Source organism: Miscanthus floridulus, chromosome 6 (assembly GCF_019320115.1).
Source record: "Miscanthus floridulus cultivar M001 chromosome 6, ASM1932011v1, whole genome shotgun sequence".
Lineage (NCBI taxonomy): Eukaryota > Viridiplantae > Streptophyta > Magnoliopsida > Poales > Poaceae > Miscanthus > Miscanthus floridulus.
Window position 1 is genome coordinate 133,313,317 of NC_089585.1, and position 72,089 is coordinate 133,385,405.

Genomic DNA, 72,089 nt, shown 5'->3' on the forward strand with positions numbered 1-72,089 from the left:
ATGGTGCCATTTGCTTGGTAGATCACTTGTGTCTTGGTCCTCTAAGAAACAAAATAGTGTGGCTTTGTCCATCGCCGAAGCGGAATACATTACCGCGGGTGCTTGTTGTGCACAAATCTTATACATGAAACAAACTTTGCTAGACTATGGTGTAGTTCTAGAAAAGGTATCTCTTTTGTGCGACAATGAAAGTACGATAAAACTTGCAAATAATCCGGTTCAACATTCTCGCACCAAGCACATAGATATACGCTATCACTTTCTAAGAGATCATGTTGCTAAAAATGATATATCACTAGAAGGTGTAAGAACCAAAGATCAATTAGCGGATATCTTCACCAAACCACTAGATGAGGCTATATTTTGTAGATTGCGGAATGAGCTCAATGTACTTGACTTTAGCAACTTCACTAAAAATTAAGCTTGTGTTGTCCCTTGCATTCATTGTAATATACAACACGTTTAATTTTTGTCAATGCATATAGGGCTTGTCTAACATGGTTAAGATAACTGCCGAAAAGCATGTGAAGAAGCTTAACCTTGGATCAAACTTGACAAGCAACTAGATTTACTTATAAAGTATTACATATGCATGGATGTTGTTTTGTCGTCTTGTTCCATTTGCCCTCTTATTGCCTATTTTCTTAAAAATAATTATAGCCTAAGGTAAAATATTTTGAAAAATATGAGGGTTTGAGAGAGGTCACTCACATCAGTCCTAATTGGTGTTTATTTAGATTTTATTCAAGTTGGGACTTGATTGGGAACAGGCAGCGCGAAGGAACTTTGAAGATTTGCTGGAAAAGGACCATCGGACGCTGCACCGGACGCTGCTGTCCAGCGTCTGGTCAGTTCACAGGAGGTGAACAGCTACTGAAGAAGTGACCAGACGCTGCGTTTGTGTGTTCGGTCAGGAAGGGATCCAGCGTCCGGTCGTTTGAAGAAGAAACAAGCTGTACTAACCGGACCCTGCCTGCGTTCGGTCATGGACCATCGGACGCGTCCGGTCGCGATTCCAGAGGAATTGGACCTCTCTGGAATTGACCGGACGCTGGGTGGTAGCGTCCGGTCGCTACCACCAGAGCGTCCGGTTAGTGGATCTCGCGCGGCATCAGGACTCTTCTTCCATTTCCTATTCTGACGCGTTGGGGGTCCTCTTTTAACCGAGCGGTCGTGTTCTCCTATCCTGCCCACGTTTTTCCGCCGCCTTGCCCTAGCCCGGGCTGCCAGCTCACCACGTGCCTCCTGTGCCAGCGCCACCATCCACTGCAGCCACGCGCCACCACCATCCACCCCTGCTCCACGCCCTCGCTAGCCACGCATACCGTCGACCTCTCGTGCGCTCAAGCCACCGCACGTCACCACATCAAGCCTCTCGCGAGTCAGCGCCGCTGGAGCAGAGCAAGTGCGTCCAGCGCCTCCAGCTAGCAAGCACCTCCACCGAACACCATCCAAGCCCTAGCTCTTGCCTCCTCATTTGTTGGTAAGGCCAGACCTTTGCTCCCAATTTGATTTGCCTGTGACCTAGATCAAAATGCAATACACTGATTTTAAATCACATTCAGGGCGTTTGATCTACCCTAACCCTAGTCGGTTCTGAGGTTCCCCGCATGACGTCTCTTCTTTTCTTGGTTCGCTGATCGTCAGGTAGCATGCCCATCGTCTCAATTTCGTACCTACATTGCTTACTTCCTAGGTTTTCGCTTCTATTAGATATATTGTATTTATTTGTATATCCATCTATTCCATCGTGCAGCGAGTCGGTGTCGTTGAGGTTCTTGTGGCAGTTGGCAGTCAACTCAGAGCCAAGCTCATGAGTATGGATCGAGGCCAAGCCTCGGGAGTGTCAGTTTGACAGTTGATCTTCGTCAGCGGTAGTTCATCCTCTTGTCAGATCAGATGGCTCGCACGAAGAATATTGGTGGTGGTCCAGGAGATGACGATTGAAGGCCCCTGCCTTGCCAGCCTGTAGGATCAAAAGCCAAGGCAATGAAGCAGGTGACATCCAAGAAGCGCAAGTACCCCAACGTGGAGACAGCGAGAGCAGCAGTAATCGCTAAGGCCGCAGAGCGTGCCGAAAGAGGAGGTGCCCGTAGTGGAGTTGTCATAGCAGATCATCTAGCACCAGACACGTAGGGCAGACTTAGGGAGATTGAGCGACTTCATGGTAGTCCACCTGGGGCTATCATGATGGCAGGACATTGTCTGGCTATTGAGGAGCCTCAGCGTCAGGTGGAGTCCCAGCAGGAGCCACAGTAGCAGCCCCCACCAGTAGAGCCTCAGCCAGCTCAGGAGACTTAGGAGGGCCAGCAGGCCGAGGAGACCGAGCCGGCACCCCAGCTACACCGTTCTGGTCGTACTAGTGCTACAATTCCACCGAGGCCAGCTACATAGCGTAGGGGTTCACGCCCACTGCCTAGACCACAGGGTCCGCCTCTAGTGGTACACCTTGACTTGAGGGCCGCCACAGCCAGACAGGTTCGCCAGCTGAGGTTTGTTGAGTTTGACGTGTGGTTCCCTCCGAGGAGGGATGAGAGAGCAGCAGAGGGTTTCTATACACCGCTCTAGGAGGATTTCTATAATGCTTATCTCAATAGTGGGGCAGTGTTTAGATCTCAGCGAGTCTGCAGTATAGTCTATTGTGGCAGCAGCTAGAGAGCATATCCGCCCCTACTTGTCATATTTGCCGAGGCTCATAGATCTGATTGGCTGGACAGGAGTATATGTACCATCTTGGGTTCAGCAGTTCTACGCATCGCTCTATGTTGACCCACATCATAACTTCATTCACTTTGCATTCAACGACATAGATTACAGGGTGATGAGTTTCAGGGCCCGAGAGATACTGAGGTTACAGGATCAGCTTGTCAAATTGCATGAGGTATGTTATGGACAGCAGGAGCCTCCCAGGCGTCCTCATGGAGGTTTAGTGCCCCCTACTGATCTTGTGCGACATTGCTTCAAGGAGTCCTTTGGTGAGGGGTCGAGGAGGAACCCCAGTGACCTGACTCCTACAGCTCGTGTGCTAGAGGCCATTATCAGGAGGACACTACTTCTCAGGTTGGGATACAGAGAGGGTCTGACTCGCCTACAGCTCTGGCTCCTTAATGCCCTGATGCAGTAGACGGTGTTCGACATTTGGGACCTCCTTCTATCAGAGATGGAGGATACTATTGCTGAGGGCTTCAAGGGTCGTAGGCAGCTTCTGTATGCACATTGGATTACCTTCCTGATACTCCAGTCTGTGTAGGTTCGGACCCCTGAGATGGTTGCAGAGTACAGAGGTGCCACCACATAGTTTCTAGCATATAACATGGCATAAAGGATCAGGCACAGCACACCACAGGCACCCGCTCGGCCCAGTCGTTGTCTAGATGTTCTAGAGTCAGCAGCTCAGCAGGACGAGATCATCAGAGGCATAGCCGCTACTGAGGAGCAGCAGCTTGAGGCACAGCAGGAGATGACCGAGTCCAGTGACAGTTCGAATGATGACTATCAGCCGATTCCTCAGATGCCTCCATGCAGACACGATGTAGAGGCTAACAGTTCTAGCTTAGCTCCACCTGCACCGTAGACGGACCCCGCCTTGATTGCTATTCTTGAGCGGATGCAGTAGGATTAGGCACGACAGGCACAGGAGACCGCTGCCAACTTCGCACAGTTTCAAGCTCGTCAGGACGAGTTCTAGTGGCAGCAGCAGCTCCTCCAACAACAGTAGCAGCAGCAGCAGATGCGTCAGCAGCAGTTACTCATGCAGCAGCAGCTCATGGGATTTATGCAGCATGTAGTAACAGTGCTTGGGGCCCCACTGCCACAGCCTTTGCCCCAGCTTGCTCAGCCTACCACCACTTCGATGACTCCAGCTGTACAGCCCAGTGGGCTTCAAAGTCAGGGACAGCCTCTAGCTCAGTTTGCTTCACCTACAGTTCAGGTGTCCAAATGGTTGTCCTCACTAGTGGTAGCCCCGTAGTTCACTCCATATCACACGGGCTTCTCACCAGAGTAGTCACCCTCGCTATTTGTGCCTGACACGTCAGTCTCTAGGAGTCTTGGAGCATTTTTCAGCGAGTTGACCGGCATGACTACACCACCTTATATGCATACCGCCGGTCCTTCTACAGCAGCCCTAGTCACAGTGACTACTCAGAGGCTCCCCTCGTCTATCACCTCTCCAGATCCTACGACAGACGTCCCAGCAATATCATAGGCAGCACCTGCCCCAGCTCAGACATAGACCGCTTCAGAGACGCTTCCAGCCACAGAGGGTTAGTCAGTTCAGAGCTTAGGGTCAGATGATGATGGTGCCCTGTTTTAGCTTGCTCCTCACACCTCAGCGCCCAGCTCGTCTGCTGCAGCCCCGCCGACCGACCCTTAGGTTTTGGTGTTTGGCGCCAAAGGGGGAGAGGGTTTGAGTATGTAGACTCAGGGGGAGCAACATTTAGGGGGAGCTAGTTATCTAGTATTAGCTTATTATATACATTTGGAGTTCTATCTGTGTGATACACTATTACTTTATGCATTCGCGTGCTACTTTCATGCATATTATTATATCTATGTGATAGTGATATCTACATGATTGTGATAAATGACATGTGTGCTCTCTACTTTGCATTATTTATATGTCATATCACTTGTGTTATGCTCATTTGCCTTTGCTTCCGCTTTTATACTCCAATGCAAATGAGCTTTGGTACTTGTACTCTTGCTTAATTCATATCCTTTGAGTACATTGTGTTGGCTTGGGTCATATAAGCTTGACTAACACTTTTGTTCTTATCGACAAAAGCTTATATGAACCAAGCCCGTCAAAAACCTCACTCTTTCACATACTCGAGGTGGTATTGTCATCAATCACCAAAAAGGGGAGATTGAAAGCATCTAGGCCCCTAGTTGGGTTTCGGTGATTAATGATAATACAAGATTGCTATGACTAACGTGTGTTTTGTAGAGACAAGTAAGTTAGGTCATGGTAATGGAGATCAATTAGGCAATCAAGGTTGTCATGCCCCTACGATGGAAATCGTTTCGGTTTTCAAAGGATGGACGATAAGGTTAAGGATGACTAGTTCTAAGTGTCGATTGAAGTTGGAGTGACACTTAGAGTAGTTTAGGACTTTGTTTTTCCTTTGGCCGTACTATTAAGGGGGGTATGGATGGGTAGCTTGACCTAGGTGAGTCTAGTGAGTTAGGTGTGGTGCACACTTGTTAAAACTAGCTCTAGGTAGCTCCTATGAATGCCTAAGATCCTTTGGAGCAAACTTCATTCACATATGATCGAGAGTTGGAAGTGAATGGAGGGTCAAATGCTGACCAGACGCTAGCCCCGGTGCAACCGGACGTTGGCCGCAGGGTCCGGTCAGTTCATTTGATCAAGCAGATTGCGTTCGGTGTGACCGAACGCTGGAGAGGTCAAGTGACCGAATGCTGAGAGGCAGCGTCCGGTTGACTCCAGTAAGGTTCTAGAGAAGGGAATCTGTGACCGGACGCGTCCGGTCAGTACTGATCGGACCCTAGGGGTTCAGCATCCGGTCGAGTACAGTAAGGTTCCAGTAAGGGTTTAATGTGACCAGATGCGTCTGGTCAGTGGTGACCGGACCCTGCCAACGTCCGGTCAACACATTTTCACTGGTTCACGGGTTGAACTGACCGGAGCGTCCGGTCACCCCGCAGAAGCTCATAGTGGTGACCTAGATGGCTTGGTGGTGATTGGGAGCTTGGTGATCACCCGGTGGAGCTTGTGGGTGACCCAACTCAAGTTGTGAGCGGCTTTGGGTGATTCGCCGCGACGGAGTGTCGAAGAATCAACCCGTAGAGAGCACTTGATCCTTGCGTGGATCAAGGGGGAGCTACACCCTTGCGCAGGTGCTCCAACGAGGACTAGTAGGGAGTGGCGACTCTCCGATACCTCGGCAAAACATCGCCGCGTTCCTCTCTCTCTCTATTTACCTTGAGCATTTACTTTAATCAATTCAATACTTGTTCTTACATTCATAGAATTGCCATGCTAGAGTAAGTTTGGAACATAGGTTGCAAGTTTGTTGTGCGTTAGATTAATAGAAACATTTTTTTAGGCACAAGGGGTTAATTGGGCCAACCGTAGGATTTGATTATTGAAAGAAAATTTAGAATTAGCCCAATTCACCCCCCCACTTGGGCATCTTGATCCTTTCAGCATCGACAGTGTTGTGGGCGTTGGCATTCACCGAGTGAACATGGTGAAACTCCTCACATGCCTCTGGGCATCAACTGTATAACAGGTACCAACATCTGCCATACCCGAACAAAATGACGCAACCTCCCACATGCATCCGACATCCAACGGTGTTGGGGGCGCCTACCATCATCCTGTACCCGCCGGTGTGGGCACCAAGGCTTAGAAGCATACGAACTATCTCCCTCTCACTTGTAAGGCCATCCCCTTCATCTATAAAATGAGATGCGCTCTCTTCCAACATTCAAGTGATTCCAGATTGATTAGATCGATCAAGTTCACTAGTTCAAAACCATAGAACCGCCAGGTTCGAACCTCAAGCACACGTTTGAACACTTAGCTCATAGCGGAGCTCCTATCGCTCTCAGCCCTTCCGACCAGACCTCTTGTACCCCCATCTTTCTCCTTCTCATTTGTAACCCCACTGCAAACTTCGAGCACCAAGGCTTAGGAATAAAGTCACCGACCGACTCAAACTGGACATAGGGCACGATGCCTGAACTAGTATAAACCCTGTGTCATTGAGTGCTAGGCCACCTTCGATCACAACGTACGGCAAAACTACAAATATTTACTTATTGGTTACTTTCTGCACCGATAGTTGTCGCTGTCTGTGGGGAAGACGTTGTACGTTCAACACTTTTTGGTCATCAGATGGCCCACTTTTCTACCACCTTCGCCATGGCGGACTCAGACGATACGACTCGTTTCGGCTCACTGGAGTTTCCCGCACTCCCATCGGTTGGGATATGGGTTCCACCAGTCTCCAAGCCGTCCCAGGCTTTCCTCTTTGGAAGCCTAGACTTCGTCGCTGATTGGCTCGGCGTACTACACCTCCGCGAGGAGGCACTCGTTCCGACGCCCGTCGAAGGGGTGCCCTCCATCGGCTTCGGGACGCACGATGACTTCCACAACGAGGCATCTACGCTTCATTCCGAGCAAACTCTCTGCTCAAACCCAGCTGTGAGTAATACACATGCTGTTATTTACTTGCTATTCTCTATCTTTCGCCGATTACTCGGAAGGACCCCGTTGTCCCCATCGCGACCACCGTACGACCGGTTCCCCTATGGCCTCGTGTCTCCCACAGATGCGTACGCCCAGGGGCTCCGAAGGATGCCGACGTCGCCCCGTCTCACGTCCGAATTCATGGGGATGGCGAGCTATGCTCCTACCTGTTTCCTCGACCTCATGGATGATGATGTTGAGAGTGACGGCTCCAGCATTGGTGACATGGCGCCCAGTCATCGTCCGTCCTAGGAGTACGCTATGGCGGACGCTCTAGGACGGCCATTGGTGGTAACGGAGTCCTTACAGACTCACACCCCTTCGGACCCTCATGTAGAGACCCCCGCGCTCTCACGGGAGCACGGCGAGGAAATACGATAATAATGGCTGCACCAGCCACTGACTGCGCCTACGCGCTCGACGCACCACACTGCGCCCCATGCGCATAGACCAGCGAGCGGCGCCTGTGGTCACGCCCGTCGGGTCCAGCGCAACACCATGGATAGGGAAAACGATCCCCCACAGTTTGCCCAGGTCAATCAGAACATCGCCGCTACGGCAATGCTTCTGCGCGGCCTTCCCGAACTGAATGACCCTCAGGAACAGACGATCCACCAGAACCTCCGGGCACTAGTGGAGACTGCCGCCATTCAACAGGCGGAGAGCTCTGTATCGTGACACCGACTCATCGCCTCTCTCCCCACTAGGGGAATGGGGACGCAGCAGATGAGTCGCTCCACCCGCTCACCGCCACAACCGCTAAGCGCGGAACCAGAGGCCGTACCTGCGCCTCATCTTGACTTGACAACCACCTCACACCGATTGCCTATACATGAGTGGCTCAGGCCAAACCAAGATGCACACGGCAGCGACCGGAGTCCTAGCCCGGATGACCCGGGACCACAGACCTTTGTCCAATGCCTCCAGTGAGCGACGCTCCCACCGTGCTCCAATGGAGGCCGAGGCAATGGCAAGGCCAAACGCCAGGATCACGACGAGGGCCCCTCCACACAGAAGGGGAAAAAGAATAGAAAAGATCACCATCGACTGGCCAACTCCGCGTCGGTCGCCATGGCTGATCACACGGACAAGTACCCCTAGCAGGACCTTCCGGGCCACTTCTACGAACTCATGGAGAGCCCGTGCACCAACCACGCCTACCCTGTCAAACACCTCTACAAGGACTGCGAGCTCCTCAAGCGCCTTCTATGACAGGCCGGTGGGCCAAAGGCAAAAAAAGGTGAAGAAGCAGTGCCCAAGAAAGAGGGTGTAGCGGGCAAGGATCTGGACGACTGAAGGTTGAAGTGATCCGACCGGACGTCTACCAACTGAAGGACGACAACGACGACATTCTCACCAAATTGTTGGAACAACTATGTCATTTTTTTTCCTTCCCCATAGTTTCAGTCTTACCATTGTTTACTTAGCGTTTGCTCCTATAAGAGCACCCCGACTTGAACACTTTTTGCCCTAGGTCGCTCGGGGGCTCCACGAGGGTACACTACTACCTCTCTTTTTTGTTTACTATCATATGGTGAAACTCCTTACCCAAACAAAAGGGTAGTTCGTTCCTTTAATTTGCCTTACATAGCTTTGCTTTAAAACATTCTGATTGATCGCACCTCACCTTTTCCTACGGTTACGAGCAGCTGAGCCTCGCAGGCCACGCCCCAAGCTCCCAAGGTTGCAGCCTATGGGACGAACAGGTAAGTACGTGAAAGAAAGAATAAAAAAACAAAATTATGCTAAGGGAAAACTAAGGAACGAAAGGGACAAGCTTCCCCGAATGGAGTGACTCCGTCACAAAAAACAAAACCGACTATAGTCATTAAGTACACAAGAACATTTACACGGGGGCTCCCCCATGAACTTAATCTTTTTACATCTACTAAACTTCTTATACTTTACAAACTATTGGGGCGGCTCGGCGGCATCTACTGTCAGTACGACCGGCGAGGGCAGAAGTTGCTCACTCCCCGGTGGGACAACATCTAGCTCGGTCAGAGCTAGGGTGATATCCACCTCCGACCCAGGCTTTGTGCCATCCGCAAGTTGGGCAACGTCCCCCTCGACGCACGCTTCTGGCCATGTCTTCACGATGGATGTCCATCACCCACTACACAGAGACTTGCTCTGCCACCAACCTTGTGTGCGGCAGCAAGCTCTTCTCGAGCGTTTGGATGTCCTCCATGCTCAAGACGTCAGCATACCCGCTGTAGATAGTGGCGAAGTCCAGGTTTGGGTGGTATGTAGCCACCGAGGTCAACACCCCGAACGCTCCGTAAAACAGCCCACTTGTGATAAGGTTTCGGACCGCATCCGGGACCTCCGCTAGCTGAACGGCGCGCGCGCTAGTACTTGGCGCCGACCCGAAGACCTCTGAGATGAAAAGCTGGGCAACATTGCGGATCTGGTCAAGTTCCCTCTCAAGAGCATGTCGCTCTTCATGGGACTTGGCCAGCTCCTCTGCATTTTGGCCAAAAGTCGCCTTGACCGTCTCTAGGTCCCGCTCCAACAACTTCACCTTTTCGCCCAGCTCTGGGAGAAGGGCAACAAGCTGAAAAACAGGCTGAGGGAAGAAACCAACATGACAAAAAAACAAAAAAGGTATGTACCGAGGTGGAAGTTCTCAAGGGTGGAGAATTCCACCACCTGTAGGGCCACTTGCTCGCTTAGCCAGGTGCTCGCCTCCTTTGTCCCCATCACCTAGCCCCAAAGCACGAGCACTTCCTGGTCTGCCCCCAATCGAGCCTTCTGCTTTGACTCTAGGGCCTTTCGTGCCGACTCCAGGGCACTCCGCTCCGACACCAAGGCACTCTGCTCTGACTCAAGGGTCTCCAAGGATTTTTGGAGCGTAGTCTTGGTGTACGCTAGGGATTTCCACAACCCCGCCTCGGTCTCCACCTGGCGGGCCTTCGCCGCCACAAGCTCCTGCTTGGCGGCGGTCGCTCGCTCCGCTGCACGCTGCTCCTCTGCCCGCACCACGGTCACCTCGACCGCTTGGTCCTAGGACTCACGGTGGGTGGACTCTAGCTGATGCTCAAGCTTAGCCACCCAGGCATGCTCCATTCGGAGGAAGCAGGACTTGCGGGATGACATCTCCTTCAAACCCTACGAAAATAAAGCATGCTGAGGCATCCAACAAGATATTCAGAGGTCACGGACAAATATGGGAAACTCACCTCCGTGGTGAGCTACAGGTCGACCTAGACTAACTACTAGGCGGACTTAACCCGCTTCTAGGCATCCTCGAGCTTCAAGGATAGGTTGGTGAGTTCAGACACCATGGCAAGTCCTTTCCCCCTAAGGATGTCCCAGAGCTAACACTCCTGAGAATTCTGAAGGACAAACCACACCTTTGCTAGGTCCTCGGGGTAGGGCCACTCCAAGTCACCATCCGATAGCCCACCGAAGGGCCTAGCCTCTGACTAAACCACCGCCAGCTCCTACGATGACACTGGCAGCTCCACCATGTCATCTGCCTTGTCGTCGAACAAGATCTCCACCACCTCGGTTGTGCAGGCCACCGCTAGGCGTTCTGACTCTATCCCGTCCACGTCTCCGCCCGGTGCCTTCAGCTTCAACTGCGAGGGTGAGCCATGCAGCCCTCCACCCGGCAAAGCAGGGAGCTTGGTCTCCCCCTCCTCTTCTGTCTCTGCTGGTGGAGGAGGGGCCACAAGAGTTACCTCCAACACGACCTCCCCCATCAGCACCGGGATCACCGCCAATGCTGCCACCGCCACTACCACCATACTAGCAACCGACCCAGGGGGCACCACCCCCGGAAGGGAAGGGTTCGCCACTACCACCCTATTCCCCCATCGCTCACCGCAACGCGCTGTAGGGTGGCCCTCCAAACCTCCCGCATGATAGTTGGGGCGATGCTCAACCCCGTCATTGCTCGGCCATTGACAAAAAATTGTAGGTGAGTCATACTCCAAAAAGACTCAACAACAAAAGATCGAAACACAAACAAAGAAAAACATACCGAGAGGTAAGCGGCATGACTCTAAAGACAAGATCTAACATCGATAGGCCTATAGGGCAAGGACCGCTCCTAGGCTGTGACCCGTGCCCCCTCACTTTAGCCGAGGGCGGAGTCGTCCCAACCGGCTCTAGCCTGGCCTACGAGTCACCACGACCCTTGGCTTGGGACGCCCCGATCAGAGCAACAGACAGGTCATCCTTCAGCTGCGAGTCATGCACTGGCACCAGTCCTGGTGATGCACGGGTACCAGCCCGCTCCTCGGACCACCCGGCTCGCTCTGTCGCATCCGCGGTAGGCGGGGACAAGATCGGCGACGCCACCAAAGGGCATGGTGACCGCGTCCACTTCGCCTCCCGTTCACCGACGGCGTCCACGCTCGCTGCATGCTTCCTCGCCATGGGAACCACCGCACGCCTCTCTACCTCCTACTCATCACCAGTGGACATCGCCGTAGGGTCACAATGCTCCGTCGAGGTCACAATGACCTCCCAACTTTCCTCCTCCTTGGAGAAAACCATGTCATCCACATCTGTAGGATCCCCTGACTCGAGCTTGGACTCGACGTCACTCTTATTTTCCCCGGCCTTCACGTGTTGGGCAATCTCCTTCTCCTTCTTATACCTCTGGTGAGCCACCTCGGCTTTCTTCTTCCTGGCATCCGCCGCCTCCTTCTAGACGGCCTACCGTGCCGCGCTCTCTGGCCCCTTTGGAAGGTATGGCCGGGACCTGTAAGCATCAAGCCCCTACGCAACAGGCGCCTCAAGATCAAAAAAGTAGGAAAGCAAAGGTGAAAAGAACACGAAGTAAAGAAAGAGTAGCATACCTGTTTTGACACCACCAAGGCATTGAGAGGTATGGGCTTTCCCTCGACCTTCTCTTTAGGCTTCAGCTGCAGCACCCGGTCAAGGTGACTCCAAACCTCATCATCCGATAGCTCCTCCGGTGACGCACGATCAGGGTCCGACAGGTCATCGTACCTCCACATCGGTCGTGACCTCTCTGCCAATGGAGCAATCCAGTGGTGGTAAAGAGTGTGGAACACCTGCACCCCATCAAGGCCACGCCGCATGAGCTTCCAGAGCTCCTCCTAGATGATCTCCACCTTCTTCTCCCAACAGGAACAGCCTCAAGACCAACTATCCTACTTCTCCAGCCTCCTACCGGTGAACACCGAGAACAACGCCTCCACCGAATTCTTGATGTAAAACCAGTCCCCATGCCACCCCTGGTTGGAGTCATAGGGGATGTACATGGGATACGAGCCTCTCGCTCTCGGTTTCCTCTATAGGGCAAAACCCCCCACCGGCGCGACCTCAGGCAGATTCCCCACCAGCAAAGCTCACCTAGAGAACAACCGCCGAAAGAAATCCATGTGTGGCTCCATCCCGAGGAAGGCCTCACAGACGGTGACAAAGCCGGCGATGTACAGCACCCCTATCGGATTGAGGTGCTGCAGCTCCAGACCCCACTCATTGAGGAGTCCGCATAAGAACCAGTGCGCGGGGTATCCTAACCCGCACTCATGGAAGGCGAGAAAGGAAACGACCTCGCCGGGCTGAGATTGTGGAAACTCCTCCCTCCTGGGAGCCCCCCAGTGCGCCACCTCCTTCTACGGTAGAAACCCCTTCGTAGTGAAGGCCTTCAACACCGACTCCCTCATAGTGGATGACCTCCAATCTGACATTTCGCTCCGAGATCGTGAAAGGATTTGTGAGTCTCTCTCTTCTCCCTCGCTCTCTCCCTTTTCTTTCCTAGAAACCACCGCGTCTCTCAAAAACACTCTTGGCAAGAAGGAAAAGGAAAGGAGATGGTAGATGAGGAATAGGCGAAAGAACAGGGTGAAAAACCTTCTCCCTTCTCCTACTTAAGAAAAAGGGTGCAACAGCTAGGGGAGGCGTGCCAATCAGGAAAGACGAAATGGCGGAGCGAAACTCTCTCTCTCTCTCTCTCTCTCTCTCTTTCCCATTTAATGCAGATGGGACGCACCCTGACTGATGAGACGTGCTCTGCCCGACGGAACAACCCCTGATCAGACGAGACGTGGCCTAGGCATGGCCCATCACTACTGCATGCAAACCACTACCACACGATGGGCAAAAGAACCAAAGCGCCACCACACATAGGCGGCCCTCTGCTTCCCCAGATGGGACTTGGAAAAAACCCAAAAATGGGATCTCCACCAAAAGAGACCATCGGGCTTCCTAAAAATCGATCGAACGGCTTAGGAAAACACATCGAGGGACAGGTAAGGAGCAAAGGGATGCCCCATGTAGGCCATGCCGACTCCATCACGAACAACGAGCATGGGTCCCGGTCAGACATTTCTGAATGGGGCTCTTCAAACCCCATCACTCGAGTCATCATGGTAACACTATCGACCCCCGCTATTTCTTTATAAACCATTTCATACATCCATATACGCATTCATTAAATGCGCCTATGCCCTTCGGACGATTCGGGCCCAGAACCGCCCAGGGGCTCGGGAACTTAGCATCGCACATGTAGCGAAATTTATCACAACGCATCGTGTTGCGTCACGAAACGACAGTTACCTCATTCGACATGAGCAATGACCGACCGGGGTTCGAAGACCGACCCACGAAGGGCTCAAGGCCGCCCCACGTTAAACAGAGCTAGGGGAGAAAATGCAGATGAGCTCTATGCGGCCCTCGCCCTATCTGCCCCAAAGCAGACAGGGTCATCTCAACCTTCTTATTCGATCCTAAACCTCTTGTCAAGTCCATAGAATCTCCATCAAGGGGAGGCCGTCAGGCCACCCAGGTCGGTCTCCGGAACAACCTAGGCATCTACCAGGTTGTAGGTAAAGGAGCAGTGGAATGTCACAAGAGGGTTATGCTGACCCCGTCATGAATGACGGACTCGGATTCCACTCGATCATACCCGTTAATGAACTCACCAAGCGCGTCACTTGAGCCCGAGCGATCGAGACAAGGGACAAAACTCAACCCCTCTAGTTGTGAGAAACTGAGGATGGGGTAACACAAACAAACTCAAACTGACCCCTGCCAAAGCCCAACGGGGCTCGAGGGCTCAAGACATCCAAAAAACCTAGGTTTATGACCCCAAACTCGCCCTATCCGGCTACGCTTCATTTTGACTGCACACCAAACGCCTAGGGTCTATGACCCCGAACTTGCCCCATCCAGCTATGCTTCGACTACACACCAAACGCCTAGGTCTGTGACCCCGAACTCGCCCCATCAGGATCCATGAGCTCTGGCTCGCCCGATCCCTAAAACCAACTAACTAACTACATCGACTACGCGGGATGCACCGAGGCCAGGATCCACGACTCCGACTCGCCCGATCCCACGGCGCGCACCGACGCTAGGACCCACGAGTTCCATCTTGTCTGAACCCTAAAGACTAACTACCTCGCCCGATCCCATGGCGCGCATCGATGCCAGGATCCACGAGCTCTATCTCATCCGATCCCTAAAAACTAACTGCCTCGGCTGCGCAAATGATGCCTAGGTTGACAACTCCGTCTCGACTGAAAACACGCACACACGCTCGCTGACAAATACCCCCAGACGATTCTGCTTGAATTGCCTGGGGCTCGGGGGCTACACCCGCGGGTGCACTCGCGCACACCCGCTAACGAAACGAATACCTCCCCCGCTGGCAACACGAAGAATCACCTGAGGACTCGGGGGCTACACCTGCGGGTGCGCTTGGGTGCACCCACCATCAAGACAAAAAATCCCCTAGACGATTCTGCCCAAATCGCTTGAGGGCTCGGGGGCTCCTGTCGGGTTCATAAACCTGGGGTCCCTCGCGGACTGGCTTCCCAACAAAGGCTTGGCCCAAGCAGACAATGCGCAACTCATGGGCTGGCCCAAGTATCTGAACAACAGGCCAGAAGGATGATCCAATCACCGATCGGAAGGTCTAGCCGAGGAGGAGCGACGCCCATTTTTTTGACTTCGGCCCACCTCTCCGACCAGAGGGCTCACTTTGGTCTCCAGCCCACCTCTAGACGGCCTCTCCGACTAGAAGGCCTAGCCAAAGCACTACTTCCGACTCTGACTCCACGTCTCCGACCGGGGTACGCAAAAACCCTGCCCACTGCTCTTCTCCAACTGGCACAATCAGAGCCGACTGGGACCAACCGACCAGGGACGCCCGCTCGGAAAAGGACCAGGGAACGAACAGAGAAAGTAAAGCAAGGCGCACAAGGTCAAACCATGATACCAGGGACCATACCCTGTACTCCTACAGAAAATAGTACTCTGCAACCTCCCTGACACAAACAGTATTATTGGCGCCGATATTTTCCCTACAGTGTTGTGGGCGCCGTTAACTCCCATACGGTAAGGCTCCCCCACACGCCTCTAGGCATTGACAGTGTTGTGGGCGTCGACATTCACCGTACCGAGTGAACATGGTAAAACTCCTCACATGCGTCTAGGCATCAATAGTATAACAGGTACCGACATCTGCCATACCCAAACAAAATGACGCAACCTCCCGCGTGCATCCGACATCCAACAGTGTTGTGGGTGCCAACCATCATCCTGTACCCACCGATGTGGGCAACAAGGCTTAGAAGCATACGAACTCTCTCCCTCTCATTTGTAAGGCCATCCCCTTCATCTATAAAAGGGGATACGCTCTCTCCCAACATTCAAGTGATTCTAGATTGATTAGATCGATCAAGTTCACTAGTTCACAACCATAGAATCGCCAGGTTCGAACCTCAAGCACATGTTTAAACACTTAGCTCATAGCGGAGCTCCTATCGCTCTCAGCTCTTCCGATTAGAGTCCAACCGGACCTCTTATACCCCTATCTTTTTCCTTCTCATTTGTAACCCCACTGTAAACTTCGAGCACCTGAGCTCAGAAATAAAGTCACTGACCGACTCATACTAGACGTAGGGCATGTTACCTGAACTAGTATAAACCCTATGTCATTGAGTGTTAGGCCACCTCCGATCACAACGTACGGCTAAACTACAAATTTTTACTTGTTGGTCACTTTCTGCACCGACACCGGCTGTCGCCACGAAGAAGCGGCGGGAGGCGATCGACCTTGTTCACTTTGTTGAAAAGCCAGATTGAAAAATATTGTTAGCTGATTTATTATGAGAGAAAAATACTATATCATATCTAATATACTAGGCTGATAATTTCAAGCGAACAAAAGAGATGGCGGTAGGCAGCCCACCCGTGTCTAGCTCGACACAAACATAATCCGATCTGATCCAGCGCTGCAAGACGACACCGCAACCAGCTCGGACCTGTCCTGGCAATGCCTAGCGTCTTCACGCGGCGGAGGCCCTGTTCGGCTGGCTAAAAAAATGGCTAATGCTGAGGGGGTGTTTGGTTCTCATGGACTAAAGCATTTTAGATTAAAATCTATACTTTAGTTGGACTAAACAACCAAACACATGGACTAAAAGTGGACTAAATTCCTTTAGTCCTTTAGTCCACAAAACTGAACTAAAATGGACTAAAAGGTGTTGGGGACACCCATGCCTCTCATTTATTGTCTTCTCTCTCCACTTTAGTCCATTTTAGTTCAAGGAACCAAACACCACTTTAGTCCACTTTTAATTCATGGACTAAAACTTTTAGTCCATGGACTAGAGAACCAAACAGAGCCTGATACTGATTTATTATGAGAAAAAATACTATTATTTCGTTGAAACACTACTGCTGATAAGTTTAAGCGAATGGAGCCTAAACGGCCATGACGAAAATCACATAAACGTATAATCCGAACCAATTATCGGCTAGCTAGGTGCCTAGGTCGTCGTTCAGAGTTCCACATCATGCAGGGCTGGACGCCAGGTTTAGGTATTTACAATGAGCTTTCAGAATTGATGCCTTGTATTAGCCATACTTCTATTTCCTTTGTGGTGTTTTATGATAGTTTTAAATTTTCTATTCTGTACTATACTTTGAAAGGATCAAGATGCCCAAGAGGGGGAGTGGATTGGGCTAATTCTAAATTTTCTTGCAATAATTAAATCCTAAGGTTAGCCCAATTAACCCCTTGTGCCTAGAAAAGTGTTTCTATTAAACTAACACACAACGGACTTACAACCTATGTTCCAAACTTACTCTAGCATGGCAATTCTATGAATGTAAAGACACGTATTGAATTGCTTAAAGTAAATGCTCAAAGTAAATATTCAAAGTAAATGGAGAGAGAGGAACGCAGCGATGTTTTACCAAGGTATTGGAGAGTCGTCACTCCCCACTAGTCCTTGTTGGAGCACCCGCGCAAGGGTGTAGCTCCCCCTTAATCCACGCAAGGATCAAGTGCTCTCTATGGGTTGATTCTTCGACACTCCGTCGCGGCGAATCACCCAAAACCGCTCACAACTTGAGTTGGATCACCCACAAGCTCCGCCGGGTGATCACCAAGCTCCCAATCACCACCAAGTCGTCTAGGTGATGGCGATCACCAAGAGTAACAAGCACGAACTCTCACTTGACCACGCGAAGCCTAATGAGAACGGTGGATGCAAACTTTGCTACTCTTGATTCACTAATGAGGCTACTCTCTTGGATTCTGAAATCTCAATCACCTCACTAGGATCTTGCTCTTCTTGGCACTCACAAACGTGTTTCTCAGCTGTTGGAATGAGCAAAATTAACTCCACACATGAGTGGAGCTTCTATTTATAAGGCAGCCTGAAAAACGAACCGTTATGAGCTTCTGCAGGGTGACCGGACGCTTCGATCATGTTGACCGGACGCTCCGGTCAGTTCAACCCACAAACCAGTGTTTAAGTGTTGACCGGACGTTGTTAGGGTCCGATCACCACTGATCGGACGCGTCCGGTCGCATTAAACCCGCACTAGATGCTTACTGTACTCGACCGGACGCTGAACCCCTAGGGTCCGATCAGTACTGACCGGACGCGTCCGGTCGCATAATTCCTTCTCTGAAACCTTACTAGAGTCGACTAGATGCTGCCTCTCAGCGTCCGGTCACTTGACCACTCCAACGTCCGGTCGCACCGAACGCAATCTGCTTGATCAAATGAACTGACCGGACCCTACAGCCAGCGTCCGGTCGCACCGGAGCCAGCGTCCAGTCAGCATTTGACCCTCCATTCACTTCTAACTCTCGATCATATGTGAATGAAGTTTGCTCCAAAGGATCTTAGGCATATTGAGGAGCTACCTAGTGCTAGTTTCAACAAGTGTGCACCACACCTAACTCTCTAGACTCACTTAGGTCAAGCTACCCGTCCATACCCCCCTTAATAGTACGGCCAAAGGAAAAACAAAGTCCTAAACTACTCTAAGTGTCTCTCCAACTCCAATCGACACTTAGAATTAGTCATCCTTAACCTTGTCGTTAATCCTTTGAAAACCGAAACGATTTCCATCATAGGGGTATGACCACCTCGATTGCCCAATCAATCTCCATTACCATGACCTAACTTAATTGCCTCTGCAAAACACACGTTAGTCATAGTAATCTTATATTGTCATTAATCACCGAAATCCAACTAGGGGCCTAGATGCTTTCATACTTGATATCATCAACTAATATGTTCATCTTTGATAATGAATCTTTTTCAAATTCTCTTGTCTCCCCGATAATTAATAAAACTACTATAGTCTACCGGCTATATTACAGGTTAATCAAATGTAAAATAATAATTCTTGTGCATCATTAGGAGATAAGACTAACAATACTAATGCAGGTAAGAAAGAAACATCCTTTTACTACATTCCATTAGTTGCATTGTGTATATTTTTACTTTTTAATACTGATATCAATAGTACGTGGACGTAACACTACCGATTCATCCTTGCTAAGAGGCGATGAAAGCAACCCCTATATCTGATTTCTACAATAGGCAAATCTCAAACACCTCAAATTAAGAAAAGGTTATGGCCTGCGCCCCGACCGAGAACATGCTACTCGTTCTTGCAGACAATCAGCCTGTTCGGCCGGGGATAGTGGATTATTACTGCTGACTGGTTTGATATGAGAGAAAAATACTGTTCTGGTTGGAAATTTACGATCATTTACGACCAAACGAACAGGCTGAATGCTGGTGGAGACAACGCCGACATGAAGACAACGCCCCGCGATGCCGGGGATGATGGCCTGACGTGGAGAAGGATGGCGCAGAGCGTGGACAAAGAGAAGGATGTGGGAAGTAAGACTGTGTTTAGTTCGCGAAATGAAAATTTTTAGATGTCACATCGGATGTTTTGGAGATGTCGGAAGGGTTTTCGGATACTAATAAAAAAACTAATTACATAGCTCGCCTGGAAACTGCGAGACAAATTTATTAAGCCTAATTAATCCATCAGTAGCGTATGTTAGTTACTGTAGCACTTATGGCTAATCATGGACTAATTAGTCTTAAAACATTCGTCTCGCGATTTCCAACCAAACTGTGCAATTAGTTTTTTTTCGTCTATATTTAATACTCCATGCATGTGCTGCAAGATTCGATGTGATAGTTTGGGGTGAAAATTTTTAGGAACTAAACCAGGCCTAAATAGATAGAGTTAAAAAAGACAGAATAAATTGAGAAATAGTTTAGGGTCCTGATACAAAATCATTCATTAGCTTTTTATTATTTATGTGGGTAAAAATTTATAGCCCCGTGCAACACACGGACATGTATAGTATCTAGTATATATATATAATTCTACGTATATATCTATATTTCTAATATTAATGAACCAAAAATCATTCTATTTTTCCGTCCATCTCTCCGTAAAAAGTTTATGCGGTGTTGTTTTTTTACTTCTCAAACTGCATCCATGTTCTCGTGTCGCATAGACCCGGACTCATGACTCATGAGCATACCGAAATAAACATGTCTCTAGCAATGACCGAGACTCATGACGTATTGGGTCGCCCTTTGTATCTCATATGTGTTTATGAGTTAGAACACCCATATCTAGTCATAATAAAGAGTTTGATTACTATACGTATCGGTTCCGTTGTAATGCATTGCAACGTCAGGTGGCTTGTTTGCTATCCTAAATAAAATTTCATAATTATTAATATTATTAAATAATTAATATAAATTGATCTTGATGGTTTAGTTGTGATTAAATACTATTTATAAAATCAAAGGGGAAATGCAGCAATACCGAATTTTGCAAAAGGCCAGATAAACTAATTCAATTCACATTATAGAATTAAATCTTTACTAACATATACTAAAAAACATATATAAAATAAATATAATTTATAGAATCTAATAGTATCTTCATACTACGATTCAATATTTTCAAACAGAAAATTATCCTGAGTAAAATGACCTTAGATACCAGTTGGCACTTGAGTGCTACTGGTACAAGATAGTAAAAAGTGTAAAATCCATCTTTGGATACACATGCACTACGCACTGCGACCATCGAAATTATCGTCGAGTTCAATTTTTTCATGGAACTAAACTACCACTGGCTGCTATGCTATCATCGAAATTATTGGCAGGGTCATTTTTTCCAATGTAACTACCGCTGGCTGCTTTTATCAGCGAGTTCATTTTTTTCATGATGAAATACCACTGGCTGCTATATCATCAAAATCATCGGCGGGTTCATTTTTTTCATTAAAGTCCGCTGGATGTAGGGCCCGTTTGTTTCCACTTTTCTAGCCACGCTTGGATTATAATCTAAGTGAAGATTTTCTCGTTTCTCGCTTTTCGTTTCTCGTAGTTCAAATCTCTGAAACGGCTTACCACATAAGCAAGAATCGGTAAAAATAAACAAAACGTTTTACGGGATTCTCGCTTATTTCCGCCGACAAACCGCTTATAAGCCAAAACCGGGCCGTAGGGTCGGTCATTTCTACTTTACCGGCTCACCGCAAAAACCCCAAAACAGCCCTAAGGCCGTCAAAGCCCAGTCCTCCTGATGGTCGACGGTGGATAACGATTGGGATTCTCCAAAGCCCACAGTTTAACTGGAAGACAGCCCAGCCCATAAGCAGTGTTCAACAGTACGTATTTTTGCGGCGGGCTGGACTATCCTAATCCTAATCCCACTGGTTGCCCGCGATGGACGAAACGCCGGCCCCACGATTCAGTGACCGTCTCACCTCACGGACCCGGACCCGAGTCCGACCGCGCGGCGACCCTTCTAGACTTCCCTTTCCCAAAGAGACGGCAGCGGCAGCAGAGTCCAGACCGTTCTCCGTCCGTCTCCCCGCCACGGTCTCCCGGAGAGCATCGCCGCCCGCCATGGGCTCGCCGCTCCGCACCGTCACCGTGCACCTCCGTCGCTCGTCGTCCTCCTCGCCAGCGGATACCGTGGCGATTGCGGTGGACGGCGGCTCGGGGGTGGACCTGGCCCGGGTGGGGCTCGCGCTGGGGCTGGACCCCGCCTCCGTCCGCCCCAACGGCTACTTCCTCAGCCGCGGCCGCGGCCACGTCTACTCCGCCGTCACGTGGCGCGCGCTCCTCGCCTTCTTCGCGAAGCGCGGGCTGCCCACCGGCGCCGACGCCGCCGCGCCCGTCGTCGTCCACGGCAGGCCCGCCGCGCCAGCTGCGCAGAGCTCAGGTGCGTTGAGGACGGTTTGGACCTCGCTCCTTTAGGAACTCTGAATACTTGATTGGTCCCATTGCTAACTGGTAGAGAAATAACGAGCTGTATCTCTGAATGTTACAATGTGCGGTCGTGGTTCAGGGATCAAGTGGGGTGATCGACGCCTCTGTTATTTCAGTGGTCAGGATCATGCACATCATATGCCTGATTGGTTGTTATGCCCTTTTATTAGCTTCAACGATCAGTAGTACCAACCGTTTTATGAAATTTGCAGCTACTTATATTTGCTATTTGGGATGAATGGGGATCAAATACCACTAGAGGCAAATAGTGTGGCGCTACTGAACCACTCCTGTTGCTATGGACCATAAACCTCATAAGTAGCACGTATGTTTGAGATTGACAACTATAAGGCCTTGTTTGGATGTAATCGGATTCGCATCAATCCACATGTGTTGGTGTGGATAGGAGTGAAAGTTGAACTAAATTCCATCTCAGTCCACACCAACACATATGGATTGAGGTGAATCCGACAACATCCAAACAAGCCCTAAATTGTACATGTATTCGGTTATCAATGCTGCCAATTTTCCATGTACCATCTGTTATGTACTCGTTTCACACAAATTTTAGTAAAATCTTGGGCTAGACATTAATGTTTGATGCTCTATTATTCTTCAGTATTCAGTATTGTTGACGATTTGTCATTTCAGTTTTCATTGTCTTGGGCCTCACGTAATTGCCATGCAGCAATTCCTCGTCAGTTCATTATCACGTGCTACTTGTTGATCTGCACATTGAATTCGTTATGCATATTGCATGGGTGTTACCTGATCTGCTTAATACTAGATGATTTACTTAATATTAATACTACAAGGATGCCATTATGGCATGTACTATATGCTTGGGGAAGATGATTTCAGATGTTTACACAATCATTTGGTCTGAATCCGTGAAATTCTATTCTTCAGATCCAACAAATCCTCCATGCCCAAAGCGAAAATCTGGAGTGGAAGTAGAAAGATGTCCCAAGAAGAGCAAGCCTCAAGAGACCAAATCAGCTCTTCCAAAACGAAGGCACGATGTACTCGGCGATGAAATCATCCTTGGTCTAAAGAAAAGACTCAGGCTGGACGACCCAATCCCAGCTAAGAAGATTAAGCAAGTAGAATGCGGCTCAGGTGAGTTACTTACTGACCAATTCTCTAATTACTAACTACATAGTGCTTCATAATTATCCATATATAAGCAAGTAGAATGTGGCTCTCAACTGACAAATTTGTCTGTCTTGCTTGTTACTGCAACGGGTGATCGATGATGGACTATGGAGCAGAGACACAGCAACCAGTTAAATTTTCTTGCGGCTTTGTGAATGCAAATGGAAAGCGGCTACGGGATGAGGAGATGATCACCTCGCTGCTTTTCATGTAAAAGAGTTCGGTGACCGGAGCTGAGGTAAATGCCCTGTCATGTGTTCCAGCAGTCATGTAATCTTCAACAAAAGGGCATATACGTACTTTGCTTGGAGGCAGTTCCAGATGCAGCTGATGTATGCTGTAACTTAAGTAGTTCCCGTGTACATCCATGTGCCTTGTGAATATCACATCGATTGTAACTAAACGACATTTTACCTTGAGAATCCTAGTGACAAGTCTGTAGTCTGTGCATTTGTTGCATGACAGCAGCTACAGTTCTGCTGCTTGTCAACTAGCCACGCAATGGCATGCTTAAAGCCATATCAATATGTACCGTGCCGTCAAAACCTGAATTATGCAACTAACGACAGAAACTCCACGGTCAGTTGCATACACTTCTACCGTTCTACGCTCAATCATGAAGCGCAAACTTGGGAACAATGATTATATCATGATACGGTAAGCACATAAAGTCTTGCCTAACCAAAATCACTGCAAAGAAATACGGAGTATGTATATATACATCAAAATCTCCAGCAATTTTTGGCCCATGCAAAGCGTTTTGCGTTTATGCTACCCTTGCCCATAATACAGTCACAAGCCAGCACCTGGCCCATTTTGGCCCAATCGTCTCTCCGACACTTCCGCTTCCAACCTTGAAAATTCCAAAGCCGCCGTCGCCCGGCGGCCGCCCCTCCCTCCACCGAGGAGATGTCCATGCCGCAATCCTTCCTCCTCCTCCCCTCCTTTTTACCCCCAGCTTCCCTCGTTCGCGTCGCCTCGCCGCCGCCATCCCTCACCGCCCTCAGATTCCACCGCGTCGACGCCAAGCTTTCCCCGCCACTCCTCGCGGCATCCCACAGTCGTCCCGGCGGCTTCCGCGGTTATGGTGACTCCGGCGGCAGCCATGGAGGAAGTGGAGGCGATGGCGGGAGAGGAATGGATTCTCCTGACCCCGGCGACGGGTGGTGGCGGCGGTGGCTCCAGGCCCTCCACCCGGAGTTCCTCCTCCTGTTCCTGCTCCTCCAGTCCGGCGCCGCGTCCACACTCGCTGAGGCCCTCGGCAACTCCGGAGATGACGCGGGGGGCGTGTGGGAGGTGAGGGGCGGCACGCGCTCTCGCCTCGTGCCGGACCCAGCCTGGACCTCCTATCTCATCGCTGGGGACGACGGATCGAAGCGGGAGGTCGAGGATGAAAAGGTGGGAGGCGGCCCTGAGGGCCTGGCCGCCCTGCGGAGGCAGCTGAGGCGGTCGTGGCGGCGGTGCGCCGATGTTGCTGTCCAGCTGCTGCTCCCCGACGGATACCCTCATAGCGTCAGCAGCGACTACCTCAACTACTCGCTCTGGCGCGGCGTGCAGGGCGTGGCGAGCCAGATCAGCGGGGTACTTTCCACGCAGGTAGTGGAGCTCATCTCATCTGAGAGTTTATCGCAATTCTTTCAAGCAGATAGGTAAAGAGACTTTTCTCTGTGTGCATTATAAAAGATTGTAATCCTCTGTGTGTCCCTGAAAAAATTCAGCGGTCTTCAGCGCCACTACTCCAACTTTTTCATGTCCTCCATGCCACTTCCGTCAGACTCTAACGCCGTCGAACTGCAGGTGTGAAAAGACGAAAATGCCCTTAAGTTCAAATATGTTATTATTATTTTTGAGTATCTTAACGACTTCAAATGAAAAAACTCAAAACTAGAAAGTTGTTGATCTCGTCGAGATCTATAATTGTCATATAATTTTTTTTTCATTTAATTCCGCAAAAAAAATAATATGATTTTTCTAAGATATATTAATCATATCAAATCATATTTTTTTTGCGGAATTAAATGCAAATAATTTTTATATGAAAATTATAGATCTTGATGAGATCTACAACTTTCTAGTTTTGAGTTTTTTCATTTGAAGTCGTTAAGATGCTCAAAAAAATTAATAACATATTTGAACTTAAGGGCATTTTCGTCTTTTCACACCTGCAGTTTGACGGCGTTAGAGCCCAAACTGACGGAAGTGGCATGGAGGACACGAAAAAGTTGGAGTAGTGGCACTGAAGACCGCTGAATTTTTTCAAGGGCACACAGGAGATTACGATCTTTTATAATGGCACACAGGGAAAAGTCTCATAGGTAAAGGGTAGCGTATTTATGCCCTGAAACGTTTTCTTCAGGCTCTGCTCTATGCGGTTGGGTTAGGGAAAGGAGCGATACCCACTGCTGCTGCGGTGAATTGGGTGCTGAAAGATGGCCTCGGGTACCTTAGCAAGATCATGTTGTCCAAATTCGGACGCCATTTTGATGTTAACCCCAAAGGGTGGCGGCTATTTGCTGATTTTCTGGAGAATATGGCTTATGGTCTGGAGATTCTGACTCCAGTGTTCCCTCACCTGTTTGTTCCAATTGGGGCGGCTGCTGGTGCTGGTCGCTCAGCAGCTTCTTTGATACAGGTTAAGACTTACTTTGGTAGTGATTATCAGTATTCTATAGTTTGCATTTATGGAAATCTGTGCTCACTCATTATATCGTAATGAAGGTGTTCTGCCTTGTGTATATGAACATGAGTCATACAGAGTCGAGCCTATAATATGGTCATTAGAAGATGTATGGCTATATTTGAAGATTTTCATAGCATGTTTATACTCATCACAGCAATAAACATAGAACTTCTATATGATTCCATTTTGGTGTCATTTCTGCTAATTTCAGATATAACATATCCACCAGGGTTCAGTGAGTTTTGAACTGTACTGTACTGGGTCTTGTTTCTAACCGTGTAATTTCTCTGACTCATGCCTTGTTGTTCGCTTCCATACTGAAGCTTTCTCATAATGAAGAATAACAATTAACAACCAAATCTGAGAACGCCCATGCTGGCATACTGCACAATATGAGAATCCAGTTTTGTCTGTTTTTTTGTTTTTCATATATGAATGAAAATGGCATATGACAACATGTCAATGTTGTTTCCTCTATATGCTGTGTGCTATGAAAGGGTTATTTTGTCACTTATATTTATTCTTACTAATGTTCCAGCAATAGCATATTTGCAATTTTGTTAAATGCATTAATCATGTATCTATCTTTCTTATTGGAGTAAACCACTGTTTTAGTTTATCATCCTTCAACAACTTCGACAGATTATCATGCTTCGTTTTGGTACAATAATGCAACAGCTTTAATAATGTAAGTTTCCATGCCTGCAGGCTGCCACCAGAAGTTGCTTTTATGCTGGATTTGCAGTACAAAGAAACTTTGCTGAGGTGTGCTTATCCTCATATTTGAAGAATTTTCACTTATTATCATTTTAGGGCTAATAGCCCCCCCCCTTTTTTTTGTGTATCAGTCCATCAAATCATTGTAGTATGCTTATATGCCTTACTGGTTGAAACTTTCCTGTTTTCAGTTATCTACTTAATCCATCTGGAATTGTACAACTAGATGATCTATCCACCTTTTACAGGCGAAATTTATCTCTGACAGATCTTTACTGTTTTAATATAAATAAATATATATATAACACAGTAGAGGAAACACTCACTGTTTCCATTTCAAAATTTGTTATCTGCAATAGATCTTGCTCATATTTCATATCCTGCCAGCTTAGATGTTTAGGAACTGCAAACATTTTGTGGTCTCCTACAAGTATTTTGGAATTTGATATAAGAGTTCTGAAGTGTCAGTTGTCAACACTACCTTGTGGTGGTGCAGAACAGCTGCACCACCCAGTGCATTGATAGATGCCATAGCATTTCTCTCAACCCACTAGCCGCACCACTTCCATTTGTATTTGTACAAGGAACTCATGCATCACATTATGAAATGAGCACTTAAGAATTAAGATCTTAAAATTTAGTAAATGCATTGTTTGCTCTTTTCATTGCATTTTCATCTCTGTGACGGAAAAAGAATTGAAATGACATTTCAGGTTATTGCAAAGGGTGAAGCGCAAGGAATGGTTAGCAAATTTGTTGGCATATGGCTTGGCATTGCATTGGCTAATCACATTGGCTCATCTGTACCATTAGCTCTTATTTCGTTTGCTGGAATTACTGCAGTTCACATGTATTGCAACCTCAAGTCGTATCAATCAATCCAGCTCAGAACACTGAATCCTTACCGTGCAAGTAATTTGATTTCTTCACTGATGTTTATCTCCATTCCGTGCTGATTTTCATCATATCACCACAACTTTCGTATGAATGAAATTTTGTAATCAGTGAGGCTACTTTGTCATTTTATTGCCTTAACAAAACTAGCCATGGAATAGAAACTGTTTAGAGAGTAAAAACTGTTTATTTCTGATAGATGGTTGAATGAAAGCTGGAACCATATATTTAGTTTGTTATATTTTGCTACGATAATACTCTCTTACTCCAACATTTCACATTTTGCTGTATAGGATTTTATGGGGTAGAAACGTGCACTGTATGTACCTGATCCCTTGTATCGATGCTCTATTCCTTGACATCTACTCCCTCCGTTCGAAATTAAGTCGTTTTGGCTTTTCTAGATACATTGTTTTTGCCATGTATCTAGACATAATATATATATCTAGGTGCATAGCAAGATCTATGTACCTAGAAAAGCCAAAACGACTTATAATTTGAAACGGAGGGAGTAGCATTTATTCTTTAGAGTGTGTGAACCCGTATTTGCTTTCAATATAAGCAGAGATGTTTTCATGTGAAACAAATTATTCTTTAGAGTGATAATGTTACAGGGATGTGATTGAACATTTTAGTTCCTGTCCTTCTTGATAATGTTACAGGGATGTGATTGAACATTTTAGTTCCTGTCCTTTTTATGTAGGCTTGGTGTTTAGTGAATATCTGTTAAGTGGACAAGTTCCATCAGTCAAAGAAGTTAATGATGAGGAACCTCTTTTCTTCAATCTGTCACTTGGTGCTTCACGTCAAGTAAGTCAAGGTTACTTTTATTCTTGCACTGATCACATTTCTCTTCTCTCTGACTGTTTATGTTGCTCAGTGTTTAGCCTTTAGAGTCCCCTGTTCTAATACTCATGTGGCACAGCTAATGTCTTTGGTAATGTCCAAGTTATAATTATGCCATTTGTGTCCGATACAACCAGCTTCTCATTATGAATCCTTGAGTAACTTAATGGTACATGTTCAATCAAGAACCTTTCATTTATTTTATATTTCTCATTTTGTGCACCCCTAAATTTTTGCAACAGCAAAACAAGATATTGTCAGCGGAAGCTAAAGATGCTGCAGATAGAATATGCCGGCGGTTACAAATGGGTTCTAAGATTAGTGAAATAATTGAGAGTAAAGAAGATGCTTGTGCATTGTTTGATCTTTACAAAAATGAGCAATATTTGCTTATGGATTACAAGGGAAAATTTTGTGTAAGTTCATCTTGAAGCAAGTATGTTCCAATTGTCATTTTTGTTGTTACCATTAATAAGCTAACAACATTTTATCTTTTTACAGATTGTACTTAAAGAGGGATCTTCTCCAGAAGACATGCTCAAATCTTTGTTCCATGTTAGCTATCTGTATTGGCTAGAAAGGTATATGGGTTTCAAACCAAGTAATGTTGCCTCAGAGTGTAGACCTGGTGGAAGGCTTGATGTATCCCTGGATTATGCTCAGAGGGAATTCAGCCATGTCAAACATGATGGTTCTGATGGTGGCTGGGTTATGGATGGTCTGATTGCGAGGCCCTTGCCCGTTAGAATACGAATAGGAGATGGTACTCCTTAGGACTTTGCTCTATTAACTGTCCTCAGAGCTACATCCCTTGGAAATGTACAGTTTGCTTATTTTTGGATTGGAGGATTGGCATGGGATTTTTGTAGGATTCAACTTCCTAAGGCCCCGTTCGGTTGTTCTGGAATAGGGCATTCCGGGCCTGGAAATGTTCCTCTGTAATACAAATTTGTGAAGGAAGGATGCGGCTGGGAATCAATTTCAAATAACCCAACGAGGCCTAAGGATTGTTTCCTATCCAGTCCTTTGGTTCACAGGAAAATGGAAGGAAAAATTCCATAGGATTACTTTCCTTTGACTCCATTCCACAGGAATGCTAACATGAGGTGAGACTTAATGGAAAAATTCCTGGCGCGAAACAAACAACTTCCCACGCGGCGCTCGGCCTGTTCGCGCTGCTTTTTCACGGTGGCGGTGCCGTCTTGCTTCTACGACTTTGGGCCCACTCATCTAAGTTTAGGGAGAGTAATATATTATCAAATTGCTAGTGTGGTTCGACAACATATTCATAAGGCTTGTAACTAACAGTCCTCAAATACCTGGTGCTCGCTTGCAGTTTTTACCCACATAGTAGGATGGAACTGGCTACATCTCTGGTATAGTTTTTCTTGAGGATGGGATTCTTTGTAGTTGGTTTTGACTTTTGAAGGCTGTACTAGTGCAGTAGTGCTCACAAGTCACAAGTTTAAGAGCACTCAGGCTGTTATAGAGATTCACGACAGCAGATGAAGGATTTCTAGATTTGTCAATGCTCAGTATGCCCAAATTGTGTGCTTGAGATAAATTTTACTGGCAATACTTGTCTTGTTACAATTATTTCAATAAAATTAACATTCCACAATGTCAACGCAACATGTGTGAGAATGTAAAACTTGTAATTTGCTGAGTTATGTTCTACTGTCTTGAATCATGGCCCGGCAAGTTTGTTTTCTTAAAGCCATGTGTCTGATGGTTTCGCAAAACTCATGTTATGCTGTGGCAGGTGAAGTTTTTCTCTTCCAGTTTGCTTTCTCAGTTATTTCTGTTGTATTCACTGTCTTTCAGTTGTATGATTGTATCATGGGCTGCATCTGTGCTTTAAAATTTGCGGTTGAATATACCGTGGAACTGCCTCCAGGGCTTTACAAATTGGAGTTGTCTTCCACAAATTGGAGCACTCAGAGCGAAAGTATCGTGTGCCAGAAGCGTTCTGGCTCTTGTGCACTGCACTTTTCCATCTCGTGCTCTGCCTCTTGCTTTTTCGACTTCAAACAGAACAAGTTTTGACAGATTTGTTCTTGAGATGAGAATCGGGTGTTGCAAAGGATGGTGCCTAGAAGGGAAGACGGAAACATAGCTAAAAAGAACTGTTAAAAACAATTTTAACAGTTGTATATGGATTTTATTTTGTGGGTGCTTATTATTACCTTTTGGATTGGAATAATAGTGATATCCGGTGCAGATCCTCTTCAGGAACTTTCCTTGTCCAATTGAGAAATATATGAATACGTTACTCGTTAGTATTGTTTCCAATGTCAAAGGATGTGTGCCTCTAAAAATCGGTGGATATTTTGAGAGACCCCGCATTTTAGATCCGCCTCTCTTATATTAAAAGTCTTATCTCCTAAAATCGTTTTTTATAGTGTAAACAAGAGGATGCGGAGTACTTGAAGCATAAAAAGCAAGTGGTTTCCATATCAACCCAGCCAGGAAAAAGTGCAACATTTAACTCAACACAAACAGCAATATATGTAGCGTATCAACAAAGATTCCACCTCAAAATCTAATGGGTTAACTACAAAGATTCCACCTCAAAATCTAATGGGTTAACTAGGATAATGCCCGTGCGCTGCAACGGGACAAATTCTTATCACCACGTGTTGTCTTAACATGTGTTGTACTATTCCAAAAAAAAAAATTGCCATCCTAATGTGTGACTATTCCAACAAAAATGGTACTTTAAGCGTGAAGTTCACAACATTTTGTTTCTAGTCAATCATCAATATTACATGAGTTTTCATGAAGATAAATGTTTTTGTCATCCCCGAAACCTAAACCAAATTGGAACCAAGGCATATCATTCCTTTTCATCTGCCAAGGTTTATACATAGGTTACAACATGAGCAAAACATTAAACTAAAGTAGTACATAAAGCATGACACCATATATAACAAAACACAAAAAATAATTGAAAATACATTAAGCACAATGATCCACTGAAGGGAGACAATTCTTGACGGTGTAGAACAGATAGGAGCAACAAAGCTGATACTGTGAAGGAAATCGCCTCAGCCACCTTCATCTTCCTAAGCATTGAACACGCAATATATCTCGCAAGGAATAAATAGACACAATTTCTTACATTTATAAGCTGCACAATAGTTTGTATCCTAATATGTATGGTCACTGAACTACTTGTTTTGTTTCCCTGGACGAAATTTCTGGCATTGCGAGATACTGCTCAATTTAAAGAAAGAATAATTCCAACTTAATTTCAACCTTGGACATTGGATCATGCAGGTACATACCTGAAGGTAACTCTTGACGTGGTAGAACTAGTAGGTGAGGCCCTTGATTACCGCAACCCTCGTGATAGTCTTTGAAGTTACCTATATACGAAAGAAAGGAATAAAAGCAAATGAAAACTAAACCACTAGAATTCCAAGCATTTGACGAAGCATCTATATTACATATTATCCAGGCCTCTGAGCTGGGCAATGGCATTGATGAAGCGGTCGTGGGTCGTGGAGCTCAGCGATCCACCAGACATGGCTTAGCATCAGCTGGTGAGGACGAGGCCACACCCGGGTCGCCTTGCCCACACAGAGGCTGATCATTTGAGCTCACAGCGCCAGTGTTGGGCTGCTTCTTCGAGGAAGGGAATATTGTGCTCTCTCGGGTCCTTGCTGCGGCTTTCCCTCTTAAATCTTTCTATGCTCCATTATAGTTTTAGAAATCAAAGATGAATCATACAAAGGAAGCCAGCATATTGATATTAGAAATATCATAGAAGTGTTGCTACTACATAAAAATCCCATATTTTAAAGTGGTAAATAACAGAGAAAAATACTGAAAGGAGCATGGAGTTGGAAGTGGCGGCCAAATAATAGTGGCTGCAACAGCATACATTTGACAATACAAATAACTGCTGTAAAAAAATTGAATTGACAAGATTTAAATTAAAAGCCACAATAGTCACTATTACCAGAATGTGAAGTCATGAAGGCTTAATAAAATAATGAAGCACATTGGTGTAAAAAAATGCATTGACAAGATTTAAATTAAAAGGCATAATAGTCACTATTACCAGAATGTGAAGTCATGAAGGCTTAATAAAATAATGAAGCACACTGTCAATCATAGCAAAATAGCAGGAAAAAATGCAAATGGCAAAGATATCATAATTATATTCATTAATTAGTAGCCTGAACATACTTCAGGATTTTGCATTAATACAAAAGAAAAATGGGTAGTCATTGATGCATGGGTAAGACCAGGTTTGAGATTATGTACAACAGTTTTAGTATTGGTTGTTGATGTATTTTGTTTGGCACTTCCATATGGAAGACGATTTTGCTTTTCCCCCAAAATAGTTTCAGAATAATTTCCTATAGTAGAAAAATATACCTACAGGCCACACTGAGATTGTTGGACAGATCACTTATCTGCTCCTTATGTACCCGCAACATGTTGGAAAGTAAAACAGATACATTTCTGATTTCAGCTACTGAAACCATTCCAAGACACAATTTAGTTGAAAACAAAGTGCTTTTCAGGCAGTTGACACACCTTGAGGAATAACCACCAGCATCAGTAGCTGCTCTGCTTCTCTGGAGAAGTCTCTTGCGTCTAAGCCAAGAAACAGCAACATGAAGTCAACAAGGTCACTCACAATTTACAGAGGGGAAATCACATGCCAACAATTTCGGAAATCTTTGGATTCAGAGAGGAGGGGTTCTGGAAAATTCGATGGATGACGCCTCTGTCAGTATAGGCACAACCATGGCACCGAGAGGGATAAAAAAATTTTAGAGGAATAAGAAATCAAGCTTCTTATCAATTGTTCATCACTTGTTGCCACTTGTTATTTTGCATATAAAAAAGGAAGCTGGTTGGCAGACACATATATAAACCCTTAATGTACCATTATAAGGAGCAAATATATCTAAACTCAACAAAAAGGGAACACCCAAATGAAGAATGTACTTCAGGCAACTCCAGTGCACCATGATACATGCATGCATTGGCTGGAACGTGCCAATTTCTAACTCTAACATAAACCTCCCTTTAATAAAAGTTGTCAGGTTTTTGAGATATAAACCTATCAGCAATTCTAACAAGCCTGTTATTTTAAAGTTTTGGAGAAAAAAAAACTCTATCAGCTTTAACGTTTCTGTCCATGTGAACATGCTTGGATATAATCTCTTCTACTCTCGGAATCCCATATAAATAGTACTGATTCATTTGGACTTGTGCTACAGATACGAAACATTTATACCTAGCTTAATAGGGATTCTATATGGATCACGTTCAACCGTGCAGTTACTCTTTAAGAAAACTTGAAACGTATAGATATGCATTATGCAATCATAAATTTACGCTTGGGGACAAATATCAAATCTAAATGGTGGCTTGGAAATCTGAAAGAAAAACGCGCAGGAAAAAAAATCAGTTTCACTTTGTACCTGTGCACTTTTTTTAGTGCGCCCAAGGCGCGGACGATGGGCACGGGCATCCTCTCACCCTCCCCACCAATGTCGAAGTTCTGCAGCGACCTCCTGCGTCTGCGCGCCCCACAGCCTGCTCGAAGCAGAACACAATAGTCAAAAACCATCGGTTCAACCACATCATCTTGGCTGCAGGCGCAACGCACGACAAATTAGATCGAGCGGACAAAGCTGCAGGCGAGGGGTACTTGTCGTTGGGGACTTGGATGGGACCGAAGGTGTCGCGCTCCTCACGGAAGCAAGTGGAGATCGGGTGGGTCAACGCTGGCCGGAGTAGCAGCTCGGCCGCGGCAGCGCAGGCTGACGGCGAGCCGGACGGGTGCGGATCTCGTTCGGCCACGGTCCACAAACTTTCTGCCTGGCAGCCGTCGATTGCTTACGATTTCGTTTCGGTGTAAACACTAAATAAACGCGATTAGTAGAAAGACAAAAATCCCAGCTTCGTCCGAGGGACCGACTCATGTCACGAGATCGAGTCCCGTTCCCGTTCCCGTCCCCTCTCCACCCCACATACCTAACCTCCTTCCTTCCCGATGCATCTTAGCCTACTCTAATAGAACAAATCCTGATACACACAGGCTCTCTCTCTCACACCGCCGGCGGGCGTTAGCGGCATGGGAAAAATCCCCCGCCTGCTAATGGGGCGGCATGAGCTCGACAGGCTGCTCGGCAAGGGCAGCTTCGCAAAGGTGTACCACGCGCGCAATGTAGGCACCGGGGAGGAGGTGGCCATCAAGATCATGGACAAGGATCACCTGTCCAAGTTAGGCGCCGTGCAGCAGCAAATCATGCGCGAGATCGATATCATGCACCGGGTGCGCCACCCCCACGTCGCGCGCATCCACGAGGTCATGGCCACCAGGAAGAGCATCTTCGTCGTCATGGAGTTCGTCGGCGGCAGCACCCTCAACGCCCACCTGGTCCACCGCGCCGGCCGCGGCATCAGCGAGGCCTCGGCCCGCCGCGTCTTCCAGCAGCTCGTGTCCGCGCTCGACTACTGCCACTCGCTCGGCGTGTACCACCGCGACATCAAGCCCGACAACATTCTCGTCGACGCCACGGGCAACATCAAGGTCGCCGATTTCGGGCTCTCGGCCCTAGTCGGCACGGCGCAACGGGAAGCATTGCTCCACACCCTCTGTGGGGACGCCCATGTTCATCGCGCCCGAGGTTTTCCTGCGCTGCGGCTACGATGGCGCCAAGGCTGACGTCTGGGCCTGCGGCGTCGTCCTCTTCGCGCTCGTGGCAGGCCGCTGCCCCTTCAATCACAAGGACACCCATGATCCGCCGCTGTGACTAACACTGCCCGCCGTGGCTCAGTACCGGCCTCGTCGCCCTGGTCCGCCGCATCCTCTGCCCCGACCCGGTGCGCCGTATCGCCATACCGCAGATGAAGGAAAATCTTTGGTTCAAGAAGGACTTCAAGGAGATCCCACGGAGCCTCAGCTAGCCCGAGCTGTGCGACTATGACTCTGATTCTGACGACGAGTCGATGGCGTCATCTACGTCGTCAGGGGACCCGGCCTACCCGATGGCGTGCCCCATGCATACCTCGGTATCAGCGCCGTCGCTGACCACACTCGAGAGTACTGGTAGCGCCGCCGTCCAAGCCCAGCCGCACATGCGCCGCCCCAAGAGTCTAAACGCGTTCGACATCATCACGTCGTCGCCGAGCCTCGACCTGTCTGGGTTGTTCCAGGAGCCGAGCGAGCAGATGCGGTTCACGTCTTCCGCGCCCGTGTCCAAGATCATCTCCAAGCTGGAGGAAGTCGCTGGGCACGTCAGCTTCACGGCGCGCACCAAGGAGTACCAGGTGAGCATCGAGGAGACGACGAACGGGAACCAGGGCGTGCTCCTTATGTCTGCCAAGATCTTCGAACTCACGCCTGCGCTCGTCATGGTGAAGGTTTGCAAGAAGGCTGGCGACACCACTCAGTACCGGCAGTTCTGCAACAACGAGCTCAAGCCCGGCCTTCGTGGCCTCGTCGACGGACTGCCGGAGGACAACGCCGGCCTCCATCTCTGGATGATCGTAGTATCTTTAATTTTATTTCAATAGTTCTATATTAGTAGTATACTAGTTTATTAGGAGTTTTGACAGTGTTAATGCTTTGATGGTGTGTCATGGCATTGTTGTTAATTAGGTTGCTAAAAATTTTAGGCATGTGCTTTCTCATCCAGTACTAGGTGTATCATGGTGTACACTTTTCACTTTTGTTCATCGCCGCATTTGGAAAACAGAATCTGTTGTTTCGTGCACATGTTGTTTTATTAACAGAAAATGTATTATTTTTTAATGCATCTGGAAAATATTTCTTTCATTTTTTCCTCTTGCTAACGCATCTAAAGAGCAAGGAAAATAAATTTTATGTGTTTCTATACATCAGGCAAGAAGAGGCTGAATGCTTAAAGGAGACAATTTTGTATCTTTATTTTTCCATAAGAATAAACAATGGTTGGCATCTTTTGGACAGGAATTTTACCACAACTTTGCAAGCAACACAATTTTTTGGGAAATATTCAGGAGTAATAAGGAGACAAAAAGATGGCCGAAGACACGCAGTAGGGACATGTTACGGTGATCAGAAGTAGACGTCATGGCATTTTGTCTCATGTCCACAAGATGCAACAAAAATCATGAGTTATTAGAGAAATCCAGCTCCGGGTCTAGAAATCATCAGAGGAACACGCTGAAGCGGAGTGCTCCGGAGATTCGATCGATGCAGCAGGGAACTGGCAAGGCTGTACTAGTCCTGTACCATTTGGCTTTTGCTTCTTCTTTTTTTAAACCAAATTTGGCTTTTGCTTTGTATTACAGTTTCATACATGGATTCAAGAAGCGGCATAGCCACCGCCTTATATGCAAGCCAACCTAGAGAAAAAAATATATAACTGGAGACACACTAATATGATTATCAAGTCAGTCTTATATTTGGAGGTGTGTGAGGATCTTATGATTCATTTGTGTGGGGCACTCATGGTAAGAAGTTGTCATCTACTAGTAAATTTTGAGTGGTGCCCTCACTCTACATAACCTAGCTTCAGCCCTACTTATACGAGTTTTAGTGATGATGAATCAGCATAATCATCTGCATTGGTAATATCGTAAGCGCATGCATGCAACTTAAGTAGTTCCCGTATATATCCAGGTGCCTCGTGAATATCACATCGATTGTAATTAAACGACATTTTACCTTGAGAGTCCTAGTGACAAGACGTGCAAGTGTGTAATCTGTGCATTTGTTGCATGACAGCAGCTACAGTATGTTTCTTGTCAACTAGCCACGCAATGGCATGCTTAAGGCTATATCAGTATGTACCTTGCCGTCAAAACCTGAATTATGCTACTAACTACAGAAAATCTACCGTCGGTTGCATACACTTCTACCGTTCTACGCTCAACCACTGCAGTCCTGGAGAAGTACAGGATTGGGTATATGATCCCATACAAAGAATTATAATCAAAACCTTCAACAATTTTTTAGCTTAAATGCGAGTCCATGTACAAACTGTAAGTAGCAATACATGAAACACTGAACAAGTACAACATCAGGCTGTGTTCTCTCAAGCCCGGAGATAACATAGACAAACCAACCACCACATAGAGTAAGCAGCCACTACCAGATAAACCACTCTCTTGATATTTACAATGAACAAACAAATTATCGAGCTACAACAAAGACAACAAAAAGGAATTCGAAAGACGCAGCAGAGTTTCCAACTGGTGGTGAACCTGTCTACGCGCTAAACTGTATTGTGAACTTGCATCATGAAATTAAAATGCCTAAGGCAAAACGAGGCATTTAAAGCCATTTGAAGTCTAGATCACAACAAAACACAAACATCACAAAACTCAAAAGCCTAGATCATCTGAAGCTTTGATTTTGGTGGTAGGATGGTACGAGGCATTGATGAAAGCACTTTGAGTTGGATCAATATGCTTGAGGCTGCTGCAGAAGTACAATCAACTTGTTTATTGAACGGTGCCTTTAATTTCCATCCAATGTATTCTCTTGGGGCAACACCAAGTTGAACTTCTGAATCGCTTCTCAAACAGAACTATTTCATTTCTCAAAAATCTTTGCCCGCACAGCTGACACGTAAAGGACATCATTGTGCACTCATTGCACCCAAGATCATTCAGGCTTCAATTTTTTTCTCTGCACAGCTGACCCAAAAAGGACATCATTACACCAATTGTTGCATCCATTATCATTCAGGCTTCAATTTTCTCACCATTAAAGATGGATTTGAGCTCCTTAGTGAAATGGTTAATCCAGTCAGAAAGAGAAGCAAATGGCAGTAAGCCATTCAAGGCTGGGATAAAAAACCCCAGCATAGCATAAAATATCCAGCGGCGAATCCAATACGGGAACCAGACAGACTCCTTGCTATCAGATACAGATATAGGACCATGAAGAACACGGTACAAGACCGATGGATAACAATTTCCAAGTAAATGGATGGAACAAAGAACCTCCCAGCATATAAGCCACATGTTCCCATCGCCACCAAGTGTGTTGGTACAGAACCTTCCAGTGAAGCTACAAATAACTCCCAACAGAATGATGTTGAAAGTTACTGGCATACTTGATCCAGACACCGCAGAACGCTGGAATGCTAACCAAACAATTGCCAGAATCATTACTATGCCAAAGAACATCCGTGTTGCAGCTATTACATGACATCTTATGAAGAGCAACCCAGAATTGAAGTTTGACACTGAATTTGGCACCCACCATGATTTAGATCCCTGCATGAGAGACAAGAGAGAATCTTTCTGATTACCACACAGGTTTGTTAAGATTGTACTTCATTGATTACTGATAGAAAAAGAAGAGACAGATGATGAGTGTACCCTTGAGGTGGCTGAACATGCTGCTGTAATATCAGTTATCCTTTGGTATGAATAAGTATAAGTTCCGTACCCAAAGCATACTGACATAATAATCACTGCACTAACAAGGAAATCTATGAGCGTCCTCATTATTTGTGCATGCCTCGTGTCCTGCATCTGAGTCTTGAATTTCTCCTTTTGGAAGGAAGCTTTCTGAAATCCCAAGGATAACTTAATCTTGTCTAACATGTGCGAGTAGGAGTTAAGTTCTAGTTGAGACTGTTTAAGCTGCAACTTTCTCATGCTGAGGCTTATCTCAAATTCCTTGAGCTCATTTGACCGAGTTTGTTCTTTCAAAGATCTCTCAAATGCATTAGTGATGCGCTGATTAGCTTCAGGAGAAGATATGCTATGAGTACGAAGAGTCAGCTGCTGACTGCCACCAGCATACAGAACAAGCTGACTTTCCTCTGAATTTGAAAGGTCCTGCTTGATTTCCTGCGTTGGATTTTGTGGACCACCAGTGCTCAACTTGCTTGCAGCATTAGAGTCTTCGTGCTTAGAAGAACATTGAGGAACTGGACCTTGTCCATAGACAGGCATCTCATTAACAAGATGAAGCGTTGTCAATGTGCTGCTGAACGATTTCTCGAAGTTTCTCATAAAACTGTCTAACTTGTTACCATATATCTATACAGATGATAAGTAAAATATATATTAGGAACCTTATTAACAACTGAGCTGTGCAATGATAAATGGAACTAGGCTTACATTTCTCAATGATTCCTTCACTGCCGATGTACAGATCTGCATCCAAAGTCCAGACTCAGTTCCAAACTACAAACAGTTTCGTGGTTTTGTAGAGTTTATTAGTCAAATTGTAGTACAATAACCTTGGAAAGGAGTGCAGGCTGTATTCTTTCGCCTAAAGGATTCTTCGTATTCACAACCTGCAATCAGCAAATGCATCTCCTCATTGCCCTGAATAGAAACTTAGGTGCACAAAAACATGGCATGTGATGACGCTAACATGAAGGCGAATGTGGGTGAAATATAGGATTTTCCCTGGTGTGCTCATGTGAGTGATGACGCCTCTGGAGAAATGCATGTGAAATTGTCGAGAGATGAACAGATGACACACAGTGAGGTGTGAGCAGACAATCATATGAAATGTAATCTCATGCTTGATTTCGGAATGGATAGCAAATGTTGCAATACAATACAAGATGAACAAAAGTCGTGTGGCCCCCACGGAAATGAAAGAAAAGTGACAATTTCCCTCCCTCAAATGGGACGCCTTACTGGTATGGCTCTATCACCACTTCTCTAACCCCAAGCTGCCACATTTGACATGTGATGCACGATTGCTCGGAATAATTTTTCGCGAGCGTGTCCTTGTGACACGTATTTCATTAAGAAGAAGTAGAGTTGAACAGGTTACAACTAACTCAGGTAATCCAAAGATTACCCAACACATAAAAAGAGAGAAAGAACAACGAAGGGGAAGAACCCACAACCCCAATACCCTACTAGCCAAACCTGCGAGAAGATACATCAACGCAAAAGCTGCCTATAGAGCGGACCAGGCCACGGTGGCAAAGCATCCACCTAGAGAACTCGAAGAACCAGCGACAACGGCGGCAAAGCATCCGCCCGAGAGGATCAAAGCAACCTTGGCGGCAAAGCATCCGCAAGGTAAGAGGCCCACACACGCTCGGCAGCAGAGTATCTGCCAGGGAGGGGGGCCAGCAACGACGACGGTAAAGTATCCGCAAGGTGAACCAGCAGCAACGGCGGCCAAGCATCCGCCCGAGAGGATCAGCGCAACCTTGACGGCAAAGCATCCGCAAGGTGAGGGGCCCGCGCACACTCGGCAGCAAAGTATCTGCCAGAGAGGGGGTCCAGAACAGCGACGGCGGCAAAGTATCCACAAAGAGAGATGCCCACACAGATATGGCAGCAAAGTATTTGCAAGCAGATAGCGGACCAAGGACAATGACGGCAAAGCATCCGCCAGAGACCAAGAGACAGTGGCTAAGTCAAGCACTCAAGTAGGACAGACCACTGCGGAGAACAATAGGCACACACAGGAATGGTGAGAGGTAGAACCAGCGAGAAGAACAAAGGACCGAGTGAAGGTACGGTGGTAGGAGCACAACAACGACGCCTTCATGAAGGGAAGTGACATCCACGGATGCCACCATCATTGGACGAAGTGTCATGCAAGGATTGCCTTTCGGCCCAGGATCGATGGCGAAATAGAATTTTCGACGACGCCTCCAAGGAGGTAGATGACGCAGGCTGCGACAACGTCACTGGCCCGGAGCTGAGGCCGGGCAGGGCTTTCACCCAAATTCATACGCGAACCCTCGACGCTGCACATCGCGGCTCCACCACCACCAGCAGACAACAATGCGGCCACGCCCGAGAAGCACAGACGGCGCCGGCGTACCTGCTGCTGTTGCAGCATCATGTCGAAAGACAGCATGCTACGCATGCACAGGGACAGGACGCAGCTGCCGCCTCCGACCGCCACCGCTCATAGCCCAGCCGGCACTGCGCCGAGCGTACGTCGAGGAACGGGTGCCATGGCGACGCACTGCTGTTGGAGGCCGCCGTTGCGGCAGAGACGCCTGAGTCGCGGCAGGCAGCAACATCCTCCCGCGCGTCCTCAGTGCCCGCAGGCGGAGCCCGGCGCCCCCGTGCAGCACAGCAACACACACGCCGCGACAGCTTCTGCGACGCGGCTCCACGCACGCGGCCGAGGCCCCGCACCCAGCGGCTCCCCACGGCCGGCGCGTCACGCATGCGGACGTAGGCAGGGTCCGAGCCCGGGTGTTGGATATAATATGGGCTTGGCCCATATAATATTTAATAAATCAAATAAAACTCTATGGTGCGTAACATTAAGCGTTGTATGGTTTAATACCATACGGGATTTTGACTGAACGCTGACTCAGCTTATATGGTTGGAAATTATTCATCTAAATTGAGAAGCTGAGAAAAGGATAAAGGCGTGCCACACGCACGCGCGCGCGCCGCCGCTGGCGGCCGGGCCGTGGCCGGGCAGGGGCGGGCGGCGAGCGAGCGGGCGGGCGTAGCCAGTCTTTTGCCACTTAAATCCACATTATCACAGGAGTTTCGCTCTTTGATGGTGGAGGCGAATAGACTGCGTCAGTTACCGTCCCTTCCGCTTCCCGTCTCTTGGAATTCTCCGCTGCCTTCGTCTCCTTCCCTCGTCTCCTTCCCCGGACACAGCCATATATCCGTCAGTTCAGCCCCGGACTTCGCAACCGTTCCCGAGAGACTCCACATCTCCGCAGCCCTCCGTTCCTCTGCGCGCACGGAGTAGCGGGAGAGCAGGTGCCTCCGGAACCATCGTCCGCCTGAGAACCCTGCACGGGGTGAGCGGCGATCGTCCGCCTGAGAACCCTGCACGGGGTGAGCGGCGATTAGGTTTTTGGGGAGCGATCCACGACTGCTCGTCCACGTACATCTTCTTCTCGGCGATTGCCTGCGGAACGTCAAGGCGTCTTCTTCCTGGTGATCCGTTCGTGGGACTGCACTGCGAACATCTTCCTGCATCGACTGTGGTCCGCGACTTCGAGCAACGCACTATGTCGACTAGTGCGAATGGAGCCTCCGATGCCCTCGGCATGGGACCCTCCGCTGGGTGCAGTCTAATTTCTGTACTTTGTGTTTTTACTATATTTACAAGTATGTCATCTCTGCATGCTGTAGTGTTCATAAGAAATGTACACATGCACGTATATGTCGTCACAAAACTGCTGATGTTATTTTTGTGGATTAAACTGATAATGAAATTGCCTAAATTCCTAACACCGGGCAGCCCAACGCGCCCGCGGCCTTGGCCCCGCGCCCGGCGCGTTAGTCAGGCGGACGTTTGGCGAGGGGGCCAAGAGCAGTCGCCGCTGCCTCAGGCCGAGCGCATGGCAGGGATGGCCGAACGGCTATCGCCTTCCCCGGATCCGGTCTCCCCCTACACGGATCTAACCACCAGGGGCACAGATCTGACAGGAAGCACAGATCGAGGGATTTTAGGGGTGTGGAGGGAGCAGATTCAGGAGACCTTTTGAGTCCTGTCCCCCTGGCCGCCGCCGCCACCAAGGAGGAGGCGAGATGCCGCGGCGGCGACGGCCGAGCTAGCTGGCGGGAGGCGAGGCGCGGGGCCGGCCAGGCGGACGCCCTCGAGTCGCCTCCGAGGAGACGACGCGAGGGAGCGAACGTACGTTTGCTCGGAATAATTGCAATTTGCAACGACAAAGGAAACGAAATTGATTCATGGCGTCGGTATTTGGCATTGCGCCCGCCTCCTATGTGTGGACCGATCCTATGCATCGTCGCTAAATGAATTACGTACAATTCGGTAGAAACGGCAAAATGTGGACATAAACACAGGTCGGCCACTCGCCACCCTGACCCTCGCCCCCGGGCGTAGCGGCACCACGCACCTGCGCGAGGACGGCCGCGAACGACATCCCGAGAGGCAGCGCGAGGTCATCCTGCACCTGCGCGCCGGCGCCACCCTGACCCTCGCCCCCGGGCGTAGCGGCGGGGGCCGGCTCCTGCCGCCTTCGCCGCAGCCGGAGCCGGAGCCGCACCCCGCTGCTGCGCCGGGCGGAGGAGGACCGGGAGGCAGAGGCGGAGCCGCATGCCGAGGAGGCGTCTCCCGACGCCTCCGACGAGGAAGGGTCGGCGGGTGGGTGGAGGCAGCCCGTGTCCATCTCGGCGGGGCCGGGGGCGAGGAGAGCTACCGTTCCTTTCTTCAGGCCAGGCCACGGGCCACCTTGCGCTGTGTGATTTGGTTCCGTTTTGACTTCGCTTTGGAAGGAGTGGGACGGACGGGGACGCCGTCGGAACGGGCGGGCGGAGCGTCCCAGTCGAAGCATCGTGGGAAAGCGAGAAATAAGTTATTACAGGGGGCTGAATTAGCCGTTGAAGTGGAATCCTGGGAAAGTTATTAATTCCATAATTTGCTTTGGAAAAATCGAAAGTTTCTTGGTTTTCTCTAAAAATAAAAAAGGAATTGGGGGAGACTCGGGGCAGAGCGGCGCAACGGCACGTGCACGTTGGTTGGATGGGCTTGACGATTGCCGACGAGGGGGCCAGCGGCCCATCGACTAGCAGGCCGGGCCGGACCGCGCTATTTTGAAGGCCGAATGTAAGAGGACTTGGGCGGTCATGTAAAGGGACCAGCTTCTCTCGAAGAAAAAGGAAAAGTTCATTTTGTCTCTCTCAATTATCGCGAAAGTCGGTTTTTTCTCCCTCGACTTTAAAACCAGGCACAGTTCCTCCCTCATCTCTCAAAAACGGTCACTTGATCTCCATGGCTGTTTCCATTGGTGGTTTTTCTTTTTCTTCATTTATGTTTATTTCGGCTGAATCTTTGAGAATCATAGGAAATCATAGAAAAATAATAAAATGAAAAATCCAATTGTGTTGGACTCCGCATAAGTAGATCTATACAGTGAACATATGATATGGTATGCTTTAGTATAAAGTTTTTGTTGTCACTTCATATTTATGTTTTTCTGTAATTAATTCATAGTTGTTGTTTCTCTGATCCAATTGTAGTGAAATTTTTATGGTGGCCTAATCATTGTATGCTTAAGTTGTAGTAAAAATTTCACGCTCATTGAATAATGCATGATTGAATTATAGATTTATCTAGGTTCATGTTTGTTAAATAGTTTTTAAACGAAATTAAATCTATCTCAGTCATACATGATCCAATGAGCATAAAAATTTTGTTAGACTCCACATGAGTAGATCTGCACAATAAACATATTATATGGTATATTTTAGTATAAAGTTTTTGTTGTATCTTTAGATCTATGCTTTTCTATAATTAATTCATAGCTCCAGATTCTGTGGTCCAATTATGATGAAATTTTTATGGTGGGCTAATCGTTGAATTCCTAAGATGTAGCAAAAATTTCATGCTAATTGGATCATGCATGGCTGAGTTATAGTTTTATCTATATAAACCTAGATAAATTAATAGATAAATATATAACTCAGTCATATATGATCTAATGAGCATTAATTTTTTTCTACCTCTCAAGAATGCAATGACTAATCCATCATAAAAGTTTCACCATAATTGGACAAGAGAAACTATAGCTATGAATTCAATATATAAAAATATAGATTTAAGATTACAGCAAAAACTTTGTACTAAAGCATATCATATCATGTTCACTGTGTAGATCTACTCATGTGAAGTCCAATGCAATGTCCATGTTGCCCTTTTGAGTCACGGGCATATGGGGAGGCTATGTTGACCGATATTGACTGACATCTCTCTGAGTCTCTCACTCTCTCTTCTCGCTCGACTCCCTCAGTTCCCTAACCCTAGCAGCGGTGGATCCGGGCGGAGGCTATAGTGGCGGCTGGGAGAGAAGATGACGAATCCCCCGTGCTTGCGATGGCACATGGGGTAGTGGAGCGTGGATTCGACCGTGGATCTAGAGGATAGGCGTCGCATGGCGGGGAACAAGGGCATGGGCGAGCGACCGGATTAGCTTTTGAACGGGTGAGTTCACTGTTTCCCCCTTGATTTCGTGGTGCCCCGTGTTTGTAGTGTTGATTGCTATTTAGTGCCCTGTGCTTGTGCCCCATGTTTATAGTGTTGATTGTGTGCTCCTTATTCATCTATAGGATGGACGCTAAAAGTAGCTACAACTTAGAAATCCAGATTGTTGCTCCCAATTCTCGTGCGTGGTGGTTTTCGTTGAACAAATTGGTGGATGCTGACCGCACTAACTTCACAGACCTAATTGCTAAAATTGTCGACAAGTATCCTCATGACTATGGTGACATAGTGAGATTGTTTTATTTCTACATGGATAGTAAAGTGAACATCCAAGTATGCACTAACCAAGATTTTGTTGAAATATTTGCAAAACATAAGGCTTCCAAATGCTGCTTGTTGACTGTTGCATATCATAGCCCAAGTAGTGAGCCCCCTATGATTCCTGATTGGGATTCTGGTAGCACTGTAAACTCTGTTGAACCCCCATTCACCCCTTCAATTGCTTGTCCAAGCTTAGCAGAACCAAGCCATGCCACACACACTCAATCTGCTGAACTTGAATACCTGGCTAACCCAAACCCAATAAATAAGCATATGGGTGTTGATGAGGAAGGGTTGTATATTGACCTTGGTCCCCAATATACCCCACCTCCTCCCAATCCTCAGAGCCAAGGTGGGAGTAAATAAAGGGAAGGTGAGAGTTCTGGTGCTGATGAATCCTCTGAGATAGACTCTGATGATGAATCCTCTAATGGTGAAGTAGAAGACATAGATGATATGGTTAAAGATAGGGAGCCTGAACATATGTTTGATGTTGATTGTGATAAGAAGGACCCTCCTATGTCAGTAGGAATAGTGTATTTAGACATGGATGCTTTTAAGATTGCTTTAGCTACTCATGCTGTTAAACATGAGTTCAACTATGACATTGAGAAGAGTGATATAGGGAGGTATAGGGTGAACTGCTCACAGCAGAGTGAGGGCTACAGGTGGAGACTTCATGCCTCAACTCTAAGGGATGGGCACACTATTAAGGTAATATGTTAGTACATTGTTTTCATTGACTCCTCCCTATTTTTCTTGCATTGTATGACTTGTAAAAAGTGCATTACTTGACTATTTTGTAGGTGAAAAGGAACCCCTACCCTTATGAGTGTCAGAGCACTAGGAGGCAAGGAATCTGTGTAGGGGTAACATAGTTCTGGGTGTGCAATCGGGTGATTGATTGTCTAAAGGAAGATGGAACTCTAGGTGTAACAGAACTGTAAAGGAGGTTGAAGGATGCACACAAAATTGTGGTGCCCTACAAGAGAGTGTATAAAGGTAAAAATCTTGCCATGGATAAGATTTATGGGCCTTGGGACAAAAGTTTTGATAATCTATATAGGCTTAAGGCCCAGTTAGAAGAATCAAGTCCTAGATCATTTCGGGTCATAATGGTGTGTTGGGCAAAAGAGTTTAGCGTCATAACACCAGGGTCCGTGTGAATATTTTAGTGGCATGTAGGAATGGAGCATCTTTCATAATGGCACATAGGGGAAGGCTCTTTAGAGTTGACGGAGGAAAAGCTGACTGTAACGATAGTTGAGGGAGGCAAAATAGACTTTTTCAAGAAAAAAATACTAGCATTTCTCAAAAAAATGAAGGGACTAGCGAACAGACTTTTTGGAAGCCAAAATATAAGAAGGATTGGGCTTGTCAAGAACGAGTTAACAAAAAATTTACAATATCATAAAGTAGGAAATATGGAGTTGCGGGGTATCGTGATCCCTGTACCTCTTGCAAGCTAAGAGAAATGTGCTTGTGCTCACAGCTATACTAGGTGAATACCCTGCGCTTTGCTACGGGAATAGTGATGTTATAGAAAGAACGTTATATGTGTTGACGATCATTAAACTCCAAATATAACCATTAAGTATTGCATAATTTGACATGGAATGAATGGCAAATTATAGTTATAGGGTTTGATTCTGACAAGTTCCACGAGTTTTTGTGCCCTCACTTGTTTTATAGGATATTTAATTTTTCACTGAATAAAACTATCATAAATGATGAGTTGGAGTGTACCATTGCGAAGAGCTTGTCGAGTCGATCGAAACGGATATATTACTCGCTATATTTGGAGCTCAAAATAAAAAGATATTAATTTCACAAATGAAAAAGAAGCGCTGACGTCAGCACTCCACAGTCCATGCAGCCCAACCGACGGCGGCCACGTGGCGGGCTGATGGCCACGCAGTTGCTCCGCACGAGGGAGCAATCAACGCGCGCCAACCGCGGGCGACCGCGTGCCAGGCGCGGGGCCCAGCTGCCACCAGCGCGGGGGACAGGCGACAGGATCCGGCCCGTCGCACGGCGACGCGTGGTGCCGGCAGGGAATGCGCGAGCGCGACCGCAGAGCCAGGCCAGGAGGGGTACGTGGCGCACCAGGAGAGGCCAAGAGGCCGGTTTTGCAGCACGCGCGCAGGAGGAGCGAGTGAACCGCCTGAGCCGCCCGGCCCAGTTGCCCAAAAGGCCTATTTTCTCGCCTAGAAAAGCTGACAGCTCACGGTTTTGTTTGTTCGGCTCCTGTTCGAGTCCCAAATAGCCGGTTCTGGTCTGGTGTTCTTCACAGGTCGGTTGGGAGCCTCCTTGGCGACCAAGTAAAGTCCCCCACCGTCCAAGTAAGGTCGGTTTGATTCGACGGTGATCAATAAATGTGGCGCGGATCGATGATGTGGCGATTTTTTGGCCGCTACTCCATCTCCCCACTATATAAGGCGCCCTAGACCCCCCTCCAGGAGGCCATCTCTCATTCGGGATCCAGGCATACAAATATCTCCACAACACTTTCAAGATGTAGAATTAGATTAGTTAAGTTGAGAGTTAGGGAGAGTCGAGCTTTGCTCAGGTTCTGGAGAAATCTTCGTAGGTCTGGTATATCTTTGTATCTTACATTTACAAGACTTATGCTTTAAATACAATTATCTTCTCTATTTACTTTTTATGCTTTTCATGTGTATGGTTAGTATAGTTATCGTACTTTGGCATGGGATCTCCGCTCGCATCGAGTACTGTAGTTATCATATGTGACTAGAGTAGTAATCCGTAGTATAGACATGGTGTCTAGACTATAGATTACCTAAGATTGCACCAAATCCTACAGATAGTTATGGTAGCCTAGGTGGTGACAGCCCTGACGGCCGACGTAGTCCACCACGTTCGGGCTGGTGTTTGTAGGACGATAGTCGGAGCTTCCTAGCCCCTTTCTCATCCCTTTCTGTGGCTAGTGTTCCGATGTCCCATAGTGCTACTGTGTACGATCGCTATATTTACCCATACTTCAGTTATCTAGCTTATACTAGAATAGAACTAAAGAAATAGAGAAATATTTAGGAACCTTGAACTCACCTGTTGTCCTCTCAATTCAGATAAACTACTCTTTTATTTTACCATGGAATTCTCCTATGTGTGTGTCGTAACTCTTATCATTTATCATTTACCCTCACGTTAGTCTAATTGGTATTCTAGTTAGTAGATATATGATGCTGAACTATCAACTTCTTTAACCATTGCTTCCCTGTGGATAAATACAATACTATGGAATACTTCCGGGTAAAAGCTATAACGATATTCGTGCGTTTGCGGAATTTTCTGTGTGCATTATAAAATACCAACAACATGAAGCAGGAAGAATTTATAGTTAAGGGCCCTTTGGAATGTGTGAATGTAAAAAAACACTAGAACATAAAAACATATAGGAATATATTGCTTTGAAAAATCATATCAATCTTTGTATCCTCAAATAAGTCTACTATTAAAATATATTCCATGGTCAATATACGCATACTTATTACACACCACAAACATTAGATCTTTTATATATATATTTGACCAAATTTAAAAAGTTTAACTCTTCGACAATATAGTACATTTTTTGTACACTTTATTGCATGCCGCCAGCTGAAGCTCTATTTTGCTACACCGCCTTTTTAGTTTTCACGCCTTTTCACACCTTTCTATTGTCTCCCTTCCTGTATACGCCAATTTATAGGGTTCAGGATGTGGCAGAACTGCCTAATCTAATGCTCTCTCAAGAGTACTTGTCTTCCATTAGACGCTGAGTACCCAAGCAAGGACACTAAACCATGCAGTTTTGTCGAGCACACCCTAAGGGAGAACTCGAAAATCCATATTTTCCCGCACGGATAAAAAATAAGAGAACAAAGCTTACAACATTCTTAGCTATTTCTTACATCACTTTATTACAACATTTCTAGTTCACAAGTTTTATCTTGTAGCAGAAAATAAATATATGATTAGAGTTACAGCGGAAATAAAGATTAATTTAATGACATGGTAAAGTATTAACATAATAAACATTTATATACAAGAGATGCTAGCAGATTTTACATCTTTTCTTATAAAAACCGTTAGTGAGGGTTATAAATAAACACTACGACCGTAGCGCGAAAGGAATCCTTTCTGAGCCCACCAGAAGATTTCCACACACAAGAGTCAGCTCTATGTATCCTCTGGCCACCTGCAATAGGGGGGATAAAACCCTGAGTACTTGGTTGTACTCAGCAAGACTTACCCAATAGGAGAAAAATAAAAGACTCCAAAGATATGCAAGGTTATCTGGCTTGTGGATTATTGCATCTACAGAAAGTATTACTAAATGTGCGTCCTTATATTCAATTTTATTAGCAGTCATCATTAGTTCATTAACTAACCATTCTATATAAGCACCTATGCTACTTTCAAACAAGGGGTAAACAATCAGAACCATTTTACCATCTTTCATATTTTAGTTCTTACTATGGTGCTAGACCATAGCCAAGTCGGTAGCATCTTAGAGAAACAACGATTCATGAATCAATGTATCCTAGCTAGGTACCTCGAAACACACGCCCCGCTTGTACCCTGGGCACAAACGGAACCAACTTGTCTTACTCCTGTCAAGGGGTCCAGGTCCCCATCCAAACTTGGACTCTAAGCCCTCAACACCTGAGACCCGTTCTCAGTATTGTGCTTAGACCTCCACCTAATACCCACCCCTAAAAGCTGGTCTAGAAAGAGCCAGAACTCATGACAAGAGAGTAACAAGTCTTTCCACTCCCATAAGCAAGTATGTGCTCAGGATAACAAGTCTATGACCTAACTACCAGAATCCTCAATTGACACAGGCGGAACAAGTGCAACCCAAGCCTCGCTCGATTGCCTAACCAAATCCAGATCCAAAGTACAATTCCGTCCGGTCTCCAATTATCATCTATATATATTCCATGTGATAGTTATAGGATAATAAGAACAATAGTATTTTTCCTATCTCTCGCGAGTGACAGGTAATCACTCGACTTCTACCGGAATCCTTTAGCATAGCAATCTATATGATCCTAACATACTAGTAGGACTCATAGGATAAGGATATATATATAATATGCAAGTGGGTTTCATTCAACTCCTTAAAACTTAATGCACAAGCATAAAATTAAGTACAGAATAATAGGGGTTATGCATCGAGGCTTGCCTGGGTAAGATATAACCAAAGGTTAGCACTTCATCGTGGTGACATGATCACCGAGGTACCATCTTTTCTATTTCTCTGGTCGACTCCATGATCCATCGTTGTCCTTATTATGATATACGTAGACGCAACGCAAAAAACGTAATTAATCAACGACAACAACAACTCTAAGAATATGATTATGCTTCGCAAGTTAACAAGCTAGCTCTAATGACTAACACACTAGGCTACGTATCCACGTCATCAAGTAAGGCTTCGTTTCTAGAAAATATTTTAGTTCTACAATCCCAAGGTGTTTTGGCATTTTATTGATTAAATATATATATTCGAACTAGGGCTTATTTAGCTACCCTAGCAAACTAATTATTATGGAGCTACAAAAATTACAGTGAGCACCTAATAATGTTAGGAATTTACTGTGAAAGTTTCAGAGCCAACGCTATTACCAATTTATCATAACAATTTCTACAAGTTTATATCTGTTTACACCAAAATTTGGAAGAAGAATCGTAGGGACTCGAAAAGCACCCAAGATCATGTTATCAAGGGATCAATTGCATGCAGGTTGGTATCAGCTGATTCGAATGCAACACTAGAATCGGCTTTCTTTAGATAGCACCAGCAGATAACAACAAAGGCTATGATTGGCGCCGGAACAAAACATGTTGGACTCTACAAAAAGGGAAAGATTAGGGTCCAAGTTATCTTAAATTCGGAATATTTTCTCTTAGGCAAAAAAAATTGTGATGAGTCGTGCTTAGGTAGGAGTCATGCATAGGTCCTGGGTATAAATATTGGACCCCGGCTATTGTAAAAGGACACACAATCAATCAAATACAAGTTACTTACTTTTTTTGGCTCTGGCCACCCCTTAGGAGTTGGAGTAGAGTAGATCTCGGCAAGTTCTTCAGCAAGTACGGCTGCATTGATCTGACTGACCTCCACTACTTGTTTGTAAGTACTGTCATGGCTTATACTTCTGTTCGTACGACTGTATCGATCCAGTCGACCTCCACTACGACTCTGGTATAACCTAGTTATCGACTCTTGTCTAGTTCAAGTAAGGTTGCATCGATCCGGTCGACCTCCACTGCTCGAACTAGATTAAGGTCAAGTTATCGGCTCTATCTAATGGTGGCGTTCTTTCAGATAGATTCATTAAGTTACCAATATTGCTTATTGCTTCCATCATTTATTTAATTACAACAATATCACTTCGCCCAATTGGGATTGATCTAGATTGGCCTTATATCTTATTTAACCCATCGTTTGTTAATCTAAACTAATCTAATCTGCATCTTAAATGATGAGTTATGTTTTATCGGCCGTTTTATGTTAATCTTGATCGTGCATAGTGTGCGGTTAAGGCATGTTTTGCCTTGAATAGATCTGTTGGCTAACGAAAACCATTTCATGGCCTGTTATCATGGCCTGTGTGATTCTGCCTCACACCCCACTGTTAGCACCATGGAGTGGGGATCGTTACTTGGTAGATTTGTTTCTAATAGGGCATGACCTTAACTGTGCGCTATGCCTTAATCGGCTGTTTTAGCCGATATCGAGTGCTTTCACATATGCAGTTCATGTTATGAGACCGTTGAAGTAAAGATAGGTTGAAAGATGTGTTAGCCCCATGATCTTATTATTGTATTATGACCTGCATGATTCTGCCTCATGCCCACTTATATTAGTGATGAGTTAGGGTCGTCAAATCTATTGTTGTTTCTACGGCCTGCATGATTCTACCTCATGCCCCACTGGATATAGCGATAGACGAGATCTAATATGTTCATTAGATTTATCTTTATTAAATGGTTAAATAATGATGAGCCACTTATTCTATATAAAAAGGGATTCGGTTACTTACAGTCATTGGCTTAGCATAAATTAATTATTATTGATATCTTTTTGCCATTGATTAATGTTTGTCTAAATAATGAGATCTATCCTGAGCGATAACCGATTTACCTTCTATAATTACATGAGCTTTAATTGATTTATTCTTATGAGTATGTTGAAATCAACTATTTAGTCATTTTTCCTTCCATATCGGCTCTCAGAGCCGCACATTCGGGACTGTCTGGCAACACTGGCTTGTTCCGCCTTAAATTACTGATTAGCTTTCTCTCCTTGTCAATTGCAGAGTCAAATTGACTAGCATATCTCAAGAGGAGTACGCATCATTGACCATCCCTGCGTTGAAGTTAGGTGGATCCCCAGCTCCATCTAGCGGACTATATATGGCCATCGGGCCGGCCCGGCACGCTCTGGCCCGGGCATGGGCCAGGCATGGCCCGCAACTTCTCGGGCCAGCACGACACGTCGTGCCTGCGGGCTGTGCCAGCACGGGCCTCGTGCCTGGCATTCGGCCCAAGCACGGGCCTGCGGGCTGATTTTTGGGCCGTGCCAGCCCGACCAGCCCAGCAAAAATATCGAGCCATGCCAGCCCACAGCCCGCAATTCTGTAAACACACCAGCTAATTCAGTTCTAACTTTAGTTTTCAAATTTGGAATCAAATTTCACAGAAAACATAAAGGATAAGAGATCACAGATTCACAATCACAACTCAATCACAAGTTCACAACTAGACCAGATTCAAAGATTACAATTAACAACTAGACCATTGACTAGTGACCAGTCACAACTCACAAGTATGAAGTATCTTAACAGATTCACAACTCACAATCACAAAATAACAATGCATAAACAAGACTAAAAAAGATAATTGAGCTGTGTGCAATGCTGCCTCGTTAAAAACCTTTCTAGGTAAAACTCACCCTTGTGAGAAACCCTAGAAAGGAAAAAAAGAGTACAGCATAGCTCTTATAATGATAAGTTCAAAGTTCAGATACAAATGTCACTCTCAGTTTCATCTCAACTCTCATCTCTCATCTCTCCTCTCAATCTCAAGTTCTCAACTCACTCTCATCTCTCATCTCTCAACTCTCTCAGAATAGAGAACACTAAGTACCAGCAGAAGTAGATATAGAAGCCACTGATGTACCAACCGAAGGAGCCCTAGATGCACTCTGAATTTCTTCATCAAGATATTGATGCTCGAAGTAGCTTGCCAACTCTTGGTTGTCTATTGAATGCTGCAGTCTTCATTCTTCCAACTCCCAATCCTTGATGCAAGCAAGCATCTCCACATGTTCTGGCAACAAGCGTCGGCGCCGCTCTTCAAGTATCCTTCCTGTCAAGTTGAAGCATGATTCTGAAGATAGTAGACACTAGAACAGACATTATATCTTTTGCCATTATAGATAAAACAGGAAATGTTAGTTTGTGGTCATGCCACCAGAGAAGCAAATCAAAGTCATTTTCATATGCAGTGACATTGTCACTGTCTAGGTAAGCTGTGAGCTCACACCCAATAGATGCAGCAGATGAAGTTGGGGTAGGGGATGGACCAATAACACCAGAGGCTCCAGGACCTCCAAATATTCTTCCCCAAGCCTATTTTCTCTTACCAGTTTGGCCTACAGGATGTGTAGCCCTTCTATTCTTAGCTGCACCAAACTTGCTGTCATACTTGGCAAACAACTTATAAAGTTCAGTTTTAACAGAAGCATAATATGAACTGTAATCAACACCAAGGTTTTCTTTTAGAATTACCAGGACATTAAACAGACCTCTCATCTTAGCTCTTGGATCAAGAATGAAAGCAAATGAATACAACAGAGGTATATTTTCCCATTATTTAAGAAATTTTAGTTTTATCGGATACACAATAGCTATCAGATTTTGATCCTTTTCACTTTCATGCAAATGAGCAAAAATCTCAAGCGGATGATGCAAAACAAGAGGGATAGTTGGATAGTACACGCCAGAAAGAACAACAGTTGATTCATAAAGTACTTCTAGGAATTCTAATACCTTTGCAGCTATATGCCAATGCCTTGGAGTTAATAATTCAGCCCCAAAATTAGCATTAATGAACACATAAAAAAATTCCTTATATGGCAGTAGGTGTTTAAGCATAAGGTATGTAGCATTCTATCTAACATCCATATCCAAACCAAACTTCCTAGGTCTTAAACCTTAAGCATTGCAGTAGTTCTTAAACATGACAATTCTATGATTAGAAGAATTCAAGAAGTTAATAGCAGTTCTAAAATCTTCTGTGTAAGGTTTGAACCTCTTTAAACCAGATTTAATAATCAAATTTATGATATGACAAGCACAACATGGATGAACAAGGTGATAAGTTCTTTTATTAGGATCAGAAGGTGTAGGGGCTGGATCAGAACCCAAGTATCCTACAAACAAAGGTGTCAAAGTTTCCATTGCTTTTGCATTAGAAGAAGCATTATCTAGAGTAACAGAAAAGATCTTGTCAATCAAACCAAATTCCTCAATCATAGAACCAATTTTTTCAGCAATGTTCTGACCAGTATGCTTCACCTCAATCAATCTCAACCCAATTACCTTTTTCTGTAGCTCCCAGTCAGCACTCACAAAATGAGCAACTACACTGATGTAGTCCTCCTTAGCATTACCTGACCAAATATCAGATGTCAAACTAACAGATGAAGCACCACGCAAAATATGATTCTTAAGCATATTACGATGTTCAGTGAATAACTTACTTAGGTCTCTAGTGGTGGCCTGCCGAGAGACCCTAGTAAAAATAAAGTTATGAGCACGTTGAATGTACTCCTCCCATGCATCAGTGTCACCAATACCTAAGGGAAGATCAAGCCTAGCAATCAAGCGACACAGCTCCTGTCTAGCTACATTAGGTTTATAGTCCCAGTTGCGCAAACCATCAGGCTTAAGCGCAAGCCTAGACTGAACAGCAGCACGTCGATTAGTTTTTTCCATACATGATTTCTGGTGCCTCTTCAAGTGCCTAGTTCTAGAAATAGATCTAGCAGACAAAGTAGCCTTACACATTTTGCAAACAGCTTTAGTGCAAATTCTACTGCCATTCACATCCTTGTAGATCTCATCAAAGTCAGCCCAAATAGGAGATTTGCGCTTACCAACTATGGTTGCATTACCAGAAACAGATGCAGCAGAGCTATTGGTGTTGGAGCCAGTCCCAGCCATCGTCGCCCCTTCACCACTGCCGCCGTCCAGATTGATCGGAGCCTGGCTGGCTCCGAGATCAACACCGAACAAGACAGCTACGTCCTCTCAGAGGTCGTCATTGTCCTCGCCCTCGGGGGTCATGCCCGGTAGGATGGCATCGTCATCCACCATGGCAGTGACCACTCCAGCCCCGTTCCTCGACGGTGTGGGTGGCCGCCGAGCTCACTCTATGCCGCAGCTAGAAGAGGAAGCATCGGCTACCGACCTACAGATCAAGAAACACATCAGATGATAGAATCAGATCAAGAAAGAAGATGCTAGGGTTAAGGTTAGGGTTTACCTGCGCAACCGGAGCCCAGTGCTGGAGAAGATGACAACCCCCGTAGAGAAGATGATAGACCGTTAGCAAGGACAGCGAGCGGCGGAGGATGGATGACACCAACAGGAACACAAACTCATATATCACCAAGAGGGGAAGGGAGAGGGGGAGAGGAAGGAGATCAAGGAGGAGAAGGGAAAGGCTGGTCGATGGCGGAAGGCAGATCAAGGTCACCAGAGTCGATGAGGTCGGACACCAAGGAGACGGCGGTGCAGTAAAGGCGAGGCAAAGATGAGAGCGGTGTGGGCGCTACGTGGCGGGTGGAGTCGAATGGATTAGCTGATTAGGGTTAGGTGAGGAGAGGGGGCGGCCAACGACCGCGGCGTATCCCTTATATATGAAGGGAGGGGCTGAGTGTGGGCTGATGATGGGCCAAAATGGCCATTGGGCTGGCGGTGGCGGGTAGCCATTGGGGGGGCTGGCTACCTCGGGCTGCTGTCGGGCCTCCCTCCATTTCTCGTGTCGGGCCGTGCTGGCCCATGGGCTTGGGGGTCAGCCCAAGCATGGCCTGAGCAGCGGGCCAGGCCAGCCCGGGCTCGAGTTTCATCGGGCCATGCCAGGTTCATGTCGGGCTTTTTTTTCATGCTTCGTGTTGTGCCGTCGTGCCTCATGCTGCATGGCCAAGTATAGAGCAGACCCTTCTGACTTGCTCGTGTGCCCTCGGCACGGGACAAAATTTTGTGCCGACACACGTTCTTAGCACACTCGGTGGGACCCACAATCATCATGGTGGTTCACAACAACAACGACATCCTTATGGTACATTATGAAGATCTACCTGATGGAGATAAAGATGTCATCGGCAAAGCTATAGAAGAATTTCAGAACAAGTGTTTGTTGTCCTACACCAAAACACATGATAATACAATTGTTCAGAAATATCCACTACCAAGAGTTCTATTACACGGGCAGACAGATACAATTAAAACTGAAGACATGCGTTTCTTTACGGAAACTGTAAACAAATCTGTTCGTGATGCCATATCAAGCTATAATGAAGCTTTCTTGGACACATTCCACAACGCTATGAAAGAAGTGTTTCATGGATTTCCAGTTGGTCAGGTTGGGCCTGCTTATTACAACATTCTACATCCGTCGACCCAAGGGACTAATCAAGTTGGTACCAACCATCAAGAAGCAGCACCTACTGGTAATGATGATGTCCAGGTAGTTCATAGTTCATCTCAGCAAGCTCAAGGTACTACTATGAATTAGATATAGTATAATCCTAGATCGTCAGTGCAGCATGTGCAACAGTCGATGGGGCAATGTCAGAACTAGGTGATTAATTTTGGCACATCAGGTCACATACCGTCGTTGGCTCAAAAAATAGCACCATTAATTCAAAGGATCCGTAGAGATATAGATCCTCATGTCTATAATTAGAGACTTCAAGCAGCAAACCAGCAAAGGATCTAGTAGATAGAGATTCCACAGGGGTATCATTATTGCATAGATTATAACACCCTTCACATGATTCCGAATTCAGGGTATCAAGGCACATGGGATTTCAACCCATAGATGGGTCAGCAGGTACAGAGAAATCCAAATTCACATGCTGACGAGCTATTGCTGAAGGTGACTGACATGATGAAGAATCAGTTCGGTCTAAAGCTAAAAGGGCTGACCTTCTCATACAAACGCCTATATCTAGAATGATATGATTTGGTTGCTCTTCCTACAAATTACAGGCTCCCAGAGTTTGCTAAGTTCACTGGCCATGACAACACAAGCACAATAGAATATGTCAGTCGATATCTTACACAGTTAGGCGAAGCATCAATTGAGGAGGCCCATCGAGTTCATTTCTTCTCTCTGTCACTATCAGGGCTTGCCTTCACTTGGTTTTCATCACTGCCAGCCAACTCCATTGCCAATTGGGTTGACCTAAAAAAGAAATTTCATACATATTTTTATACTGGGACTGGAGAAAAGAAGATTACCGATTTGACAACTATAAGGCAGAAAACTAACGAATCGGGCACTGAGTTTCTTCGGAGGTTCCAAGAGACTAGAAATTTGTGCTTCTCATTAAACTTGGCTGATGATCAGCTAGCCGCTTTGGCCATTCAAGGAATGCTACCAACATGGAAAGAAAAGCTGCTGGGACAAGAATTTAACAACTTGAGTCAATTGGCTCAACGAGTGGCAGCGCTCAATGGCCAATTCCAGAGTATGCACAGAGATACCCGATTCTAGAAGAGTACCACAGTGGCTGAAGCTTATAATCCATATTCAGTCGATGATGGCTATGAAGATGATGAAGAAGAGGTTGCTGTGGCTGAATGGAATTGGGGCAAAAAGACAGTAATGGTGCCAAATCCTTGAGGAAGAGGAGTCAAGGAGAGCTATGACTTTGATGTCACCAAATCAGACAAGCTCTTCGATTTCTTGCTTAAGGAGAGACAGATCAAGTTGCCCGATAATCATGTTATGTTGCCCCCTGATCAGTTGAAGAATAAGAAGTTCTATAAGTTCCAAAGTGCTACTTCTTATTCCACTAATGAATGCAGAATTTTCTGGTAGCATATATAGAGGGCTATTCAACAAGGAAGGCTCAAATTTTATATGCCTCGAAAAATGAAGATTGATGATAATCCTTTTCTAGAAGATCAAAATATGGTCGATGCTAGGTTGCTCAAAGGAAAGACTAAGGTCCTAACATCGACCGAATCAAGAGAAGCTAGAATAGTCAATCCCGATAGGCAAATATCGATCGACGAATACAGGGAAATTAAAAGACGTCACGATAAGCAAAAGAGCTGATATGAGCAGGAAGAAACATCAAAAGAAGAGGCAACAAAACTATGGGTTACATCTTGAATTCTGTTGAATAAATGACAGCGGTAGAAGGAAAAGGATTATTAGTGTTGGTTAGAAAAGCAAGAATACCAGCGTCAATAGGAAAAAGAGAGGTATGAAAGAAAGCAAGCTAAATTGCATTGGAATTGTCCTTTCTTCAGACATTGCTAGAATGAAGGTTTGAAGTTGCCTACCAGGAATAGTTGTCCAGAGTGCGGCAATCAGTATTGGGAGTTTAGGTAATCTCAAGACAACCACCGGTCTATCCATGCTCAAGATGCATATTATCACAATAACATGGATCAGCGTTTAAAAAATGGAAGTGTTCATAATCGGCTTGGAAAAAGAGTTGGTGATCAAAACCGGGCTGATTACGAAGAAGGAAGTAATGAAAGAAAATATATTTGGCAGGAAGGCCAATGGTGTCTAGGAGGTTTGACAAGAAGCCAGAAGAGAAGGGTGCAACGCCTAAGGAATAAAGAGTTGGAACAGGCTTAGGCATCTAGTAAACCTCAAGTATGGCGTGCTAAGCAAACAGCCAATAGAAAACAATGATTGCTAATATTCAAATGGCTTTTTTGTTACCATCAGAGTTTAGAGCTCCGGCAGATCAAGAAGTTTATTCGGATTTCGATGAATCAGAGTATGTGGAGATAGTTGCCAAGTTAACGGTTATACAACAAGCAATATTTGATAAACCAGTCAAGCATCGGCACCTAAAGGCTTTATATGTAAAAAGTTTGGTTGATGGGAAGCCGATGAACAAGATGTTGGTGGACGGAGGTGCTTCTGTTAATCTCATGCCTTACACCACTTTTCATAAACTTAGCAAGGGACCAGGAGATCTGATTGAGACTGACATGATGCTTAAGGACTTTGGATGTAATACGTCTAAGACCCAGGGGCAATGAATGTCGAACTGACAATCGGGAGTAAGACTCTGCTCACCATGTTCTTCATCATCGATGAAAAAGGGTCATATAGTTTACTCCTTGGTCGTGATTGGATTCATGCGAACTATTGTGTACCATCAACCATGCATCAGTGTTTGATTCAATGGCATGGAGATCATATTGAACTGGTTCATGCTTATGAGTCTATAAGTATCGCAACAACCGATCCAGTCTTTTGAGAGCTAGTTGGCTTCGAATGCTTTTTCTGGCAAGTTATGGGAAGGAGGCTTCATTAGAATCAACGATGAAAGCCAACAGCTGATCCAAGCAGTCGGGTTTGAAAATTTGTCTTAATGGATAATCCAATAGATGGTATAGATGGCAAACTAGGACATAGTTTCACATCGGCCGATGAATTAGAAGAAGTAGATATTGGTTCTAGAGATAGACCTAGGCCGACGTATGTAAGTGCCAAGTTGGACCCTAAGTTTAAATGAGAGTTAGTTGATTTGTTAAAGGAATTTAAAGACTGTTTTGCTTGGGAGTACTATGAGATGCCTGGTCTAGACCGGTCAATTGTCAAACATCAGTTACCAATCAAACCTGGATATCGGCCGTTTAAACAGGCTCTGTCGGGTTCATAAATCCGAGGTCCCTCGCGGACTAGTCTCCCAACAAAGGTTTAGCCCAAGGAGACAAACACACAACTCATGGGCTGACCCAAGTACCTAAATGACAGGCCAAAGGGGTGATCGAATCTCTGGCCGGGAGGCCTAACTGAGGAAGAATAGCGCCCGCTTTTCGATTCCGGCCCACCTCTTCGACTAGAGCACTCGCTTCGGTCTCCAACCCACCTCCAGATGGCCTCTCCGACCGAAAGACCTGGCCAAAGCACTACTTCTAACTTTGACCCACGTCTTCGACCGGGGTTGTGCCTAACCCCTGCTCATGGCTCTTCTCCGACTGACACGATCAGAGCCGACTGGGACCATCCGACCGGGGACGCTCGCTCAGAAAGGACTAGGGAACGAATAGAGAAAGCAAGGTAGGGTGCACAAGTCAAACCATGATACCAGGGACCGTACCCTGTACACCTATAGAAACAGTACTCTGCAACCTCCCTGGCACAACAGAGCCCAAACAGTGTTGTAGACGGCGATATTTTCCCTATAGTATTGTGGGTGTCATTAACTCCCAAACAGTAAGGCTCCCCCACATGCCTCTAGGCATCAACAGTATTGTGGGCGCCGGTATTTACCATACCGAGTGAACATGGTGAAACTCCTCACATGCCTCTGGACATCAATAGTATAGCAGGTACCAACATCTGCCATATCCAAACAAGATGACACAACCTCCCACGTGCATTTGACATCCAACAGTGTTGTGGGCGCCTACCATCATCCTGTACCCGCTGGCTTAGGCAACAAGGCTTTGAAGCATACGTACTCTCTCCCTCTCACTTGTAAGGCCATCCCCTTCATCTATAAAAGGGGATGTGCTCTTTCCCAACAGGCAGGTTGATTCAAGTCATTCTAGATTCATTAGATCGATCAAGTTCACTAACACACAATAGCAGAACCACCAGGTTCAAACCATGAGCACACGCTCAAACACTTAGCTCATAGTGGAGCTCTTGTCACTCTCGGCCATTCCGACCGAAGTCCGACTAGACCTTTTGTACCCCCCATCTTTCTCCTCATTTGTAACCCCACTGCAAACTTCAGCCACCTAGGCTCAGGAATAAAGTCACCGACCGACTCAAACTGGACGTAGGGCACGTTGTCTGAACTAGTATAAACCCTATGTCATTGAGTGCTAGGCCACCTCCAATCACAACATATGACAAAACTATAAATATTTACTTATTGGTCACTTTCTACACCGACAGTTAGCGCCATCCGTGGGGAAGACGTTGTACGTTCAACACTTTTTGGTCATCGAATGGCCTACTTTTCCGCCACCATCGCCATGGCGGGCTCAAGCGATATGACTCGCTTTGGCTCACTAGAGTTTCCTATGCTCCCACCTATTGGGATGTGGGTTCCACCCATGTTCAAGCCATCCTAGGCCTTCCTCTTCGGAAGCCTAGACTTCATCGCCGATCGGCTCGGCATACTACACCTCTGCGAGTAGGCTCTCATTCCAGCGCCCATCGGAGGGGCACCCTCCATCGGCTCTGGGACGCATGATGACTTCAATGACAAGGCATCTACGCTTTATTCTGAATGAACTCTCTGCTCAAACCCTGCTGTGAGTAATATGCATACTATTATTTACTCCCTATTTACTATCTCCCGATGATTATCCGGAGGGACCGTATTGACCGCGCCATGGACACGATATGATTAGTTCCCCTTCGGCCTCGCATCCCGAGAGCGCAGGTATACCCACTCAGGCAGATCGACCTAGCCGTCATGTTTGGCAACCGAGCCAACTTCCGCTCGGAGGTCCTCACCTTCGAAGTGGTGGACTTTCCAGGGTCCTACCACGCCATCTTGGGGCGGCCATGCTACGCCAAATTCATGGTGATCCCCAACTACACCTACCTCAAGCTAAAGATACTAGGATCGAACTGCATCATCAACGTGAGCAGCGCTTTCTCGCACGCCTTCACGTGTGACCATGAGCATTTCGAGCTCACCACCGCGGTCATCAACTCATTTGAGCTCCCACGACTTGGGGAATCGTCGACCCTGGCAGTCCCAGACTACAACAAACCAACCTCCTTGATGGCCTTCCATCCGCTCGAGGAAACAAAGGCAGTGGGAATCAACCCCATCGACCCAACCAAGACAGTGCAGATCGGGACCCAGCTCCCGGCCAAATAGAAATGCGAGCTCGTTGACTTCGTGCGCACCAATCACGATGTCTTCGCACGGCAGCCTTCTGACATGTCGGGCATACCATGGGAGGTCATCGAGCATGTACTGCGCCTCATCTCAGGCTCAAAGCCCACCAAGCAGCGCCTATGTCGCTTCGACAACGAGAGGCTTAGGGCCATAGGCGAAGAGATCACCAAACTCCTGATAGCCGAATTCATCAGAGAGGTATTCCACTATGACTAGCTTGCCAATCCTGTTCTTGTTAAAAAGAAGACCGAGAAGTGGAGAATGTGCGTTTATTATACTGGCCTCAACAAAGCATGTCCAAGGGATCACTTTCCTTTGCTGCGCATAGACCAGATAGTCGACTCCACCTTAGGTCGTGAGATCCTCTCCTTTCTGGATGCCTACTCGGGCTATCACCAGATCATGATGAAAGAGTCTAATCAGCTCACAACCTCATTCATCACCCTATATGGTTCATACTGCTATGTAACCATGCCTTCCGGCTTGAAGAATGCTGGAGCCACCTACCAAAGGTGCATGCAGCAATGCTTCACTGACCAAATTGACCCAGTCGATAAGCCTGATCAAGCCAAGCGGCCAAGGCCAATGATTGCCGTCTATGTTGATGACATAGTGGTCAAAATGACTCAAGCTTGCGACCTAATTGCAAACTTGTCCTCAACGTTCGTGAACCTCCAAAGGTTCAACATCAGGCTGAATCCCAAAAATATGTTTTTGGGGTTCCGAAGGGGAAGCTGATTGGATACATTTTGTCCGTGTGCGGCATCGAGGCCAACCCCAAAAAAATCATGGCCATCTCCAATATGGGCCCCATATGCAATGTTAAGGGCGTGCAAAGGCTCACCGGCTGTCTGGCTGCCCTAAGCCGATTCATCTCTCGGCTCGATGAATGGGGAATGCCACTCTACAAGCTCCTAAAAAAGATAGACACTTTCATCTAGAGTGAGGAAGCTCAGCAGGCTCTGGAGAGCCTCAAAGCGTCCCTCACGTCAGCCTCGATCCTCGTTGCTCTTGAACGAGGAGAACCCCTCCTCCTCTACATCATGTCCAGCAACCATGTGGTAAGCGCCATGCTGGTCATCGAAAGGGAGGAGCCGGGACACCGACTTAAGGTCTAGCAGCATGTATACTTCTTTGGGGAAGTACTCACCGACCCCAAGGTCCGGTACCCCTAGGTGCAGAAACTCATATACAACGTGCTGATGGGGACCCAAAAGCTCCTGCACTACTTCACCGACCACAAAGTCAAGGTCGTCACTTCATACCCGCTCGAGGACATCATCCACAATCGTGACGCCGTGGGATGGATCTCTAAGTGGGCACTTGAACTCATGGGCCATGACATGAGGTACATCCCCCATACCGCTATTAAATATCAGGCTCTCATGGATTTTGTCGCCGAATGGATAGAGGTGCAGCTACCAACCTCGGACGTTACCCACGAGTACTAGACAATGTACTTTGATGGGTCCATAATGGTGCCCGGCTCAGAGGCTAGAGTGGTTCTGATCTCCCTGGACAGGAATAGGCTCCGCTACACCATCCGCCTCAACTTTTCAGCCTCAAACAATGCCATGGAGTATGAGGCCCTCATCAACGGACTATGCATCGCCATCGAGCTTGGTGCTACGCGACTCTACGTTCATGGTGACTCGGAGCTAGTCGTTGATCAGGTCATGAAGGAGTCCTCCTGCAGAAGCCCCCTCATGGCAGCATACTACCAAGAGGTGCGCAAGCTCAAGGACAAATTCTAGGGGATCGAGCTACATCACATCCCTCGAAAGGACAATGTCGCCGCTGATTTTCTCGCAAAAATGGCCGCCAGGTGGGATCCGTCCCCGAGCGGGGTCTTCATCAACGATCTCCATGAACCATCCACCCATGTCCTAGAAGGTCTGATCCAAACATGCCCTAATGCCAAGCCATAGCCTAAGGGCTCTGACCCCGACACCAAGCCGACACCCAGGGGCTCCGACCTCGACGCCAAGCCGGCGCTCGGGGGCTCTGACCCTAGTACCTCTATGACAATGTCACCCACTGACGTTGTCATATTGGCACTCGATTACACAAACTGGCGAGCATCGCTACTCGCCTACCTCCTTGTGGAGGTCCTCTCGCCCAAAAGGATTAAAGCCCGACAGATCGCTCGACGTGCCAAGACCTTCATCGTGCTCAGTGACAAACTCTGTTGCCTAAACCCATATAAACCCTGTGTCATTGAGTGTTAGGCCACCTCCAATCACAATATACGGTAAAACTACAAATATTTACTTGTTGGTCACTTTCTGCACCGACAGGCTCCAAGAAGATTCAACCTGAACGTGCTTGATGATATCAAAAAGGAGACTAAAAGGTTATTGGAAGTAAAGTTTATCCGATCATGCCGATATGAAAAGTGGATATCGAATGTTATCCCTATTTATAAGAAGAATAGAAAATTAAGAGTTTGCATCGATTTTAGGGATCTGAACAAAGCCACACCATGGATGGTTATCCGATGACGATAGCTGATATGTTAGTAGATGCAGCAGCCGGGCACAAGGTTATTAGCTTCATGGATGCTAGTGCAGGGTATAACCAAATTTTTATGGCTGAGAAAGACATAGCAAATACCGCTTTTAGGTGCCCCGGCGCAATTGGTTTATTCGAGTGGGTTGTGATGAGCTTTGGTCTGAAGAATACCAGTGCAACTTATCAAAGAGCGATGAATTATATTTTTCATAAGTCGATCGGCAGGATTGTTGAAATCTACATCGATGATGTGATGATAAAATCCAAAGGGTACAAAGAGCACCTAGCTGATTTGCGAGAGAGTCTAGAATGCACAAAAAAATATGGTCTAAAGATGAATCCTAATAAGTGTGCTTTTGGAGTGTCAGCTGGACAATTCTTGGGATTTATGGTCCACGAGAGGGGAATTGAAGATGGATAGAAAAGCGTAAAAGCAATTGATGAGGCAGTTCCCCGACTACTAAGACATGAGTTGCAATCTCTGCTTGGTAAGATTAATTTCTCAAAAGATTCATTTCGAATTTGTTGAAAAGGATCTGTCATTTTCTCCCTTGTTGAAGTGAAAATGATCAAGAATTCAAGTAGGGGTGACATACAACAAAAAGACATTTGCAGAAATAAAAGAATACATGAAGTGTTCCACCTATGCTGGTCCCGTCCTCAACATGGTAAGGCCTTTTAAGTTCTACATATCGGTTGATGACAAGACAATTGGATCGCGCCTTGATGCAAGAATTTGAAGGAAAAGAGAGAGTTGTTTTCTATCTGAGTAGAAGACTACTAGATCCAGAGACAAGATATTCTCCACCGAAAAGTTATTGCTTTGTGCTTATATTTCTCTTGCACTAAGTTACGACACTACGTATTATCGACTGCGTGTACGGTTGTTTCCAAGGCTGATGTGATTAAGCACATGTTATCAATGCCAATACTGAATGGGAGAGGTGGAAAGGTGGATTCTTGTGTTATCGGAATTTGACTTGAAGTACGAATGGGCTAAAGCAGTCAAGGGGAAAATAATGGCCAATTTTATCACCCAGCATCATAAGCCAATCATTGATTATGTAGAGCTGGTGCCTTAGACGTTATCTTTGATGGATCATCATGCAAGCAAGGGGGTGGCATTGGCATTGTTATAATTTTGCCTCAGGGGGCAAGTTTTGAGTTTGCTCTTCCAACTAACCAATGATTATCCAACAACCAAGCGGAAGTATGAAGCTATTCTTAAGGGACTTCAACTTCTTCATGAAGTAAAAGGCCAAAGTAATTGAAGTATTTGGAGATTCACAGTAATTATTAATCAGTTGATCGGCCTATATGGTGCAAAGAAGATACTCTAAAGGGATATTATGATGAGTGCCAAAAGTTGCTCAAAGGAATTTCTTCATGTCTCTTTCCAACATATTCGAGAGCACAAAACCAAGAGGCTAATCGTCTAGCTCAAAGTGCGTCATGATATCGAGTGTTTCGAGAAGTCCTTGAGTAGTGAAGCCTCGAATGATGATTGGAGAGTCGAAATAGCCGACTACCTTAGAAATCCATCACAGAAAGTTACCTAAAAGCTAAGGTATACATCGACTAAGTATGTTTTACTGAATGATCAGCTGTATTACAAAATAGTTCGATGGAGTATTACTCAAATACCTAAATCGAGAGGAAGCTAAGGTGTTGATGGGCGAGGTGCCCTAAAGGGATATGTGGAGATAGTCAATCATCTTATAATATGAAGTGGATTATTCGCAGAACTGGATATTCTAGCCAACAATATTGGAAGACTGTTTTGAATATTACAATGGGGTGCCAGGACTGTCAACGTTTTGGTAATATCCAGAAATCACCTACATTGGCCATGAATCCAATAATCAAGCCATGGCCGTTTTGAGGTAGGGGAATTGATTTAATTGGTAGATTTTTCTCGCCCTCAAGCAAAGGACATAAGTTCATATTGGTAGCAACAGATTACTTCACTAAATGGGTTGAGGCAATTCCTTTGAAGATGGTAACATCAAAGAACATGGTTGATTTTGTCAAGGAGCACATTATGTATCGTTTGGGATATCCTCGAACTATAAACTACCGATCAGGGGACAATGTTCACATCAGAGGAGTTTGGAGATTTTGCTGCTAGTATGGGAATCAAGCAAATAAATTCTTCTCCTTACTATGCTTAGCTAATGGCCAAGCAGAGGCGTCCAATCAGATTATGATTAAGCTGATCAAGAAAAAGATTGAAGAATAGCCAAGAAGTGGCATTCAATGCTTAATGAGGCACTATGGGCATATAGGATGGCCTGCCATGGATCAATTAAAACGTCGCCTTATGAACTTGTGTATGGCCATAATTTAGTTCTTCCTTGGGAAGTTCAAATTGGATCGAGGCGTGTTACATTGCAAAATGATTTGTCAGCCGAAGTCTACAAGAATCTTATGATAGATAACTTAGAGGACTTGAGTTGCCTTCGGCTATGTGCTCTTGAAAATACTAAAGCCAATAAACTAAGGATTGCAAAATATTACAACAAAAAGGTCAAGATTATGCAATTTTCTGAAGGAGACTTGGTCTGGAAAGTGAAATTGACGATTGGGTCACAGGACAGTAAGTTCGGCAAATGGTCACCTAATTGGGAAGGACCTTATCAGATCAAACGTTGTGTGCCTGGTAATGCTTATATTTTGGAAACATTAAGAGGAGAGGAAGAATTTAGCTAGAGCAATCAATGGGAAATATCTAAAGAAATATCACCCTAGCGTTTGGATTAATACTTGATAACCAATTTGTTCGGTCGTCAGCTCTAATAGCCGATATCAGAAAGGTATCGTCTCTAGTGCAAAAATAAACCCAGAAGGGTAGAAGCCAGTACGATGTGTATCACCTATAGAAGCAAAGCAAACATGGACAAAGTGATGCATATAAGTACAAAGCAAAAGAAGATCATTCAAAACGAGGAAAATTGTTTGCTAACTATCATCTATTACAAGCTACGGGCCATAAAACACTCTGCTTACTATATCATCGGCCTGGGTGTTGAAATCTATAGAGTTGGCTGGCGCTAAAGAAATCCTCAACCTAGGCGCTCATGATCCCTAGGGTGTGCGCAATCTGGAAAACCGTGGGAAGAAGCCGAAAGATTGTGGCCAGAGTGGGCTTGTGTAGCAGCTAACGCCATGGCAGCACCATGACAAACGCCATGAAGAGCGACCTCCCTGACATGGTTCGGGATGTCATGCAAGCGAACCACCGGAATGGCACCCCTATCATTAACAAATCCCACCACGTGCTTCGCAGCTGATCGAAGGCTTTCCAACTAAGCAGTTAGATCTAAAAGATTCAAGGATTCAAATGATCAAAATCTTGAAGATGAAATTGAGGAAAAGCAAAAGTTATGACAGATGTCTCACCCATGATTCTGGCCTCAGCCTTGGCCAATCTATCCTCCACCAAATCAACCTCAGGAGGTGATCGGCATCGGACCATAGCCAGAGTAGATTCTACAAGGGAAAGACAGTCGGCAAGATTCTGACCATGCCTGTCGATGGAGGCGAGCAGGTCGTCATTATCGACCCACCTCCTCAGATAGCAGGGAAGCTAGTGATGAGCTATTGATGAGAGAACCTCGAAGGCTAAACGGAGCCGGCCCTATGCCTCAAAGTAGTGAGAGCATCATGAGTTGCACCCTCCTAGTGATGAAGGCGCCGCGCGTGATGACGTGGATCCATTAAGGGGCCTCCTCAACAGACCTCTTGCTATTCTCCATGATCTCAAACCTACAGGAAAGCAGGAACTACACTAAAGACGCAAAAGGTTTGAGACGAAGTAGGTTGGTTTTTCGATCCACAAACCGTGCCCGTATATATAGCCTGGGAAGGCTGAGAAGATAGATTTGTTAGGGGTGTGAAATTGAAGTCAGATACAGAAGCAGATCAACCTCCGAAATTAAGGGATGGATAATGAAGAGATAACAGATTCAAACTTATTTCTTCCCCAAATTACAAAATATTGTGGGATGGGACATGAAAGATTTACATTGACCTGCAATCAGCCCACCAAGGCTTCTTTGGATTGAAGGGAAGTTTGAATCCCCATAGGGGCCGAGGGTCACCATAAAACCGAGTCACATTGGCCCATTGATAAAATTATGGCCAGAGAAGGGGAAATGCCGCCTAGCCTAACAGATGCCCTAGCTGATTTTTGATGACTAGGAAACTGCGGGAAAGAAGCTTGTGGCTTTCCCGATGGGCATTGGATGGAGCAAACAAGGGGAAGGTATCCACACATTTTAGCCCTTGTAAATACTAGAATAGCTCTATGAGCATGGAGAGAAGACTCAGGTGATATCACAAGAATTCTTCTAACCGTAATAGCTGATCCTCTTGCTCGACAAGGTGCTAAGATGAACGACACAATCACCCTATGCACAAGAATTCTTCTAATCACTCAAGATCTTCATGGCAGAAAGATAGACCATGGAGGGTTAGGTGGGGTTAGAGACACTCGAGGGAGCAGATAGAAGAGAGACATGGCTGAAATGTTGAATTGCTCTCGCTAGAATCGGATAGACATCTTATAGTCGGCCTAGAAGGATGGATCCAAGCGCCCGTGAAGCAATAATGCCCTCATAAAAGTTTTGAAGCATGGGCTCATGAGCTGACATAGATGGTGACAAACGGTAGATCCTAGATCAAGATTCTCTATCCGTGACTACGGACCTATCGGGGGCACAGACATGATAATTTTGGAATAAAATTACTTTTATCCCAAAATTGGGGGGCATGTGTTTACACCAAAATTTGGAAGAAGAATCATAGGGACTCAAAAAGCTCCTAGGATCATGTCATCAAGGGATCAATTGCATGCAGGTTGGTATCAGCTGATTAGAATGCAACACTGGAATCGGCTTTCTTCAGATAGCGCCAGCAGATAACGACAAAGGCTACGATCGGCGCCAGAACAAAACATGTTGGACTCTACAAAAAGGGAAAGATTAGGGTCCAAGTTATCTTAAATTCAGAATATTTTCTCTTAGGCCAATTGTGATGAGTCGTGCTTATGTAGGAGTCATGCGTAGGTCCCGGGTATAGATATTGGACCTCGGCTATTGTAAAAGGCCACACAATCAATCAAATACAAGTTACTTACTTTTTTTGGCTCTAGCCACCCCTTAGGAGTAGGAGTAGAGTTGATCTCATCGAGTTCTTCAGCAAGTATAGCTGCATCGATCCGATCGACCTCCATTGCTTGTCTGTAAGTACCGTCATGGCTTATACTTCTGTTCATACGGCTGCATCGATCCGGTTGACCTCCACTACTCGAACTAGATTAAGGTCAAGTTATTGGCTCTATCTAAGGGTGGCATTCCTTTGGATAGATTCATTAAGTTACCGATATTGCTTATTGCTTCTATTATTTATTTAATTACAGCAATATCACTTCGCTCGATTGGGATTGATCTAGATCGGCCTTATATCCTATTTAACCCATCGTTTGTTAATCTAAACTGATCTAATCTGCATCTTAAACGATGAGTTATGTTTTATCAGCCGTTTTATGTCAATCTTGATCGTGCATAGTGTGCGGTTAAGGCATGTTTTGCCTTGAATAGATCTATTGGCTAACGAAAACTGTTTCATGGCCCGTTATCACGGCCTGTGTGATTCTGCCTCACACCCCACTGTTAGTACCGTGGAGTGGGGATTGTTACTTGGTAGATTTGATCCTGATAGGGCATGACCTTAACTATGCGCTATGCCTGAATCGACTGTTTTAGCCGATATTGAGTGCTTTCACATATGCAGTTCACGTTACGAGACCATTGAAGTAAAGATAGGTTGAAAGATGTGTTAGCCCCATGATCTTATTATTGTATTATGGCCTGCATGATTCTGCCTCATGTCCCACTGATATTAGTAATGAGTTAGGGTCGTCAAATCTATTGTTGTTTCTACGGCCTATATGATTCTGCCCCATGCCCCACTGGTCATAGTGATAGACAAGATCTAATATGTTCATTAGATTTATCTTTATTAAATGGTTAAATAATGATGAGCCACTTATTCTATATAAAAAGGGATTCGGTTACTTGCAGTCATTGGCTTAGCATAAATTAATTATTGTTGACATCTTTTTGCCATTCATTAATGTTTGTCTAAATAATGAGATCTATCATAAGCGATAACAGATTATCTTCCATAATTCCATGAGCTTTAATTGATTTACTCTTATGAGTATGCTAAAATCGACTATTTAGTCGATTTCCTTCCATATCGGCTCTCAGAACCGCACATTCGGGATTGTCTAGCAACACCGGCATGTTCCGCCTTAATTACTAATTAGCTTTCTCTCCTTGTCAATTGTAGGGTCAAATTGACTGGCACATCTCGGGAGGAGTGCGTAGGATTGACCATCCCTGCACTGAAGCTAGGCGGATCTCTAGCTCCATCGAGTGGACCCTTCCGGCTTGCTCATGTGCCCTCGGCACGGGACAAAATTTCGTGTCGATAATATCTTACAATATTAATCAACTCAAATTAATTAGATAACTCCTGAAAATATTATAAAACTATGTGAACAAAATATGCTAGCAGATAGATCATGATTTTAGAAACTAAACAAAATTAGTTTCACAATTTTTGGTCAACTACACAATTTTATATTGAATTTACAAGTTTACCCTAAAAACTAATTTAGAAAATGCATAGAAAACGAAAAAGCCGGTGGCAACCATTCAACCTAGTAGCCCAACGTGGGCGCGGCCTCGCGCGGGTCATGATGGCCCAACATGGCCCAAGGCCGGGAGACCCCACGCGGCGGTGGCTTTGCAGAAAAGCCCTCGTGCTTTCAGAGATTAATACGACCACTTTGCGCACTATTCCTACAGTCAACAACCTTGCAACCAAACCCTCAAAAGTTTTCATCTTTACTACAAGGAGATCCCTGGGATCCCCTCGTGCGCCGACATGGCTCCCGACGACCTATGGCGCTTACACTGGGCAAACCAGACTCGCTACGACTGAAGTAGAGGTCGACTACCATCTATGGCTAAACACGCAAGGATTGGTGGTGGTTAGGGGCTTAGAGATGCACTGGCATGAACAGCAAGCGGTGAGTGGCTATCCGCAGCGGCGGCGTGCCAGTTCCGACGAGCTAGAGCCGCTAGAGGACTAACGCG

At 46.1% G+C, this 72,089-nt stretch overlaps 2 protein-coding genes and 2 pseudogenes across 3 annotated transcripts; 3 read left to right on the plus strand and 1 right to left on the minus strand.

The window, feature by feature from the left end:
* Nucleotides 1-21,305: 21,305 nt before the first annotated feature.
* On the plus strand, nucleotides 21,306-23,469 carry LOC136459703 (uncharacterized; annotated as a pseudogene).
* A 248-nt stretch (nucleotides 23,470-23,717) lies between these two features.
* On the plus strand, nucleotides 23,718-29,690 carry LOC136459704 (protein root UVB sensitive 1, chloroplastic-like). Its single transcript, XM_066459548.1, has 7 exons — nucleotides 23,718-24,522; nucleotides 25,283-25,558; nucleotides 26,315-26,371; nucleotides 27,037-27,235; nucleotides 27,921-28,027; nucleotides 28,306-28,479; nucleotides 28,565-29,690. The coding sequence occupies exons 1-7, from the start codon at nucleotides 23,836-23,838 to the stop codon at nucleotides 28,835-28,837; spliced, it is 1,773 nt and encodes a 590-aa protein (XP_066315645.1). The 5' UTR covers nucleotides 23,718-23,835; the 3' UTR covers nucleotides 28,838-29,690.
* Nucleotides 29,691-34,156: 4,466 nt separating this feature from the next.
* Nucleotides 34,157-35,608, plus strand: LOC136461276 (CBL-interacting protein kinase 25-like; annotated as a pseudogene).
* Nucleotides 35,609-37,614: 2,006 nt separating this feature from the next.
* Nucleotides 37,615-43,220, minus strand: LOC136457025 (protein CPR-5-like). 2 transcript variants are annotated; one of them, XM_066457064.1, is made up of 5 exons: nucleotides 42,859-43,220; nucleotides 39,280-39,336; nucleotides 39,158-39,193; nucleotides 38,408-39,076; nucleotides 37,615-38,302 (listed from the first exon to the last, which is right to left on the minus strand). In XM_066457064.1, the coding sequence occupies exons 1-5, from the start codon at nucleotides 43,129-43,131 to the stop codon at nucleotides 37,766-37,768; spliced, it is 1,572 nt and encodes a 523-aa protein (XP_066313161.1). In that variant the 5' UTR covers nucleotides 43,132-43,220; the 3' UTR covers nucleotides 37,615-37,765. The 2 variants fall into 2 exon arrangements, with proteins under 2 accessions (XP_066313161.1, XP_066313162.1); XM_066457065.1 differs by lacking the exon at nucleotides 42,859-43,220 and adding an exon at nucleotides 39,417-40,721.
* Nucleotides 43,221-72,089: the final 28,869 nt, after the last annotated feature.

What these genes read in the sequence shown, in the direction of transcription:
- LOC136459704 (XM_066459548.1), top strand. Translation starts at nt 23,836, where the DNA reads ATGTCCATGCCGCAATCCTTCCTCCTCCTCCCCTCCTTTTTACCCCCA. An exon ending in ACTGAATCCTTACCGTGCAA is followed by an intron (nt 27,236 to 27,920) that starts GTAATTTGATTT and finishes CTTTTTATGTAG; the next exon opens with GCTTGGTGTTTAGTGAATAT. An exon ending in CACTTGGTGCTTCACGTCAA is followed by an intron (nt 28,028 to 28,305) that starts GTAAGTCAAGGT and finishes TTTTTGCAACAG; the next exon opens with CAAAACAAGATATTGTCAGC.
- LOC136457025 (XM_066457064.1), bottom strand. Translation starts at nt 43,131, where the DNA reads ATGGACACGGGCTGCCTCCACCCACCCGCCGACCCTTCCTCGTCGGAG. An exon ending in TGAAGGAATCATTGAGAAAT is followed by an intron (nt 39,077 to 39,157) that starts GTAAGCCTAGTT and finishes TCATCTGTATAG; the next exon opens with ATATATGGTAACAAGTTAGA. An exon ending in CATGTTCAGCCACCTCAAGG is followed by an intron (nt 38,303 to 38,407) that starts GTACACTCATCA and finishes TCTCTCATGCAG; the next exon opens with GGATCTAAATCATGGTGGGT.